This window comes from Azolla caroliniana, unplaced genomic scaffold (assembly GCF_043228905.1).
Source record: "Azolla caroliniana isolate FFs.n. ecotype wild unplaced genomic scaffold, voAzoCaro1.0.p SCAF_5, whole genome shotgun sequence".
In the NCBI taxonomy this organism is placed as follows: Eukaryota; Viridiplantae; Streptophyta; class Polypodiopsida; order Salviniales; family Salviniaceae; genus Azolla; species Azolla caroliniana.
The window spans coordinates 5,954,661-6,026,749 of NW_028230440.1; the positions used below are offsets into that span (position 1 = coordinate 5,954,661).

Sequence of the window (72,089 nt, forward strand, 5' to 3'; positions counted from 1 at the left end):
GCAACTATTAATATCTCTTTTGCCCCAAATATTGACTTCTCCCCTAATAAGGTCAAATGCACTTCTTCCATCCTTGATAGTACCTTCTCACAATCCTTGATATGGTTAGCGACGAATTGATGACAACCACTTTCGTCCAATTCCTCATTCTTCTCTTCCTCCTTACCTCCCTTAATCGGAACATCATCTAAAAAATGCATTGTAATATGAGGAATAAAATCACAAAGTACCTTGTTCATTCCATTCATCATATGTGCCACTGAGTTGGTCGCTCCTTGCGGCAAGGTACACATCCGTACTAACCCTATAGGTGTCTTGATAGAAGTTATATCTCGACTTTTGATAGCAAGTTGAAATTGATCATACCCGGAATAAAGGTCTCCCATTGAATATATAGCTCTTCCTGCAAACATCTCAGCAAACTCATCCACAATTGGACCTACTCCCAAGTTTCGGATTGTTACCTTATTCACGGGTTGCATATCTTTCTTTAACACAATGAACCATCGACTCAAGTAAGGAGTGTTCGATGGTTCCAAGATAGCCATCCTTATATCTTTTCTTTCAGAAGTTCTAATAGTTGAGGGATTCTAGCCCTAGGCATGGGTATTGGCTTAAAGTTCCATGGAATATGAGGAATAGTGAATATAACCATGGGCTCTACAATTTCTGGATCCACACACCCTATTTCCTCAGGTTGGAATGCGAACGCCTTTCCATGCCTTTTTAACATCTCCTTGAATTGCTTTTCTTTAGAAGGTAATAGGAAGTCACCCCCTCCTATTTTCATCCCTTGTATTGTTTCCGGAGTAAACACATGTCCCACCTTTCGTGGGTCTCTGATCATTGGCTCTGTGGCTGCTTCTTTGATTGCTTTTTCACTATCCCCTAGAAGTGGAGCAGCAATAGGACGAACCTTCTTCTCCACTGTCTTGTACTTTGTTAGTACATGTGCTTCATGATCCTTTCGAGCAACTTCTTCAATGACCCCGTACATCTTGATTGAATGGACAGGAACTTGGATTTCGTTGTCTTCTTCCATTGCTTCCAAATGAGTTATTGTATCTTCAAAACTTAATTCTTCAAACATATCCTGAATTTCTTCATAATCATCTATTAATCCAGAACACTTAAAGTACTCAAAAGCATTTTGTATTTTATTATTATTTACTTTTAGTATAAAAGTAGCACCATTAGATGAGATTGTACAAGGAATATCTTTATTTACATTATTATTCATGGGGTTTTCTTTTATGTTCGGGCTATCACAGCCCCTACATGTAAAAGCCCTATCTAAAAATCCTGGGAAAACTCTTCATCCATCTCTTGAATTGGATGTTCCCTCAAGCATTCTTTGTTTCTTTCATGGTTGGGCCTCACGGTTACGAATTGGACAGTCTTTCTTCCATCTTGACTCTTGATTCTCGCGAAAGCCGAACCATCATCAATAACCTTTGTTTCCATCCTCACTACGGTGATGTAGGGCTGACCAAGGATGACGGGGTAGGTTGATCGATCCTGCACAAAGAAATTTTGATTCACTGACACATCACCAATTGTTACCTTCACACTAGGACATGCTCCGAATAGATCCTCCGTAGTCTCTGTGGCAGCTCTTATTTTCCACCCATGATTCTTGTCGATCGGTCACCATCCTCGAGCGTAAAATTCCGATGACATCATGTTAATCTCGGATCCATGATCGATCAAAGCAATACATGGAATTTGCTGCTCCCCAATTTTTGCAGGTGCCTCCGTTGTTACTCGAGCCCAATGGTCCCTTGTATAGTGACTCCTATCCCTTTCATGGACGCCAACATCATTTTGGTTTTTTACACTTGCAACATTGATGGTGCCACCATACAAATCTTGGAGTGTTGCTGCACACCCTCTTGTAATTTCCTCTGTCACATGTCTCTTCCTTCTAATAATATCTATGATAACTTCATGAAATTCTTTCTTTGCTATACCCAACACTTCTCTTAAAGTAAATTCTACCTTACTATTTAATATTCTTGTTTCTAGTACCTTTTTTATATCCGTCGTTGTTTCTATGTTTGAGGCAAGCTTGAAAGATGGGCCTGTCTTTCCTTTTACTTTATCAGCTTCCTTTGGCTCAGTAGCACATATTGTGCATTCATATCTCTTTGTCGGATCAGCTTCCTCAGCTCTCTTCCGCTTCTCCTCCACTAGCACATATTGTGCATTCACTTGGGCGAATGCTGATAACGCGTCTACTGGATCATTCCATCCAGTGAAGTTTTGTATTTCATCTCCCGCTCTTTTTAATTCATCCATTCAAACCTTCCCTTTTCTTGCATAATCCATCACATCTTACCAAAAGCCAGATCCACCATATGAGTCTTCTACGCGCAACCCTAAGGTTGCCACTGATTGTATCGCTTGAGTCGTTTCTCTCTCGACGTCTTCCATTAGCTTTTTCATTCCACCTCGCCCGAAGTTGAGTTGAAGTGGTTGTCGAGTCTCTGTCGAGTGAATTTTGCCATCTTGATAGTAGATTTTATTATGATTAAGAGCATCCCTATGTTCTTGACAATCTTTCTTTTGGTGGTCGATGTTGTCACACCACATACACCTTCGAACCAATCCACCTCCTTGCCTTGACGAAGTTGAGCTTTGTCTCGATTCCAACTTCGTCACTTTGATCGACAAGTCTTTCATGCCTTTCACCAATTTGTGCAAGAGTGACTCTTCCACTTTCTTTTCTCCCGACTCATTCCCCGTTTCTTCATCATTTTTGTTGGGCAATTCCATAAACCATAACTTTCTTTTGCAGAAATGGGCACACGCCCTTTTCACCTCCTCCCAATCTTCGGTAAGTCCATTCGGACTATTATGATCTTCTAGAAGCATTCCCAAATCCTTCATGTCTTTAATATTAGTAGCTTGTAGAAACAATATTACTTTATCTGGCATTATTGTATTTCTATCCCTAATATTTAATTGCTCAAATCTTTCTGAAAACTCTTTTAACACTTCCAAAATACTTAAATGCTTATTAGACTCTACCCAATCCATGAAAGTTCGCCTTGTCATCCTTGACATATTGTTGAGGTTGTATTAATTCAACAATGCTCTTTCGAAAGTTGCTCATGTTTGATGCTCCATATGTAGCTCTTGGATCCTTTGTTGTAGCCCAATCGTAGTGACTCAACTAAAGCTATTAATTTTGGCAGCTTCACGTCGGGTTCACCAAATGTGTCGGAGTAGTTGTGGTTCGTGCGGCGAAGTCGCAGGGACTAAGGTTAAAGGGAGTCAACTATATATTTTATAAGGCTTTGTGCATTGATGTTAGGAAGATTAAGGATAAGAAGAATAAGAGTTAAAAGTATTGTGTGACAAAGAGACGAGGGTAGATTAGAGACAAAGATAATGTATGGCTTAAGAAGTAATAGTATATGATATTAACATGATTTATATTAAGAAGATAAAATTTTACCACAAAGATTAAGGATAATAGGAATAAAAGTTGAAAGTAATTAAGGATTATTATTCTCTAAATTTCCCTTGATTGATTGATTACCGTGTTTTCCCTTTCCCCTCTTTTTATAAGTATTTCCATGCATATGGTAATGGCATGCATGTAATTCACGAGTTACAAGTGATGCATGATCGCCATTTGGCGCACATGTATTGCATCTGATGCATGATAGCCATCATGCTCATTTGAGCTCCCATGTATGAAAATATATATGGGATAAGTATAATGATGGATGTAACCCTAAAACAAATAACCTAGCTTAGTGGTGTATGCTTTATGCTTGATATACAAGGTTGAGGGTTCAAGTCCCTCAATTGTACTTAATACAATATTTAAGTTTATTCTTATATAGCAAAGTACATTCTTGATAACATTTGTAAAAACAAATAGCCTACCCTAGTGGTATATACATTGAGCTTGGTTTATAAGGTTGTGGGTTCAAGTGTCTCAAATACTACTAAATACAATACTTAAGTTCATTTTTATATCGTGAAGCACATTCTTCACGACAACGTTCCTATGTACACAACTTTAGTCCCCTTATCGGGCGGTCCTTGCCTAAATTATCCTATCATCCTCAACTACTATATACCTTGTGTTGATGGTAGAAAAGCTCACCACCAGACGTCTACTTACATTTGGGCGGCATTCGACACGGAGAATAACTTGAATCACCAGGTAAATATATATTTGGTATTTCTCTCAATCTATTAGAAGGTGATATTTTGTGTATGTATGGGGGTTGTAGTTTCAATTTTTTTCATCACCTTTATTGGTGTTAATCAAGCATACCAACTCCCCATAACACCCTTTGATTTATGCATTGATGAATTGGGGCAAATGGTTGACAAACTCAAAGAAGAAGGCATTGAAGAGGTTGAAATTTTATGTTATTATGACTTTGCTATACAAATATGATGTATTGTTTTTAACATATATTGTAGAAGCTTCACGAAAGTTTACAAATAACAAATATGTCTTGGAAAACTCTTACATGAGTAACAATTGGAGGTTCAATAACCCTAAAACAAAGGTCGTGCTTATGAAGACTCAAAATAAAGATAAATCATGTACTATGTACAATAATGAGCCATGACAAATAGTACAAAGCTTCAAATACCATGGGTTTGACTTTCCTTCAATCATATTTTATGGAATGAACATGCAACTCACCACTTCAAAGTAGGAGAGAGAATTTACTATACACCTCAGAACATATGCACTAGATGAGATGAAATCAAATATTGAGTTCTTAAGAAGACATTTTGGTGACACTAGTAAGAGAAAAGGGAATAGTTTATCATAAGAGCTTTTGCCCATCATGCACCAATTGAGAGTGTGAAATACCCCCCTTTATACATACACATATGAAAGGTGTAAGTTAAATCATCTTACATTCTCGAGACGATTTATATGCTATAGTTTAAGTGGCATAAATTGATATATTCAAGTAATAAAAGTATAAAATTTTCACTTCTTCCTCTTCAATGGCTATTCTGCCTACAAAAAGTTGGCAGTTGATCATCTCTCAATCAATCAAATTGATGGCCAAGAGGAAATCATAATAGTCAAATATGCTCACCCTAACCCATTAACAAATTTCAATGCAAGTTTACATAGATATACTTGTCAAATTTCATGCTCGTAAACATATCCTTACTAGTTTTTAAAATATCAATGATAAGAGGTACTAGAAATATCAATTTCTTTTTGGGCTTACAAGTTTATAAATGAAGAAAAGCATGTTTACCATGAGAGAGATAATATGAAGTTGATTTCTTGAGAGTTAGAGTCATGACACACTCCATTATCCCACTACCTTTTTGACTAGTCATGATCTGGAGATGCCGATGATGTAGGACAAATCACGAAATCCCGAGGGAGTGGGGATCTGCTGCCTTCAAATAATTCCATTATCCATATTTGTAACTAGGAAAATTCTTGTAACGAAATAAGAAATGTGATCCTATCAATTTCATAAGTTGTGACCTGACCCCATTCAACGTACCAAAATTATGACTTGACCAAATAATCACACAATAGTTTCAATATTATGGTTATGTTTTGGTGGTTATATTATATATATTGAATGTAAGCCCTCATATACGTAATTCTCATGTCATTATCACTACAACCTCCCTTTCGGCAAATAAAAAGAACTTGACTATATATATATATATATATATATATATTCCAAAAAGATACTACATTAGTATTAGAAAACCCCATAAGGCTAAACATACAAGATATACCACCGATCCCCTATGTTTTTCTAAATTCTAACCATCGGCTTAAATAAATACTTTGGTGTTGAGTAAAACCATTCCACCTTATCAAAAAGCTGTCTATAAAATATACCTATGTCCAAATGACATGAAACCATAGTTCCTAATATTCGCGTACGTCCAATTTACTGGACATACGCGAACGTTTGCAAATGTACGCGATATTCGTTTTTTTTTCTTGACTTTTTTTGGGTTTTTAAAATTTTTGATATTCATAATTCTTTGTGAATAGAAGTGGCGTTTGACACACACACACACACTCTCTCTCTCTCTCTAGAGTCTAGATATACACTCAACCACTGTCTCCTCACACATGCAAAACAGGGCTTCTCTCTCTAGACCACACACACACACACACACACACACACACACACACACAATGTACACCATATACACCATATGTATATATCTATGTACCACATATGGATTTCAATCATACTTGGAGCCTTTTCACGTATGAGTATGATACGAATATTGGCGTTTGAGTATGAGACGAATGGGACGTATGGCTAGAACTATGCATGAAACTCCAAACACTTAAGCTCCGCTTGATGTGTATTACCTTTTATACTATCCAACAACCCTTTGAGACTATGCACAATCTCTATCCAAATTCCTAAAATTATTTGGTCACGTCTTTTAGTCACATTTTGAAATGCCTTCAAACATCGAGCCTTCCAAATATACCAAATTGTAATACTACTTACCAATTGCCATATTTGAGGTTTATTAGTTTGTATTTGTGGATTCAAGGGGATCCAAAATTTTCCTGCCAAACCATGTCTCATCACAATAGCATCTGCAAACTCTTCCTATTCATATACCATACGTTTATCATGTACCACCACCCATAATATTGCACCCCATGTATACATTGGTCTAGGATATACTGGAGTTAATAAATTTATGATTTGTTTCCATATGTCTAGAGCAAAACCACAACTCCACAAACAATGTTTGGCAATCTCTATTACATCTGTATAGAAAGGGCACATCTTGTCTACATTTCCTTTTCGTCACCAATTAACTGGTATAGCATTATGAACCAACAACCATAAAAAACAAACAATTTTCCTACTCATCTTTATACCCCATAGCCATTTCCCAAATTGTTTGAGATGTTGTGGAGAAAGTCCATTTCGTCTCCAAACAACATTTGCAGTTGGGACTAATTTATTATATTTACATGGGGTAATATACAAATACCCACTATAGGTGTTGACTATCCCATGCCATCAATATATTCTAAACTCGATAGTAACTACATTTCATCCAAAAAGTAGACCTAATAATATCTCCTTTATATTTTATGTATCACATTCAGGCTTTAGAGTCCCTATAATGAATCAATGGTATGAAATTTGGATCAAGGTCTCCCTATAATGAAGCAACATAATCTAATCATGTTATGAGTGTATAATTACTTTATAAAGTGTAATTTTTTGGACATAGGGGTAGTTTGGTAAATTTGGAACTTCCAGGGGCATTCTGGTAAATAGACGAACTTCCAGGGGTAGCTTGGTACTTTTTCCTTTTTTATACCACTCCTACTTTTATCCGGTGCAATGCATCTCCTTCTTGATGCAATCGTGTGATGTGACACGATAATTGGACTGATGTCACTCAAAGAGAGAGATGCAAGTATAAAGGAAGCAATATTAATATTATTGAAGTATAGGGTTGAGCTCTCGCTAGAGATCTAGGATGGCAAGGATACGTTTAAAAATAAACCGAAACGATTGAGATATATACATATACTATTTTTAAGTGAAGAGAATCAAATAGACAAACTCTAATTTAGACTAAATAAGGCATGATATTATCTAATGGATATGGTTTGGAGTTGGACTTCGAAATTTAGAATGATCCAAAAGAAAACAAAAAACATATCTAGTTGAACAAGCAACATTTATTTACAAAGCTCTTATTTTTCTAATTCTAGAACGACAAAAAACCACAATGACATACGACAAAATCCACTACATTATTGTGATGCATGTGTACGATGAACTAAATTATGGATAAAATACGTCATATGCATTCGTCCATTTCTTGTTTTCTTTATGGATAGGTGAATATATTTATAGTATTTTACATTGTTGAATAATATGAGAAACAATACCTTTCCGAAATCCACAGTTTTCCGATTATAGTTTGAACATTGGAAACTTTAGAAAGTGCACTACATAGTGACAAGTTCAACAGTTTGTTTCGTACACTTAACTTCTTGAAAACTTAGTTCTTTGGTTGAAGTTAAATATTGCTATAATACTATGGGCATGCAACTCACGTGCTCTCTCTCTCTCTCTCTAACATGACAAGCAAAAACTTTGGATATAGATGACTAAGCAAACCCTCATGTCTTGGATAACATTAAAGGCTAGCTCCTCCAAGAACACCTCTCTCTCCCTCTCTCCATATAACATTAGAGTAAATTAAAAAAACATGCCGATACAAAACTCCTTAACGATTTTCGATCAATATATGACAAACATGATTTATGTGCACTTTTTTTTTTTTTCCCAAAAAAAACTCCCCTTCCATTAGTTATAAAATTTTACAAATGAGACGATTATGTACAAATCCCTAAAGGGACGCGATAGTTCCATCTAATGTGGAAGCCCACTGACTCAAGAAAGGGAGAGGACGACCATTATTGGATGAAGGCTATGCGTTGTCTTTCAACTCCCTCGGAGCCACCTTTAAGGCCATCATATTGGCTCTTCAGAGTGGCTACAATTTCACTCCATATCTCTTGCAGTAACCTTATTGGATGGGTGGTTTGGTTGGAGAAGACTCGCCTACATCGTTGTTTCCATAGAATCCAAAGGGTTATTGGGCTGACCAATTCCAACACCTCTTGAGATTTGTCATTAACAGGAAAATAGTGGACATTGCCGCTGGAGGAGAAAAGAACCTCTTGTGCTTTCATCACCAAAGTCATCCCCTCCTCCTGATGCTCGTATCGGCCAATTGCAGCTTGCCGTGATAGCCAACATATATTTCCCCACTTGATTGAACCTTGCACCTGGCATAATTGCAACAAGCGGCCAACCCCCCACCATATTCTATGGGACGTTGGGCAGTCCCACAGAGCGTGTCGTATGGATTCTACTGCATGTGGGCACTCTACACAATTAGGAGAGCTAAGGTTCCCACATTGCCATGCTCCCACCGGTAGGGACTTATGTATTAACAACCATTGGAAAGTGGTAATTCACCTCGCGTCTTGTTGCTTCTAGATTTTCTGCCAAAACTTGGTGATTATTGCGGAGGGAACTTGAAATGTGCGCCAGATCTTTGCAACAGCTGGTTCTCGGGCGGCTTGAGCAGCTAGAATGTGGCGACCCAATCTAGTTGTGAATTGGAAGAAAGGGACGGGATATTCGGAAAAAGGGGCCCCTTTCACCTGCCAGCGAAACACAACTGCTGCCATTCCTATAAAATCCTGCAATGCCTTTGATCCATGTCTCTTGAAAGCCGAGTTTCCTCATCACACTTTCTAGAAAGTTCCAGCATACCCTATCATAGGCTTTCTCAAAATCTAGTAGCACCACTGATACCTTCTTGTTGGTCTGCTTGGGAAGGGCTACTGCTTCCCAAAATGAGAAGAGGTTGTCTAGGATGCTCCGATTTCTAACGAAACCTGTCTGTGACGGATGAATGAGTTCAGGAAGAAGTGGAGTTAAACGGCATGCCACGATTTTTGCGAGCAACTTATAGACAGTATTGAGAAGAGTAATGGGCCACCATTTGTGAATGTCGTTGGCATTCCCACCACTTTTAGGAATGAGATGTATCATCCCCTGTCCAAAGTCCTCCGGCATGCTTCCAGAGGTGATGATCTCCTCATATGCATGGAGGAGGTCTTCTTTAATAGTGCCCTAAAGGCATGTGAAAAAATGCGGGGTGAGACCGTCAATTCCAGGGAAGCTCTCAACATCTAAATCAGTGAGGGCCTCCCATATCTCAATGATTGATAGAGGACGCACAAGCCAGGTATTCATTTCTGGTATGACTTTCTCGGGTAAGTAGGCGGCTATAATACCTTGTGGCAATATTCCTCATTTCGTCACCATCCTCAGTGGTTGTTCCATCCTCCCGGTTGAGGCTGCGCATCACAGTTCTAGCGTGTCTCGGGCCTTTGGAGTGGAAGAATTCCTTTGTGGTTTTGTCCCCTACTCGAATCCATCGCGCCATGCTGCCATGAAACTCCATGTCATATATTGCCTTTTCTGCCATGCTAAGTTCCTGTTTGGCCGTGGCGACTTGTCCTGCGATCCAACTACAGGATGGGTATCTCTGTTGGAGGCGTTGTAAGGCTATTAGTCCCCGTTTTGTCCTCTGTCGCTTCTCCTGAGCATCCTTGCGTCTAGTCTTGACAATCTCATGTAGGAGAGTAGAGGCTCTTGTAAATTTAGCTAAAAGTTTGTCTGATGCTGATGAGCCATTGACGGGTAATGACCATTGGTTGGATAGTTGGTCCTTCACGTCTATAAGTGTGTAAATAGTGTGTGGGATGCGAGTCTGGAATGGGCCCCATTTTCGGTGCAATTGAAAATGACCAGCTACCAGGTAATGGTCAGAGAAAGTCGTCCCTGGAGTTATGCGACACCACCCTCCCTTCGCTTCTAAAGCCTCCCCCACATAAATGCGGTCAATGCGAGATAGGGTGGGTCCACTATTCCGCCCGTCTGATCGGGAGAATAGGAGAGAGTCCCTTTTTCGTTGGAAGTTGGCAGAATGCCAGATGTCTCGCAGGTTAAGGTGGACACATAGCTTCTCCCATTGTTTGCGTTCCCTTCCTTGTAGGACTATGGGGTGGTTGTTGGAACTATCATGAATGGATTCGATCATATTAAAATCCCCTCCAATGCACCACTCTTCCGCACCCACTACTTGTAGGCGGATGCGGTCCCAGAATGTTGCTCTTTCTGTTCTGTTGTTTGGAGCATAAACATTCATGAAGTTCCATCGTTGCCCTTGGATGGTCAGCGTGCAAAAATGTGCCCTACCAGGTATAAGTGATTCTTGGTGTATTAATCCCTGGGCTAGATGTTCCCGAATCAAAGTGCAAATACCACCATGATTTCCATCCTCCCCAATTGCTGGCTCCCAAATCGTTCACCATGATCCTGGTAGAAGGTCTCTGACTTCCTTTAACTGTGTGCTATCGAGGTGGTGTTCCTGCAACATGATGATGTCAGCACCACTCCCTAGTAAATGTTCTTCAAGATCCCTTCTCAGTTTCCATCTATTTTGTTGGTCTAGTCTACTTCTGAGTCCTTGCACGTTCCATGTTATAATCTTCATACTCATGGAATGGGGTGGGAGGTTGCCAGTTGTGCCTAGTGCTTTGTACAACAGGTCATGAGTGGGGGGCACTCACCATTTAGACATCCAGACATTTCCAGGGATGGAATAGTCGTCCACATCCATGAGTGGAGTTTGTGGGCTATCTTGTGGGCTTCAATCGCCCCTTCATGCTTCTCATAGAAATAGACAAAGCTTGGAGTTAGTTGGGTGTTTATGATAGTCCACAGGTGGATGTGGCAAAGATGGGGGTCCTCTTCATCCATGGTGCACCAGAATTCAGTGTTATGCCAATGTTGCTTTAGTTCATTCATGAGCTCTTCATCTCTTATTTGTGCTACAAAGCACGCTGCTTGGTTACATAACATATCTTTAATCTTGGATTTCGATCAATCTTCCTGAGTCGAAAGCAAGAGTGGAAAGGAGATTGAGGTCGTCGGAACTCCGTTATTGTGCACCGTTGATACATGTACCCTTATTTTTTCCACTGCCTTGGGCCCTATACCTAACCATTTCAAGGCGTTTTGTGGGTGTGGTTCAAGGTCTTGGCTAGAGGACGCACACTCATTTGTGTCCGGGACGACTATGATTTGAGGCGTGACATTCACACTTCTGCCTTGGGTTGCTTCTTCTGCATTGGGTGTCGTTCCACTCAAGCTCCTTATTAGGGTCTTTACATGACTTATTCGTCTGCGTTTCCCTGTTTTGTAAGCTTTAACGAGAACTTTCTCTTGGGTGCTTGGTGTCACCTTAGGTCGTTCCTTTGGGCTTACGAAAGAACTAGGGGAATGCTCATCTGTGGGGGGGAGCTCTTGTAGTAGATCAAAGCGATTGGGGCTCATAGGCGATGGAGGATTTTGTGCCGGTGATGTTTTCCGAAGGACATGGGTTTTTTCCACCACTCGCCATTCCATCACAGCCTTGTCGGGTCGTGGTGGGGGAGGCTTTTGATGTCTTATGGTATCCTGACCTTCCAAGGTCTCCTTTGTAGGATCTTTAATACGTCTTGTGGGGCAATTCTTTTTTAAATGACCAAGTTTTTTGCATGCAAAACATTGCCCCGGTGCGCCAATCACTTCTATGCGTTGTTCAATTCGCATTCCGTTTTTCCCGGGAATGAGGATCTTGGAGGGAAGTTTATTGATGTCCTGCACCAAGAGGCGGATAGAGGGAGGGCCTAGGTGCTTCTTTAGTCTGTTTGGTAGCGTTAATTCCTCATCCAACATCATCCCAAAGGAGTTGCCAATAGTAGGAAGTAGCATGTTGTATTCTAAGGATAGTCCAGGAAACAACATTGTTACCTTTTTCATGGAGTCATCCTATTGTGCGGCTTTCTCTGGGTTAAAACCATGTGTCCATTTACGCATGAACAACCATGTATTACGGACCTGGCAGGGGGAAAGTGCGATGAGGTTCGTTGCAGACTCCTTGTCTTCTAGTATGATTTGATAGAAGTCTTTACCAAGCGGTTGGACTTCTTTTATACCACGGAGTTGTGAATGAAATTGAGCTTGCAACATATCTCGCAACAACCCTCTGTTTGGTCGTGATCCCATCACTCGGCATATGACCGCTATTCGCTCAAGGCGCTCTATCTCTTTCTCAAGTAGAAGCATCTCTTCGTTGTTGAAAATAATCTCAACAGGACCCCCGCTATCAGAGATGTTTTTTCCGTTATCGATCAAGGGGCCTGTTGGTGCAATGTGTTCGACAGTGGCGATGTTTGAAGGTGCCATTAGTGATAAAATTGGATTGCGTCTCTTTCTCTCTTCTCCTTCTTTTGGGGGGGGGGGGTTCAGTCCTCAAAACCTGCTCCTCCTCGAACAATGGGGGAGGTGTGAGAGGAAACCCTAAATGATGGCCTCCTCACGAAACTGAGGAGGGTGATGCAGCAGCGGCGGGGAGGAGAGGCGCTCCGGCTCCAGCTCTAGCTCCAATTCCAGTTCTGCTGTCTACCGGTGCGATTCAACCCTCCTGTGCCGCTGCTCTGCTATGCCGGGCGGGTCTCCTGGTGAGACGCCCACACCGTAGACCTCCGTTGAGGGTTGGCGCGTCACTTTGCTGCTCCCGCTCTCTAGGGAGACCCTCAAATAACCTTTGACGTCGATTTATGTGCACTTAGAATATTAGCTTTTTGCTATCCAAAAAGTTCTCTCCCTCTCTGTCTCCATAAAATTAGCATTTATATTCAAATAAATACATATGATTGTACAAAAAACCGTTAACCTAATATAAGTTTATAACCATGAGGGTTATTATGCTAGGTAAAATTTTTAAGGTTTAAAAATCTTAGTTAATAAAGTGCAAATTTGCAACATAACTACCCATATTGCTTTAGTAATTGATCATTTATGGAGTTTGTACATGCCAACTTCCTCAAGAATTGTGTAGGAAAAACATATGCCTTTAGAAATCTTCCAACATTTTTATTGCCATCACCAAAGGCAACTAGTTGAGAAACTACAAAGTGATGCAAACAGTAAAGGATGAGCTTCTTATGCATTATCTTTGAGAAAAATACTTGTATGAGATGTTACCTTAGGAAATAATGAACACAAATCTCCTTGAGAATATTTGTTAATATGTTTTCCTATTCAGATGTGAAGAATGAGTCACAAGACCCCCTCCAACCCTCTTGACTTTTAGATAAATACATATGTTCTCTACCTAAACATTTGACACATGTGGCTACCTCTATTTTGGATCTGATAGGTTATGTTTGTGGTCTCTCATGGACAATACAAATATCCAAATTGCCATTAATTCACATAGTTGCTGATATAAGGAATCAATATGGCATCCATGGACAATATTCCTTTTGACAATCAATCAAGCAACACTTTCCAACTAGTTGTATCGTGATACCAATATAATTGAGTAATAATTAAAAAGGCAAAGGTAACATAGACATTTGTCTATATGTGCCATGATAACATATACCCTTATATATCATGAAGTTCATAGCTTTAATGGAAATTATACCCACACAATGCTTTAAGATCCATCTTGTTTTCCTATCATATGATATTTTAATGAATTGCAAGTTTGAACTACAACAAAGATAAAATAACTTCTATGTTACCCAAAGATTAAGACTACTTAGAAGCAACAGGATATAACACTTGCCACACTAATAATGAGAAATATCATTCCTCATTTCTAGACAAATGACGAGTATAGTGATCAATTTGAAATGAATTCCCAAATATTTATGGCACATCAAAGGTTTTGGGAGGATATACATTCATAGTATGCCAAAGAATCCACTCCATTTATGTTAGTGTTTAAAAGCACAATTGCATTTATTGCTACTTTTATTTATTTTTTGTTTTCAAAACTACACCTTAGTTTCCATTACCAATCCAATAAGCATATACAAAGCATACAATCTAGACGAGTTTATGATGGCATAGGAAAAAGGTTTTATCCCCCACTATGTCATGAGGTAAAACAAACTGCACCTATGGAGGAAACAACCATCAAGGGGGTAGATATTGGCAAACCATTTTGTCATTTCTTTCCACAAAGACGAACAAATTCTTCCACTTGCCTTCAAAGGACCATTGTTTAACATATTGACCTTTTAAAATTGAAATAAGCATCAACCAAGTTTCCTTCATACAATGAATAGGATTTTGCTTTATTTGCTGAAACACATTTTTGCATCTACCTATCCATATATTCCACAAAATCATCAATGATATCGTAGACCAGACTATGGCATCTACATTCAGCCTATTTGAGCTTGAATATGGTACGCCCTTAACTTGCGGTCCCCTAGTTTGAAGGATATTTTTTCCCTTGCATAATTAGGCTTATCTACCCTTACATCCATCCAAATGACATTTCCCGTAATCATTTTAGGTCCATATGCAACATCAATGAGGCACAACATACATTTCCAAACAGAACATGCAACCATACAATTCCATAATGCATGTTGCATTGATTCCAGATGAAATCCACAAAAAGAGCAACTTTTGCTTCCCTAATCCATATGCATCTGTTCCAAGACTAGAAGTGCATAATTGACACATAACCATCTAAATGTAATGATTTTGCGACACATGCAAAGCCCACAACCGTTTCCAAAACGCCAATACTGCATGCATAGGAATACTATTACTTGACCATACCTTCAGTGCAACCGGCATAATTGAATTCCTCCTTCGTTGGAATTCCATACCTAATTTTACAGAGTAATCAAAGAAAGATACCATCTTACCATTAGCATCTCTCCACCACCATTATGATGGATCCCACGCTAACTCCAATGGATGGGGATCAATAATACATATCTTTCCTATTTTTGCAACCACCCTAATAGGCTTCCACTACACTAAATTGTGAAGGTCATTCTCCACAGGGACCCATTGTAATTTTCCCTTGGAAGCCATTTTATACGCCAAGAAGGAAACATTAGATGTATAATTTCTTGCTCCAATCAAGACATTAAAGAAGAGAATGTCTTGTACCATACATGGTTTGAATTAAAAGAAGAAGGCAAAACTCTTTTAGAAGCATTACTTATTTCTTGGAACATTAACTTACTGCATCTTATTGAATTCAAAGCTTGTTCCTTAACATCCCTAGAAAATTGATTACAGTTCAACCATGTACCAACATTAGCTACAAATGCATCATCTATCGCCGCCCAATTTAATATTGTAATTCTTCCCGACATATTACCATAATCATCGTGAATCAAGGGGTTCCAGCAAATTGGTTGCCTTTTCCACTTGTCCTCCCATATAGAATGTTTATGCACAAAATTAGGAAGCAAACATTTTCAAGATCTTAACAAAGAGTTAAAAAAATTATATGAAGTGAAAATAGAAGTCCAACGCATATCCTCATGCACACACCACCACCTCACATTTGGCTTCCAATGGCCACCTATAGAAGGAACCAATTCCTTTATATGTTCATGAAGTAGCAATTTCCATGGCTCATTCCCTTGGAAACATACTTCTTACAATAAATTTCCCAAGTAATGCTTTACATTGAAACATTGGGTCTATCAACCCTAATCCGCCGTCATGACGAGGAGATATTATCACTTTCCACACAACCTTAGATCTTGCATTTACAGTAGATGCACCCCATAAGAATTTGTGAACAAGCCTCTGTACCTGAGAGAGAACAAATCTCGAAAACAACCAAGATGAAAGGATATACCACATCGAAGACAAAAGCACTTGATTAGCAATTACGATTCTTCTAACAAATGATAAATGCCTAGAAAACCAAAACAACAATTTCTTTTTCAATGACGTCAACAAAGGGGCAATAAGTTGATCGTGTGAAATATCAACACTGACTTGACAACCAAGATATTGTTAGGATTTTGTTCCTCCGAATGGGAGAAGTCGACAACCGAATTCGGGTCGGTCAGATCGACCAACGAGTTGACTGAATTGAGAGTTGACAGTAGTGAAGATCCCTGGGATTGAAGAGTTGGACGGACTAGTTAATCGACTCGAGAAGAGGTTGAAGATAGAGTCAACTAGTCGGACCGATGGGGTGGTCGAAGACAAGGCCGACTAGTTGGATCGATTGAATAGTCAACAATAGGAGTCGACTAGTCGGATTGACTAAATTGTTGACTTGTGGGTTGGACAGTCGAGTCAACTATTTCTTTTTCAATGACATCAACAAAGGGGCAATAAGTTGATCGTGTGAAATATCAACACCGACTTGACAACCAAGATATTGTTAGGATTTTGTCCCTCCTAATGGGAGAAGTCGGCAACTGAATTCGGGTCGGTCGGATTGACCAGCGAGTCAATTGAATTGAGAGTTGATTGTAGTGAAGATCCTTGGGATCGAAGATTCGGACTGACCAGTTAGCCGGCTTGAGAAGAGGTCGAAGATAGAGTCGACTAGTCGAACCGATCGGGTGGTCGAAGACAAGGCCGACTAGTCGGATCCACCAAATAGTCGACAATATGAGTTGGTTAGTCGGATCGACTAAATTGTCGACTTGTGGGTTGGAAGGTCGGTTCGACCAATCGGTCGATTAATTATTATTATATTATAATAATATCTTATTCACACACACACACATAGAATGAACCATATGTGCATTCACATTTGAGAATGATTCAATCAAACATGTATGGTAAATCATCGCAAAGTTAGAAAAAAATAAAAGATTGGAATTTTAAAAAAGGACTATGATCTATATTATATATTGATACAATTGAAAGTTCAAAACTTAGGAATGACTTAACTACTAAACATTAGAAAGCATGAACATAAAAATTAAAATTTTCAAAGACATAATTGTATTGATGATGAGCTCATCTTGCAATTATCAATGTTCTTATCTCGCAACTAGTGAAGGCATCAATTTCTTCACTTTAGAACTTTACAAAAAATGAGTATGAACTATAGAGATTGAATCAAAATATGCCATTATAAATTATAATCAAACGTTCAAAAACTCATAAAATGTATATTTGAGAACATGAAGAAAACCCACAATCAAACCCAAGACAACTTACCACTAGGGTAATCTAATTTCTTACAATAAAAAGTCTAGAAAAAGAATAAAAAAAAAGGAATACACATTTTTCCCTTTTCAAACGTGTTTGGTTCCAAACATTTGTATACTTGCACGAACACGTTCATTACATTCTATGTTGCATGCATACACATATATATATGGAGCTAGGGCAAGATTATTATGTTGCTGTAGCAGTGGTATTAAGTGATATAGAAGGTAGAAGAAAAAGTGAGTGAGTGTGAGCAAGTGACGGCACAATTTTGTGGAGCTCGCCAAAACCCTATGAAGGGATTCTCTGAGATTCGAGTTTTGTATGTGGAAAGCTTGAGAGTTTTGTAACTTGTTTTTTTGTACCTTGAATCATAGTGAAACTTTTGTTGCCCCGTGGTTTTTCCCGTTTAAGGGTTTCCACGTAAATCTTGTGTACTTTAAGTTTTTGTATTGTGTTTTCAATCTAGTTTCTCCGTTCACTTTACAATCCTAAACCTAATAGATATCATATTGACCTCCCATGTTGAAATCGACTAAAGTATATGAATCAAAGTTGATCGACCTTTAGCAACCGATTGACATGTATGAACCCGAGCTGAACGAAGAGTCGGCAAACACATCCAAACCTGAGTCGACCATGGTCGGTAGAAGATATCTAGTCATACAAAGGAAAGCACCCTCCTAATACTCTAGCCAATATATCCTATTGACTGATGAGGATGAACCAGAATGCTACAAAGAAGCCATGGCAGATGAACACAAGGAGAAGTGGCATAGTGCAAGGCAAGATGAAATGGACTCCTTGCATGAAAATTCCACTTACGACCTGGTAGAGTCAGCAAACACATCCAAACCTGAGCCGACCATGGTCGGTAGAAGATATCCAGTTAGACAAAGGAAAGCACCCTCCTAATACTCTAGCCAATATATCCTATTGACTGATGAGGATGAACCGGAATGCTACAAAGAAGCCATGGCAGATGAACACAAGGAGAAGTGGTAGAGTGCAAGGCAAGATGAAATGGACTCCTTGCATGAAAATTCCACTTACGACCTGGTAGAGCTACCGAAAGGTAGGAGAGCCCTTAGAAACAAATGGGTGTTCAAGCTGAAAAATGGGGAAGATGGTTGCGCACCCAAGGCTCAAATTGTAGTAAAGGGATTTCAACAAAATAAGGGGGTCAACTTTGATGCAATATTTGCACCAGTTGTAAAGATGGCATCCATCCGGATTGTATTAAGTATTGCTGCCAATATGAATATGGAAATAGAACAGTTGAATGTAAAAACGACATTCTTGCATGATGAAAGGAAAAGAGAATTTCATATGTCGACTAAGGAAGAACTTGTATGGTCTAAAACAAGCTCCACGTCAATGGTATAAGAAGTTTGAGTCCTTCATGTTGGAACATGGATTCCATAAAACACAAGTTGATCACTGTGTTTTTGTCAAACGGTATAGTGAATGTGAATTCTTGATTCTCTTACTCTATGTGGATGACATGTTAGTAGTCAGACAAGATATCAAAAGGATTGTGAGCTTAAAGAAAGCTTTAAGTAAATCGTTTGCCATGAAGGATGACAAAAGTTTTGGAAAGATTTAATATGTTTGAGGCAAAAGCAATAGGGTCTACATTGACGACAAATTGCAACCTAAATGCTAGACAATGCTCGAGAAACAAGGAGGATAAGGCTGAGATGAGAAGGGTGTCATATGTCTCGCCGTCGGTAGTCTAATGTATGTTATGGTCTATACAAGGCCGGACATTGCATTTGTGGTCGGAACAGTAAGTCGATACATGAGTAGTCCAGGAAGAGAACATTGGGCAGCTATAACGTGGATACTCAGATATTTTAAAGGCACCTCAAGTGTATGCCTTAGGTATGGCTCTAGGAAACCTATGCTCGAGGTTTTGCAGATTCCGACATGTTGGGGGATGTAGATTCCAGTCAAAGCACATCAGGATATGTAATGACCTATGCAACAGGAGCTGTATCATGGTAATCAAGATTGCAAAAGATTGTGGCCCCATTGATCACAGAGGCTGCGACAGAGGTGAGGAAGGAACTGATTTGGATGACGAATGTTTTTAGAGAACTAGGAATTAAGCAAGAAAGATTCCTACTCCACTGTGATAACTAGAGTGCCATACATCTAGCCAAGAACGCCGCTTACCACTCTCGTACCAAGCACATGCGAGAGAAAGTTGATGAGAATGAGTTTTCCCTTGTGAAGATCCATACTGACGAAAATGGATCAGATATGCTCACTAAGATCCTATCTATGGAAAAACTTAATGTTTGTCGACGGAGGACAAGTTTGGCCGACTTTCCCTACAAGAGTGAAGATGGAGTTTGTTAGGATTTTGTTCCTCCTAATGGGAGAAGTCAGCAACCGAATTCTATTTGGTCAGTTGGATCAACTAGCGAGTCGACTTGGGGGTCGACTGAATTGAGGGTCAACCATAGTGAAGATCCTTGGGATCGAAGAGTTGGACCAACTAGTTAGCCGACTTGGGAAGAGGTCGAAGATAGAGTCGACTAGTCGGATCGCCCGAATAGTCGACAATAGGAGTCGGCTAATCGGATCAACTAAATTGTTGACTTGTGGGTTGGACAATCAAGTCAACCAGTCGATCAATTACTTATTATTATTATATTGTATAAATATCTTATTCACACACACACACACACACATTATACATATATATATGGAGCTAGGGCAAGATTATTATGTTGTTGCAACAGTGGTATTAAGTGATACAGAAGGTAGAAGAAAAGGTGAGTGACTGTGAGCGAGTGACGGCACAGTTTTGTGGAACTTGCAAAAACCCTAAGAAGGGATTCTCTGAGATATGATTTTTGTATGTAGAAAGCTTGAGAGCTTTGTAACTTGTTTTTTTGTACTCTTGAATCATAGGTGAAACTTTTGTTACCCCATGGTTTTCCACGTAAATCTTGTGGGCTTTAAGTTTCTGTATTGTGTTTTCATTCTATTTTCTCTATTCGCCTTATGGTCCTAAACCTAACAGCTATCGTATTGACCTCCCATGTTGAAGCCATTGAAAATCTGGATGGGGCAACCAATACGAAACCCCATTATTCTTTATTCTTATTCCAATGGAGTTATTGCAATTGATAATAGCACTTGATAACTCACAAAATTCTTGCACCACACATTGAACCTTATGCAAATTCTGTTCTTCCCCATCCACATATAATGTTGTGTCATCAACAAATTCATTATCAAGCACTTGCTTATTATGTAATTCCCATTGCAAACCTTTAATTCTTAAATCATGATTATTAAAATACACATGAAAAGCCTCAACTATTAATAAGTATAGGAAAGGGGCCAAGGGGCACCCTTGCCTAACCAATCTTGAAATAGAGAAGGGAGTACCAACTTCTCCTACCACATATACGGAGCTAGACACATACTTATACAAGGCTCTTACTGCCACTACCCAAGACATTGGAAATACTAGTCGTAATATAACTTCCTTGAGAAAAGATCAATTAACTCTATCGTAGGCCTTTTCGAAGGCCAATAGTAGCACCATTAGATCAACATCCTTCTCTTTTGCCAAAACTATAAGTTCTTAGAACATGAAAATGTTATAAAAAATAGAACGCTTTCGCATAAAACCCGTTTACGATTTATGAATAGTATCCCTCAATAAGGGTTGCATACGTAAGGAAAGAACTTTAGCATAAATCTTTTTTATAGATAGTATTCAGGATAGTAATCGGGCACCACTTCTTAATGTCAACTACCACTCCCTCTAATTTAAGAAAAAAAACAACCTTCTTGAATTCCATTGATAAGGCATGTCACCCAAAGTAAACACCTCAGATTGTAACGCTTCTGTTACATTGATTCCAGTGTGATCCCAATAGCAAAGAAAAAATTTAGGAGGGAAACCATCCATGCCAGAACATACATTCTTACCTTAAGGCCTCAATTGTTGCATACACTTCATGAACATTAAAAGGTTTAACTAATTCTTTAGCCATATATAGGTTAACTTTCGTTTTCATAACACACCATAATGTAGACCTTAAGGCTAATTGCTCATGTGTAAATTATTGCCTAGTTAGCAAAGATTTTTAAAAGTCCGAGGCAATTCTCCTCATCTCCGCATCATTCGATGTTAATGATCCATCCTCTCTTTGTAATTGCCTCATCACATTCTTAGTGCGGCCAATCTAATTTATACTAAAAAAATCAACATTAACCTTATATGCAAGGGTGCCCATTTTGCTCAGGATGCATGAAATTTGTGTTGGGCTACAACATCCTTGAATTGTTGCATCTCATCACGTGTTTGATGCAATTCAGCTCCAACCCACATAACCCATGGGTTCTTGTCTTGCAACTTTTGAAGAGCAACAATCGTCCACCTAGAAGATTGCTACACTTTTTGTAAAAGAATGGTAAATAAAATGTCTCTCCTAAAAAGAGTTTATAATTTAACTTTCCATATCCTAAGAATTAAAGCCCATGTTAACCAAAATCAAATGAACCTTACAATGATATAATATCTTAATAACGATGAGAATGATGAAATTTCTTGCACATACATGTGTTTATGTAGTAACTTAATTCCTTGCTCAAAATATTAGAATCATTTACCAAGGATTTTTGCCCAACATATTAGTATTAACTTCATTGCTTTTGCATGGCCCCTAGGACTATGCTTCTCCACTTGACTAAGAGAGAACGTGATGGCGGATAATTTGTTGTTCACCTAGAGCTTATTACTTGGAATTGTAGAGTTTTCCATGGAAGAAAGGTGATGCAAACATGAGGTAATCCTAGAAGTTGACATACTTATTCTTTAAGAAAACGATGCATGTCATATGTCATCTACTAGAGTCCCATGCATTGTGGGTTACCCCAACCACTCTATATGGATGCTAAGTTTATGAAAACACGATTGCAATGAGGGATAAAAACCATGTACAAAGAATAAATACAAATCATATTTTTTAATTACTTGTCTTATTGATACGCTTCCAACCAAACATGGTAGTTGTGTTCTTTATGATATGTCTAGACTTTGATTAATTGAGAGTTCATCAATGGTAATTAACAACTAGTGGCTAAGGAACAATTGACACTCATCCCTTCCCACATTGCCAACAATATGGTAGACCTTGACCTAAACTCCCCAAGTGATGATCTCGGTGTGAGAGGAAAAACATTGAACGAGAAGTATGTTGAATGAATCTTACACACAATTTTCACTGTTTGTGAAAGAGATATACACAAAAGATACATGTAGATTCATGCAAAAAAAGCACCAATATGCATTGTGCACTGCTACATTCCACTTATGGAATTGTTGTGGTATCAACTTTTTTATTAGACAAGTCTCCACAAGTTGTACAAGAGATGGTAATACATGAGTAATTCATCTAATGTGCCAACGTAATTAACTAAGAATCATAATTCTAAGTAAAACAAGAAGGAACCTCTTGGACACATGAAAACACCACCACCATACCCACATCAACCAAAATGTTGATAGCAAAATCCAATTGTATTTACACATCTAAAATCGCGATCTTTCCATAATGGGGACCAAAAAAAGCTACCTTGGTGGAGCATATCTCCACTTTATTCTCTCTCTACAATGTTGTTGCTTATGAAACACAACATCAAGCTCACCAGTTAGAGTATGCATCGACCATATCTCCTTGACAAACTCAACCACATTTTGTTTGACTTTTTGAATTACACATTTACATATTGCCTTCCACAATACCCAAATTACTAAAGAAGATATCGTAAACCAAACCTTGGTTTTGACATATTAGTATTGACTTAAAGATAATATATTCTCTTAATGCTTCAAAATGTCGCTAAACATCTTGATGTGCTCATAATGTTAGAGAATCGTTTTTAGGTAATGAATGCATGTTAGATATTGCATACATAGTATCAAACAAGCTCACCACCATTACAAAAATTATGTCAATGATAAATGTTTGAATGCTACCTTTGAGGAATGTGAACGCATCATGTTTCTCAAAATTTTAACAAATTCATTTTGTGGTATTGATAGGCACAAAGTCTTGACTTGTATTAAGCCCATTTTCCATGTCTCAAGTTATTATGGATGTGGCATATATGTTGGATTGACCTTTTGTATATAACCCGGATTCATCTTGTAAGTTGGATTTACTGAAGGTGCCAACAAAACGATTGGGGAGGCGACATATAAGGTCGATTTGCCTTCATCTTGTTTTTCATGTTGCTCATCCTAAGAAGAGTATTTTGAGGGATATGTGGCTTTATCCCAAGATTTCGTTAGCCACATAGTCTTGACATTGGATAATGTTTTCCAAGATCACTTGATTTAGATTCATATGAAAAATACACCCATCATAGGGTATGTTGGTAAATCCTCGATAAAGTGGCGGAATTATAAGGAATATGATGGTTTGTAGAAAGTCTCAACTATACTTTATCAAAGGTTTTACTGATCTATTTTTCAGTGATGAGAGAGGGGAATAATGTAAGAACAATGGTAATCCCAACAAATTGGGATGATGTACTAGGGCTTAGGGCTTCATGTATAGATAGCACCATGTATGAAACTTGAGAATAAATCTAGGGCTTTGGGATTGGGGGTGGGGGCGGGGTGGCTAATTGTCGTCATGATGTAGTGATTGAGTTGTAGAGTCATCGAAGTTGTCACACCAAATGCATTAACATATTACTCAAATTATAATTTTATTAGCGATTTATGTATCTTTGGAATGTATAAAATAATTTCTAACAAGAACCTTGCTTGGCATATGATATCTATTGTAGAAGAGACATTTTTGAACAAACTTTACTTCATAAGGTTGACCCTAACACAAACATTTCGTTGAACATAATTATGTGTTGGGGTGAGAGTATGGATGACATAATTATTAGGGATGATATTAATACTTAGAAAGTTTGAAGGCACACTATTTAGTATGGCACAATGGAAACTAGGCTTCTATAGTTACCCATTTAAAGTAGTGTTTTATCTTTAATCAAGAAACTTGCTTCTTTCAATTGTTTTCATTAGGCAAACATGAATATACTCGTAATTGTTAACACCTTCCATATTCTAATGGATTTTTTTTGTCCCCTCATAATATTAGAGCTCTTTCAAGCTTCTATATTTCTATACATTCACTATACATTTTATGAGTGGGGCATCTTGATACCACTTTTTGAGTTGTGATTGTAGAATAGTATCTATTATATGATTGATTGCAAGAGGAGAAATAAAAAAGTGATAAATTGATGATGTGACACGTGATAAGTGAATCAACAACAATGGTAAAAAAAAAAGGATGATAGACGGTAAATGGTTAGTGGGTGATGCAAGAAAGAGAGGACATCAAGGAGAATTGGAATAATATGGGTTTGTTACGATGTTTGGAGATGGACACTTTATCGATAAAGTGTACAATTCTTACTAGAAAAAAAATAACCCAAACTAGCAAAGATTCTAAACAACCTTAACATGTAATTATTGGCTGGGGGCGAGAGTTCAAATCTCTCTTGGAACAATTGGAAACGTGTGTGTGCGGGTGCTAGCTTGCAAACATTTGGGTATGGGATTGGGATTGGACACTCAAAAGCATGACAACAATCCTCCCTCCCCGCCCCCCCCAAAAAAACAAAACCAAAAAAAAAAAAACCCTAGTTTAAACGCGATGAATACGAGTAAATGAAGATGAAACCTTTGGGCCGATGAGAGTTACAAGCATGTGTCGTGGACCATGGTTGGTTCCAGGAAAGCGGAGGTCGGAGCCCGACCCAAGCAAATCAAAGGAGGGATGGGAGGGAGGGTGAGAGGCATGACCAAAAAGAAAGAAGAAGAAGATGATGATGATGATGATGATGATGATGATGATGATGATGAATGATGATGAATGGTGGATGATGATGAATGATGGATGGATGGGTAGATGGATGGGTGGATGGGTAGATGGGGTTAACTTTCTGTGATGGTGGTGATTGTAATTTGTAAGGATGGATTCCCCACCCAAAACAGGAAAAAGGAAAAACAGAGGAAAACAGAGGAACAGTGTGTGTGTGTGTGTGTGTGTGTTGGGCAATGCAGTGTACATACATACATCTAATCTATATTTACTGATTTACTGTGTCTCACCTTTTTCTTCTCCTCTTTTTTTTTCAGTTTTTGTGGAGATGGATAAAATTTACATAATATAATCCCCCACCCCCTTCATTTTCTCCTTCATTTCTTCTTCTTCTTCTTCTTCTTCTTCTTCTTCTTCTTTCTTCTTTCTTCTTCTTTCTTCTCCCGGATCGAGCTTCGGAGGTACCCTCTCCCCTATTCCTCTGTTTCTGCTTTGTTTCCATTTTTTCCCCTCTTTCCTACGGGTTTTTTTCTATGGCTTCTTAGCAGTTCTTAGCCAATCATCTTCTTTCCTCTCTTCTCCCCCTCCCTCTATCTCTGTCTCTGCTTGAGATCTGTGAGATTTATTTATTTTTTCTCTTTCAAAGTGGGGTTTTTTTTTTGTTGTTGCTCCGTTTATTCATGGCTCGCATTTCTTCACTATCAATCAGACCTTCTGAGCATGACTTTACTATGCATTTAGTAGCCACAATTCACTATATACATGGTATGTTTGTGCAAGATCTGAACAGAAGTCAGTCTCTATTATGACAGGTTTCATTTGTTTGCCTTTGTAGATTGTATGAAATTTTGATGATGTAAGATCCGAGTAGTGAAACTTAGGTGTTTGGAATGGGATTTTCTCAATATATTGTTTGAATTTGTGACCATTTTTATACATATTGTACTTTTCAATGTTGATAAAACAGAGTTTGGTCTTGATGTAAGAAACAGTGATTTTTTATTATTATGAGAGTAACATTAATTTTGCACGTGATGTAGCAGAGCTTAAATTTGGCATGGACATATCTCTAGATGTGGAAAAACCGTTGACATCGGAAACTTCAATTTCTCACCCAGTAGTTTGGGAGAAGTCTAACAACAGTGCGGTAAAAAAATTCTCAACAGTTCATATGTGTACTATCTTTTCGATTGAGAGATTGATAAGTCTTATATTGTATCAATTTCATATATGCATATATTGTGCAAACATGCAAAGATGATCCAAGTCTTTTTTACCAAGCCTAGTTTTGTCTGGTAGTAGTCAATTTATAATTGAAATTCCATTGTTGGAAAGAGCTCATCTGCCGGTTTCATGTGATAAGGCCATCCAACCATCATATTAAATTGATAAGGTTTCATGTGATAAGAGTAAATTGATACTGTTAAAAAATAAATAGGACTATCCTACCATCATTTCATGAAGAGGTTTCATGTGATAAGGCTAAATTGATACTATTAAAAATTAAATAGGGCTATCCTACCATCATTTCATGAAGAGATTTCATGTGATAAGGCTATCCTACCATTATATAAATTTGATAAGGCTTCATGTGATAAGGCTATCCTACCATCATATTAGATTGATAAGGTTTCATGTGATAAGGTTAAATTGATACTGTTAAAAGTTAAAATAGGGCCATCCCACCATCATTTCATGTTTTTCCCAAGTATGTATATTTGTTAGGTGTTTTTTATAACCACATGTGTGTGTGTGTGTGTGTATGCATGTATCATGGATTGCAGGTGGCAACGCCTCGCACCAGGATTGCAGACATTCGTCTGGTAAGCCGGCATCCTGAAGTTTATGAGCCGTGTGATGATTCATTTGCCCTAGTGGACGCCCTTCTCGCAGACCGACAATACCTTGCATCTCTTCGTCCGAGCTTGTGCTTGGAGGTTGGATGCGGGAGCGGATACGTGATCACATCCCTCGCCCTCATACTTGCTAGCAATTGTGACACTAAAGTTCACTACCTAGCCACTGATATAAATGAAGTGGCGGTGAACACTACTCGAGCTACCCTACAAGCCCATAAGGTCGATGCAGATGTGGTGGTAGGAGACCTTGTTTCGGGTTTCCAGAAGAGACAATTGAACGGTAGTGTCGATGTGCTTGTGTTCAATCCCCCTTATGTGCCTACTCCCGAGGATGAGGTGGGAGTAGATGGTATTGCATCCTCTTGGGCAGGAGGTTATAAAGGCCGTGTGGTGATCGATCGGATGCTCGCTATTGTAGATTCGCTCCTCTCTAGTAAAGGTGTGTTTTATCTTGTGACAGTCACAGCTAACAATCCAGGAGAGATTTGCCAGATCATGAGAAAGAAAGGATTTGCTTCTAGAATTGTAGTCCAAAGGTATACTGAGGAAGAGAGCTTACACATTCTAAAGTTTTGGCGAGAAGCATTAGACGAGACTTTGGATTTTACCGGGCCTGCCCTTACGTCTCCGCGATCTTCGTCATTCTTGCAACGTTCTCTCTCACGTCTAGTATCGTTTAAATAGCTATACATACCTTCACAAATGTACATAATGGGTTCTTTTCTTTCTTCTTTCCCAGCATTTTTTTGGGGCTATGACCATGTGAACATTTGTTGTAGTATAAATGATGCATGGTTGAAACTCCAGCATGTTTTCTTTAGAGACAAATTTCTCTGGGTGCTACTGTTGGAGTTATATTTGGCGTTTTGGTTATTCTATTTTATCTCCATGGTGAAATCTAAATGCAAGGCAAATGTGAAGCTTGTTAAGGCAAAGATCAGCTAAGTATCATTTTTGTCTAGTTTTTGTAGCGCTTAAATTGCATGCTTGAGAAAATGAGTTATTCTTGGCATGTTTATGATTTGTATATAATGTCACCTATCTTATGGTTTATTTTGTCCGAGGGTTGGCTCCTGAAAGAGAAGTGTGACCGATCGCAACGTCACAAATCTTTTTTCTTATGGTATACCTCAATGCAGCATACTTGACATTAATGACAACTTGGCAGTGAATTTCCCAACTATACCATAAGAAAAAAGATTTGTCATGGCTTGGGCAAATCGTTCTTAGTTTGGACTGTTTAGTATTGTGGGTATTATTAAGGCTGGAATGTGCAGCCAAAAGTCATGTTAATGGAGTGCTTGGAAAAGAATAGAGATAAGGAACTTGGGCTATAACATATTGTTGCGGATGGTGCAATTAGTGATGTTGATTATATTCTAACAATCTTGGGCGAAAAACGTAGGTTCTATAAATGTATTGGGTCAAATTCTTTTTCTTTTTATTGAACCTTGATTTTTTACATTTGTCACATGTGCAGGATTGTTTGAATATCTTGAATATACATCTTCGTGTCTTGGTTTGGAAATTGACCTTGACCTCAAGAACAACCTTGAATATAAATGGCAATTGTTTCTTATGAGATACAAAGGTTTTGAGGATAGGCCAATGTTCTCATAAGTTTTTGTTTGTGGGCATCAATCAAGTAGGTAAGCTCCTTGAGCACCATTTACTAGCACGTTAAATGGTGGTGTTGGGAAAAAGGGTGAACATCTCAAGTGGGGAGAGGGATGATAATCTAGTGTATCAAAATTTCAACGAACATCAACCAAATTTATTTTGCCAAGTTAGTTATAGACATTGCAACTATCGGGCATTTCTCAACAAAAATTTATTTCATCAAGTTGGTTATAGACAATGCAACTATAGTGCCTTTCTCAGATGGTAGACATGAGAAAACTGGGTTTCAAAAACAAATGTCTAATTTGGTTTCAAACCTTTGTTTTTGCATGAGAAATTTGGGTTTCAAACCCAAGACGTAGTGATAGTAGTCTAACGACGTACTGTTAGCGTAAGCAAATTACAATATAAGAAAGACAGAGAAGTGACAGTGAGTTTGCATGTGCGTGGTTAGATGTATGTTCTTGCAAGCACATATATGTGGCCTTATTTTGTTTGCAAAAAGAAATAAAGATGAGTATTTTGTTGACATTTCAACTTCCCAATTATTTTTTCCCAAAAGGTTTGGAAGTTGAAATAGCAAACCCCACATTGTTCTACATAGGATCACAACAATTACAAAGTAGGCATCACTCAAGATAATCTTAATGTGTTTTCATTGTGTAGGAAAATATTCCATTAGCCAATCCTTAGTAGTCACCACTCACGATAATCTTAATCCTTTTACATTGTGTAGGAAAATATTCCATTAGCCTATCCTTAGTAGGCACCACTCAAGATAATCTTAATCCTTTTTCATTGTGAAGGAAAATATTCCATTAGCCTTTCCTTTTTGGGGAGACATAAACAAAAGAATCTTTGTAGTGGAAGTATATATCAAAATACCCATTGTCATCGTCATCCTTGAGCCTTGGGTTGCAAGAGAAATGTCTCACAGAAAATAAATAATTACAAATTATTCGAGTTGATAATGCCATCTCATCGTTTTTTGGTAATAATATATTGTTTCAATTGCTTTTGTTTGTTGATTGTTATAACTTATTAGTACATAAGCCCTGTAAATTCCATCCTCTCGAAACATTTTTTGTCATATAACTTTTATGCGCGCACATGACTCTATTTCAAAACCTATTTTTCCTTGAGCATCATGAAAGGTCACTCTCATTTTTTGCTATAATAAAAATGAGTCTGTCTATGTCATTGAATTTACACGTGATAAAGTTTCACAACCAAAATAACAATCATGTTTTGTGCCATTAGTAAAATATAATCATTGGAAATCACTTAGCAAGTTTCATAATTGGATCTAAGGAGGTATCAATGCAAATCCAAAACATCATGAACATGATCACAAAATCACATAATTCTATTATCCCAAGCCCTTGTATTGCAGAAAAGGATGATGACCTTGCCACTCCCAAAAAACAACATACAAATGAATAGAAACCGGGATTCACTAAAACGAAGTTCATATACATTTTAAAGCCTAGATAGTTATTATATACCTAATGACATACAATAATGTTAATGAGATGAACGGCAATATAGAAAGCAAGTAAAGCAAAACACAAGATTTCCCAAGCTTTACTTGTCTAAAATGGAATTAATTGAGGAGGAACAAATTCATCATCAATTGGTCATGCAAATGAGGTCTCTTGTATGTGTCAGATTGGATATATGACAGATTTCTCAATGAATGCTTGAACATGGAGAAAATACTTTTAGCATGAAGAAATGAAATTTGCACATGTCAAACACTTTCACTATATACATGGAGGATAATATGACTTCAAATATTTAACAAACAATGCCCATACATTATCTAGATTAAGGCTAGAAATGGGTCATCTTGGCAAAATCCAATGGCAAAAAAAACTGCCATTAATCAAAGACTACATTTCTATGGGAGCATTAATCATTTTCAATTGTTGAGGCCATTAATCAAAGACTACGTTTCTATGGGAGTATTAATCATTTTCAATTGTTGAGGCCATTAATCAAAGGCTACATTTCTATGGCAAAAAAACTCACCTAGATGGATTTGTGACGATACATTTGAATTAAGCGAGGAGTTGCTGCAATGCATAACAGTTGCATTAATGCAAAAAATCGATGACAAGAAGAGTAAAGAAGGTTGTAGCATAACAATTCTAGGACAAATGTGTCAATGCAATGCATAACAATTTCACTATTGCAAAAGTCAATCACAAGAAAGAGTAAAAAAAGCTGTAGCATGACAATTCTTGCACATATTAATCGTTAGAAACATACTTACCTGACATGATTATTGCTTAAATGGCAACTAAACTGACATTGTCAATTAACATGGCATGACAGCTTTTGCAAATTATTATTTTTGTCCAAGAGATGAGGGATGCTAAAATGCATTTAATACATAAATAGCCTTCCACACGAGCTAGAATTAGCATTTTTCAATATACAATACAAATGGCAGCTAGGACTATTCATTCAGAGAAAAACAATTTCCATCAGCATGTTTCCCCTCATATATGTGATCAAATAGGTTGATGAAAGATTACGAGAACCCACCCATTCTGTGACTTAAATGCACTCTTGTTGGTTTACACTTACCATACGCATCAAAATAATTGTCATCCAAGCACAACGTATGTTCAAATGCCCACTCACCAAAGTTCAGCTTTCCCCATTTCTGAGAAGCAGTTAGTAGTGTTTGCCACAAAACAAGATTGGGTGAAATGGGCATTCTTTCTATTGCTTCAGCTAATTTCTCTAATTCACCCAAACGTCCAAGAAGATCAATCATGCAACCATGGTGTTCAATTATCGGAATAATACCATAACGTTTGCTCATAGCCTCAAAGTATGTCAGGCTTGCACTAGATAGACCTCTACGACTGCATGCATTGAGAACAATAATGAAGGTAATCATATTTGGCTTTATACCTTGACCAAGCATTTCATCGAATATGTGAAATACCTCTTTGCTTTCTCCTAGCTTAGCATATCCTGTCATCATTGCTGTCCATGAAACCACATCTCGGACATGAAGCTTGCTAAACATTTGATGTGCTATTGTAAAAGATGCACACTGTGCATACATGTTCAGCAAGGCATTTCCCACAATATCTATTCTTAATAAACCACGCCTTTCGATTTCAGCATGTAGATTTTGGCCTTTATCTATAGCTCCAATGTTTGTACAAGCTTTCAAGGCACAAAGGAATGTAACTACATTTGGCGATACACCATCAAGTTCCATCCTTTCAAAATAAGCCAGTGCATCCTCTCCACAATCATAATTGAGATGTACTGTGATTAATGAGTTCCATGACACAACATCGCGATCTTGAAGTTGGTTGAACAATTCTTCTGATTCCATATACTGACCGCATTTGCCATACATTTCCACCAAGGCAGTGCCGATAACACAATCTCTCGTGAGAAGTTCCTTCCGTTCAACTTCAACACGTATTTCTCTTCCTCTTCCCAAGTCTCCAAGGTTTCCACATGCTTTCAAGCTGAAGTTATAACTTACAGAGTCAGGTGGCACACCCTCAACTTGCATTTGTTCAAAACAGTTGAGAGCTTCCTCATCAAGCCCATGATTATTATATCCTACAATTAGATGGTTCCACGCAACAACATCTCGAACATGAAGCTTATCAAACACTTCTTGTGCTCTAGTAAGCAAACCAAATTTGACATACATCTCAAATAAGGCCGTGCCAACATGAACATCTCTTTCCAATATACTCTTCCTTTCAATTTCAGCATGAATTTTCTGGCCCTTTTCTCTAGCTCCAATGTTTCCACATGCTTTCAAACCGAAAACAATGGTGACAGCATCTGGACTAATACCCTCCAATTGCATCTGGTCTAAACATCTTAATGCTTTCTCTGCATTGCTCATTTTAGAAGAATATACCGATATAAGTGTTGTCCAAGATATGACATCTCTCACCGGAAGCACTTCAAACACCTGTTCCGCCATGGAAAGCATGCCACAGTCACAATACATATTTACCAATGCATTACCAACATTTAGATTTGTGTACATAAACCCATTACTTTCAATGTCAACATGGAAATATTTTCCTTTTTCTACATTGCCCACGATACTACAAGCTTTCAGATTACATACAAAAGTGACTTCATTAGGGAAAACCCCTTCAACCTTCATCTGCTGCAACAATTCAAACGATTTGAAGGGCATACCATTTCCTACATATGCATCAATCATGGTGGTCCAAGAAACAACATCTTGTTTCAGCATCATCATCGAATCAAAAACTTCTTCACATATCTCAAGCATACCACATTTAGCATACATAGCGATAACTGCACTGCCAACAAAGACATTTTCTCGTAAATATTTCATTCTGACAATATCCTGATGGAGAATGAAAGCAGACTTAATGTCATTCAGCTTTCCACATGCTTTTAACAAACTAACCATAGTTCGACCTGACGGATGAACATAACAAACATCACTCTGCATTTTGTCCCAAATATATAATCTTTTGTACAGAGCTAAGGCTTTCTTTGGATTTCTAAATTTGACATAGTCATGGATAAGGGAGTCAAAAGAAAAATTGTTATTACGGTCTAGCATGTTAAATAGCTTCTGAGTTTTTTGTGTGTTTTCTACGTTACTGGGAGATTGGAAAAGGTGTTTACCAAGTAATTCATGCGATTGTAGACCAAATCTCTTCAAGTAGGCATAGAGACACAGTGGATGGCTTTCTCTTCTGCTTTGTTTAATGGTGCAGATGAATAAGAGGACGTGGATGGAAGATTGAGGAAGCATCTTTCAGCTGCTCTTCTGAATCAAAATTCAATCATCATCATATTCTCCTTCGTCTTCTTCTTCCTCTTCCTCTTCCTCTTCTTCCTCTTCTTCTTGTCGAACCTTGCATGAACCATACCAAATGATAGGTACACAGGAAATAGCAGACGGAGGTCGGCCATGGAAGCTTGGATCGCTGAGAGAGATCACCATCCAGTTGAAAAAGGGTCCGCAGGGGGATTCGGATCGATTGCAACAATAAAATCATTCAAGTTAATCATTTCATTAAAATCATTCAACTGTCCGTGACACTTTCTTTACTCTGGCCATTCATGTATGGGTCGCCAAAAGGCCACACATTTCATTATTATTCATATAGCACACATATTTATTACCAAACTTAATCATTCACTAAATCAACGTATTACTAGTTGGTTTACTAAATTACTCGTGTGAATGGGACACAACATTTTAGAAGTTTCGATCATTCCATGTCCATCCTATTTGCTCGAAGTACCAATACATGTGATGATGAACTATTCATCATATCATGTATGCACAACGACAAACCTCTATCCATGGTTTTGAAGGCTCTGTTGGCCCTATTCACTATTATGAAGGCTTTTTGACCTTGTGCACTCATAGAGTTTCCTCAAGTCAAGCAACAAACATCATGCATGCTCCTAATTCGTAAAACCAAATCATATGAACTTGAGGAAAGAGCTGTTGAGTACATGTTAAGGTTACAAACGTCAAATGAACTTCCTAGAATTGCAAGGGAAACAAGTCAAAAGATACTACATTTGTTTCATGATATATCAATAGATTCCTCTGTAAATAAGGCTATTTGTAACTCCAGTGTATCAAAGTGTAGGATGGTCATGTTGGATGCGTTATACTACGTACATTGCACCAAACTACCAAATCATATTTTGCAAACAAATGAAAAAACACTCATACAACACATGTTAGAGCCCATTCTTTTCCTCCTTCCACACCATTGCATCCTTATGATTTAGCTCAGTCTTTTGATACAATGCTCTACCTCTAATCACATTCAAGTATACTTTCTACACGTTGCAAATCAGGTCTACTCCCTATATACACTCCTCTACTGCAACATTCATTTTAAACCCTTGAACATCAAGAGTCGATACTCAATTCCACATAATATATGAAAATGCTTTGGTCCCACAGGTCATATTTGGCCTCCAAAGACAATAATAAAATCTCTCTAAAACAATCATAGAGACATTGAACAACACAAACAGACCACATAGATATGGTTCTTAAAGGGCAACATTTGTATTTACTACTTGATCAACATAAAGTTGTCATTCTTTAAAAACTAACTGGGAGATCTTTTACATCCAAATTATTCCAGAATCATTTGACCATGTGGAATGTCAAACAACATGTCAATTGACATGCTTATACTCCAGAGATCATAACTATCACCATTAGATATCAATGACTCGTTAAAATCATATATGTAATTGTATGATTTAATATCGGCATCAAAACAACTTAGTGGAGATAGGAAATTACTGCCAGCATTTCCTATATCTGTTATTTAAGTTATAAATTGGACGGATGGCTAGACACAACTGCTTATTACACTGAACCACCATACTTTTAAAATGATTGAAAAAATAAAAGACTAATATCTATGATGATTAATGTGCTCATCCATGCATGAAGCAATTTATTTACTCTAGTAAAGGATAAACCCTAGGCTAAGGGTTCTACGGAGGAGCAAATTTTCACAACATTCCTCCATGATCAATCATTAGTCATTTCTATAAGAATACAAATAATCAATTTGATGAATACTATAATAACGTTACATGATAATGGGTCAATGTGACCCCAAAGTGGTAGATTGTGATGATGGATTTATCAAGTATGACGAGGTCAGTATAGCCCTAGAAGAGCTGGTGATGCTGGTTCACTTTCATATTCCTGTGTTAGAATCTTTGGAAGAGCTTCTAGTTGTGTGACAGCCCTAATAGGAGCCTTTGTTTTCAATAGCATTTCTTCATATTCATCCTTTGGATCGGATAATGAAACTACTGCCCCTCCAGCACCTATAGAGGCGATCCCCTTGTGGATAACTAGGGTCCTTATCACAATGTTAAGATCAAACGAAGAGTTAACAGAAAAGAATCCTATTGTTCCAGAATATACACCTCTTGGACCACATTCCAATCTATCTAAAATCTCCATGGATCTCAACTTTGGTGCACCTGTCATGGATCCACCTGGAAAAGAAGCTCGAATACAGTCTATGCATGTCACATCAGGTCTCTTCTCACCTCTCACTGTGCTCACCATTGTGTGAACAGTTGCATATGTTTCCACAGCCATCAAGCTTGGTACATGAACACTTCCTGGCTTGCATACTCGGCCGAGATCATTACGCAAAAGATCTACTATCATCAAATTCTCCGCTTGATCTTTCTCACTACACAATGCAAACAGAATCATTTCCTTTAATACTATGATCTTTTAGAGACATGGAATCTCTTTCTTTCTTGGCCTTAAAATAGTTCACTCAACAAATGAAACCATACATCCTTATGTGATGTACTGCCTCTTGTTCGTGAATGTAGTGATTATTTTAGTACTTTGAAAATGTATATATAAAGACATTTTACTAGTTTCCTCGAGAAAAATAAGTTTCAGAAAGAAGTAAAGAAAACAAAACTGTTTATCCAAACTTTCAATTCAGCTTTCATAAAAACTTTCCAAACTTAAGCCTTCTTTAAACAAAAGACTGCCTCTGAGCAAGGCAGTATGAATGATAAAATGAAGTGTTGAAACCAAGTAGAATACCTCATTTGAAGTTTAAGTTTCAAGGCCTCATCCTCTGCCATAGATCTTCCTCGTGGTATAGTTCCCTTAATGGGTTTTGCCTCCAAGTAGCCTTCTTGGTCCAGCCTAAGAAACCGTTCAGGTGAAGAGCAACAAATACAAACTTCTTCAGTTCCAAAATTAAGCCAAGCTGCATATGGTGCAGGATTCATTTTGCGAAGGGTCAAATATAAACTCAATCCATCAAGAGAATTCACTCTCTTTTTCAGTTGCGTGGTTAAACATAGTTCATAGCTTTCTCCATCTTTGATATACTCAAGACAGGTCTTCACATCATTCATATACTGCTGCTTAGATTTTGAGGTAGCAAATGAGCTTCCTACGTTTATACTATTTAGTGAAGATGATGCTAACTGTGACGAATATCTCCTTTCAATGGACAAATCTATTCCACGTTCAACTAGTTCGTGCAGTTTTTGGACTGTATTCTTAACCCACAACTGTGAAGAATATGCTTCATCATGAATAATAGAATCTGCCGACATTGACAACATTTTGCAAATAGAAGGTATACTATTATATGAATTACTTGCCCAACTGCCATTATTATCAGAATTGTTGGCATCCATGTCTTCTTTGTAAAGTGCAACAATATATACATCATCATTTAAATGATCAACTGCAATAAACTGATCGACAAAGAAGAAGCATGAATCAGGAAGTTCTGACTTATGCTGATTGGAAAAAGCGCCGCACTCTGCTTTCAGCTCATACCTGCCATAAATAAAGAGAAAAATAACCAAAAAATACATCGTTGAAACTAGATTAATTCAAAGTACATTTTCCATACCCCAGGTAACCAACAAAGCCACCCCAGAAATCAAATGGTAAGCCTTCACTATCTTGCTTTGAAGTTCTCAAACACTGGAGTTCCTACAGTCATTGCACACATTCTTTTATGCTTTGAAATTCTTTTAGTTTTATGCAATTTAGTACAAGATTGCCATGTACCTGGTTTAGAAACTCCGTGAATCCTTCTTGTAGCTCAAACTCCTCAACCATTTCCCTATTTTCGCATTTCAAGGTACCTTTGCCAGATCCATGCCTTAGAAACATTAAAATACATGCATCAGAATATTCCTGAAATGCTTTTATCTTAACTCCCTTGGATGAATGTTTATCAAGATAACTCACTTGTCAGACATTGAATATGTAAGTCGTTTCCACAACCTTCCACCTCTTCCCCCCATGAAGGAGAATCTTGCTCCGTCCTGCACAGTAGGTTACATAAAAAAGGAGACCCAATCAAAGGAGGAAAAAAGAGAAAAATGAAAACACAAAAAAATAATAATAATAATAAATCATAAAAGAATACAATCGAGAACATGCAAACAAATCAAGGCTAACTGCATTTGACCTCTGGAAATTCCCAATCTAAAAGTGCATGATCAGCTGTCGTGCTAATCTAGAAAACAATCTACAGCATCCCAGACTCCAGCTTCCACATGGATGTCCTCACTGACCATGATTATGAATGAGTAGGTAGATAAAAGAACAAAGTGGACCTCAAGTACCTCATACAGTGGCATGCATACTTCAAACGATCCATGAATAAAAAACTGGGAATGCTTTCAGGAGGGTAAGAAATATTTACATGGTGCAAAGAGCTATCAAGCCAAAAAGTATCTCGAGCTGTTCCATCTCCAAATAGGCCACAAAAGATACCTTCAGATCCTCCTGCTTCAGTTGCTATCCTATTCATTTTTTCCCAGTATATTCTCAAAGGATACTCATTTGACCTGCAAGACTTGGAAGACTTTGAGGCTTTTGATATATCAACCATTGATGTCTGTTGTTTGGAAGATACTGCATCCTTTAAAAGAATATCAAAATTATTCCAGTGGTCTTAACCAAACAACATCATGATTGTGAAGAAAAATCAGAGCAGTTAATAAAGGATCATACTTTAGTGTCCTTATGGAAATCTTTAGTCCGCTGAAATTCCACAGTTATGTTGTAGAAATTTGCCAAAATCTGACTCCCAAACTTTGTAGCAACACTCTCTGGATGGAACTGAAATAAAATAGATGGCATCATAAAACTTTACATAAAAGTAAGACAGAAATTTCATATTTATATCGAGCACAATCACCATACCTGAACTCCATAATGAGGCCTTTTCCTGTGTGAAATTGCCATGATAACTTTGGCATCTGGTTTAGATTGACTTGATCCACCTGTAGGCGATGCATTACATGAGGATATGTAGAATATCAAGAAAATATCACTTAAAACCATCTTTGACAATAATAAAAAGGAAAAAACTCAGAATACCCGAGTTTTCCATTACTTCCTCAAATGTTCTATCTCAATTTTGTATGCTATTTGACCAATTATATGGTCAATTCACCTAGTTCTTCTCTTTCACGGGTTGATCAGCGGAATTGAGGAGAAAGAAAAAAAAAGAATCTGGGGCATTTCAGAGTTTTTCCATAAAATAAAACAACTTGTGGTGTAATGTGACCATTTATGAACTTTGATAAAGTATATCATTACATGAATTAATGGTCCACGCTGTTGGAATCAGATCTTGAGAAAGGGAATCTATATCTAGCATCAATGAATGATATCTAACGACCTGCATCATAAAATCACAAGTTAACTTTCTGAATATTCAAATAAGAGCTTCACAATATTTGTAATCACCTGAAACCCAGAGCCTTTCCCTGAGGGTATGCCTTTGAAAAGTGGACACTCCAAATGATCAACTTCACTAAACATAGCAATGCATTTGTTTCAGGTTCAAAATAAAGCTACGAAAGGAAGTTCACAAATACCATATCCATTTCCATGTTTGTTGAGACTAATGGATTTCAGAATTTGGCTTACCTAAGTCGCCCATGTATAGGTTCAGGTGAATGGACAACCTTTGCACCATTGACATATCCTAATGCCTGCATAAATGTTCTTGAGGGGCTTTCAACATATCCAACTAGTTATGAATGCTAATCATTTGAACCATGATATGTTCACAAGAATTGCATGTTCATCAAAGAAGTGAAAATTAGGCACAGAATCTTCTCCTGGGTTGTTAAAAGCACTGCAGCCAAGTACCTGATGTCCTAAGCACACTCCCAAAACAGGAATATCTATACACTCTTGCAAAACCTGCAAGCATACACCTACCAAGGATCTTGCATAAACACATGGTGATTGGAAATGCATCATCGTCACTGACTTTGAAACTCAAGCATACTAGTAATCAAGAGAACTTACCTATATCTTTGGCACACATTGGTGATCCTGGTCCTGGAGATATTACGATATTATCAAAAGCCCCCTCGTCATAGATCAGTTTGTGGAGATCTTCCCATGGCATTTCATCATTTTTTATCACTTTGGGTGGAACTGTATTCATCCAAACGAATTATATCAAGACAAACAACAAATAAAGTATATTTTAGGGAGCAACTAACTAAAATTGATGCAGTTAGACTTGGATAATCATATAATGATAGAATAATATCAAGTTTATATAAGTTAGTCGATTATTCAATAATGTAAGTTTATCCTCAACTTAAGCACCATTCTAACTCTTTCTAGATCAAGGAATTAGATACTCTTATAGCCAAACCTACTTTCATAAAATGCAAAGCTTATAAAGCTGGTCCAAGAAAAAGGATGTGACTTAAAGAAAGAATGGTATGAATTGAAAGAATTACATACGAGGTGCAATAAAGGAAATACTATTAGCATATATTCTCAGGATTTACATGCATATATTCTCAGGAATGAAGAAAATGTTAAAAAACCAAACATAACTCATATCATGTCTATAGAGAGAGTAATGGTCAAATCTTCCTATTTTAACTTAGTAAAGAGTACCAAAGCCAAAATGTTGAGGTAGTTGCCACCCGGAGTATTATTTTTCCTCTTCTTTTATGAGGTGACTTAATATGCCTATTTTTATTGCTCCCATAACCCTTGAATTCGGGCAAGAAGACAGCCAATGTGAAACAGCTGAAGGCCAAAAGTCTTTAGACTGCATGCCTGGGGATCAGCATTGTATTCTGATGTGTGAATGTATACATTCAATCTAAAGTTGTGCCTTATAAAGCGGCTATAGATTAAGCCCTACATGAAGTCACTTACAAGTTATAACTGGGTGGATTAAAGATACTAGGTAGAGAAAGACTCAATTTTATTCAAACAAAACTCTTGTTTTATGTAGACCTCAAATTTCAGTTTTAGAGCTCGGGGAGAGTCACAGTTAAAGTGCTGAAATCTGCAGGGATCGTCACTGATTTTCTCTGTTTTCTAGAAATCATAGTCGAGAATACCTTGCAAGCTCTTCGTATGGGTTTCGGCTGTGCTAAAAAAAGCATAAATGGTGGCTGTGTTTCTGCTCTATCTTATTGTATTCCCTTCTCTTAACTATAATATATCGATGTCATTAGAAGATTCCCAACAAAAATGCGAAAATCAGAAAAGCACTGATCTATTGGATCTCATCACCAAACCAATCCATACAAATCATTCATAACATTAATAAGACATGGAAACGTACCGCCATTAATGACAGAAAGAATCTGATAGAGATTGTAAGTGTAGCTGTCATAATTGTCGATCAACAGAGTTCTGATAGATCTACTATGGTCCTCTTCTTCCTCGTCCTCCTCGTCTTTGGCAGGAGAAGAAGAGAAGAATGATCCATGTACAGATGGACTGCGCTGTATAACTGATTTCTTCCAAGAAGAAGAAGAAGAAGAAATAGAACGAGGGCGAGAGCAAGAAATGGAAGAAGATAACAGAGAGAATGTAAAGTGAAGCTTGTTCAATCGTTTCCCGGAGCTCGGATGGAGTGAAGGGGAAGCTGCTGAGACAGAAGAGGAGGAGGAGGAGGAAGAAGAAGAAGAAGGAATCTGTTGAAGAGAGAAGGGATGAAGGGCATCCATGTCCCAGGAAGGAATGGAATTGAATGGAATTGAATGGAATGGGATGATACTGAATGGAATGGAATGGAATGGAATGAGATGGTACTGAATGGAATCGAATCGAATCGAATGGTACTGAATGGAATGGAATTGAATAATGGAATAATTTGGATGGAATGGAATGCAAAGGACGCCAAGTAAAGAAATCTTGCGGTTTTAAGATCCACTCTTTGTGTGAATGCCTCCTGTTTCCATCAGTCTTAGTTTGAGGGTGTTAGGTCTCTCTCTCTCTCTGTCTGCCTTTCTTCATAAATAGTATAAATAGTAATAATGTATTAACCCTAGCAAACTCACAATAACAATGGTGTTATGTATGTACATATATGATAAATCTTTGTCCTCTCATATGTTGGGATGGTTGGGACATCAACATTTGTCTTTAACTTAATTGCCTATAGTCCTTTGTTGTACCGATGAGCTAGGAATTTGTTGACACAATTCGCATTGTGGCTAGGCCACCATCATATTCATCATGTGATATTGTAGTATGATTTGCTACATTGTGACACGTTGTATTATGCTCTCAAATTCTTATGTGTCTATGGTCATATTATGTTTTTTTTAGTTATATTATGTATCTTCGATTCATATCCATGGATGGAAGTTGGAACCATTTTTGTATGTGATTGTGACCGGTTTCGTTGGGCTTATGACATGTTTTGAGTTCCTTTATGATGTACCACTAATTTTGAGGGCAAATCAAAAAAATCTCGAGACGAGGGATCAATTGGTGTATCCACGTACCACGACTCTAAATTTTAGCACAAATTATAAGAGAAATGATAAATTACGAGAAAGAAATTCACAAATGGGGTTACATGGCACTAAGACGTTGTAGATTCGATCAAGATTCTCACGATGAGGATATGCAATGTGGTTGACATGTCATCTGCAACCAATGCTTTACGTTAGAGATTGGCATGTGAGTCAAGCATATATGGAGATGGTGACGTTGTCATAGATGCCGATGAGCATCCCATGAGTTTCAACAATTGGTACCATGATTGACTAATGGATATAAACTATCATTGTTGCTAAACAAACTCACACCACCTACTTTGCTCATCCTACCTATTGCTAGCACCATTATACCTTTCATCACTTCGTAATGATCCCACTTCCACTTGTGTTAGGACAAAGTGAGAGTTTGGAGGTAGGAGATGTGAAAATGAGAATGTTTTGAGGAACTTCAATAAGTTATTAAACTACTAATCATAGGCCTTGTATTCAAGGCTTGACTTTTACTAGATGCGACAATTGAACATTGGGGTCTCTCTTTATGCCCATCCTATAGATTATAATTCATCTTCCATGGCATTAAAAGACAACCATTTATTGCACCATTGTCAACAAAAATATACCCTAATAGAAAAATACGTCATAACATACATTTCAATGATGGGGAATAATGTGATGACTATGGTTGTTTGAGCATGAAAGCTTAGGCGGGTCAATATGTTGGTCCCATGTGTGAAAGCTACTCCATGGTGAAGATGACTAATTTGGAATGTTAGGGAGAGTGTTGGTATCATGTTTTGTGTGGTTTGTATCACAAAATCTTCAAACCTCTCCCCTTCATGTTTCTTCTCAATTTCTACAATTGTGCAGAGAGCATGAAGGATAAAATGCATAAAAAAAAGTAACATGATCCAGCTCTAAACTCATCATTTTAGCATGCTTCCACCATGACAACTTTCATCTAAAGAAGAGAAACTAGTATATAACTAGTGTTTATGGCTAGAAATGTGATCATCACATTTGCTACGTTATCATGGTTGCTGCATGTTTACTAGTATCATGCAAAATACGTTTGGGGCTTAGATTTATAGGAATGATGTGATCCCTACGCACAACAAGTATTATTCCGCTATGTGGATGTGAAGAAGCTTCACCAAGATATCAAACACCAAAAGTCAAGATTACACATTTTACAAGGTATATTGCATATGCACATACAATATGTAATAGTGATCACAAGTGCACATATAATTTGAGTAGTGAAACATCATATTCATATCAAGGTTAGGGCTATGGTTGTAGCATGAGGATGTGATCTATTTGTTGTCTTTACCGACATACAAATAGATATCACTAGCAAACAAGTCCCGCCAAAAAACTCACGTTGCACCAACATACATCTTATTTCAAGTGGATAATGTTTTATGGACTAAAGCTATTATATCATGACATGGGAAAGGTTAAGGGATATGTGTGTAACCACGTTAATGACTCAAATGTATGGTTAACAAATGGGTTGGCAAGTTCTAATGCATCTTGTTGTGGTAGTTGAATGGAACTAAATACACATCTCTCTTGAGTGATGTTGCACATAAGGAAAATACAGTTAAGCTCCATGTAAGATAAGGACCCCATCATGAGAATGTCCTTGCATGAATATACATATGCTTAATGTGTCTTAAAAGCTTATCTAAAACATATTTTCAAAGCACTTGATCAAAACAACACATGATTTTGCATCTACATCATATTAAAGGTTCTTTATGTAGAATACCCAAATCCTTTGTGCCTTCCCACAATTTGAGGGGAACTACGCACTAGGTATGTTTTTGCTAACCTTCAACCACACGCACTTGCAACTATATTTATTGAAATACATATATGGGGAGATTAAGTTACTCTTCTCATAGCAATAATATTATGAAGTTAGTGGTTATGAGCGTTATGGAATTCAAATTTGTGATAATCTGGATCCATCCTAAATTTAATGATCAACAAATATTCTTTCTCCATTCTTACTCTATCTTTGTGGGTATAATGTGTTATGGTTCCTGTCACCTAATTTAGTGAGTTCTATGAAGAGTACATAATATTAAGGTTAAATGTCATTGAGAAAAACATTTTCAGTGCATAGTCTAAAAGTAATATCGAAACAATGGATCAAAAATATGAAGTGTCACTTTTAAATGTGAACTCGAGTTTACTTGTGTCTTAGAAATTTAAAGATTTCGATTGGAATATGTATATAGCTCATCCGTGTCACTTTTAAGTAACTTTGTTTGTACTAATGAAAAACATGATTTCATTTTACAATTTTCCTAAAATAAAGAGAATTAAAGGGTATGATCAATTTCAAAGAGACCATATAAATTCTCACATGCATCAAACTATGCTTCGTCGTTACATTGAGGCTAATACAATATACTTGTGTGATGCGTTAGCATTCTCGAACAAGCAAGTGATTGCATTTAGGAAACATGATCCTTTATCGCGTACTAACTCTAATGGACAATCAAAGTGCACAATTATGTTCCACACAAAAATTGGGTTGTGTCTCACTGTCTTGTGCATCACTCTTTTAGCAAGCTTTGACTTTAGCCCACTTTGTGCAATATTCCACGGTAGTAATGATGTCATGATTTTGATTAAATGTTGTGTTGGTTGGTCAAAGGAAATCTATTCCCCATTTCTCGAATGCCTGGCAAGCTATGACTTGTTATAGGAGGTTCTTATCAACCTTTAATGGGTGTTTATCGCATTTACACTCATGAAAATGTTTGTGTATTTGTAAATGTCTTCGAAATGCATCAATCACCTCAAGTTGGGTTGGAGATAATGAATTGAGATTCCTTGAAGGGGCCAACACAAGTACTCATACCTTCGAGGGACACTTTCCAATTATCACTATCGAGTCTCAAGGGGTCACCTTTCTCACAATGGGTTAATTGAAATTTTGGTAGATGTCACTCCCCAATGGCAAAGACTACAATGTACACCATACATCAAGACATAAAATTACTTATTTCTCCACTCCATGCCACGGTGGAAGCTTGAAAGCCTTCTTAATTTGTTAACTTAAATTAAACACAAATATAATCACTACATTATTTAAGAATCATGTTTATCTTTATTAATATATATTTACCACATAAGAAACATATAAGGGAAAAGTACAAGGATACCCCTGGAAGTTTGTCTATATTACCAGAATGCCCCTGGAAGTTCCAAATTTACCAAACTACCCTTATGTCCAAAAAATACACTTTATAAAGTAATTATACACTCAAATCTTTGGTAAATAGGGCTAGTTCAGGTCCATTTCTTCCATCTTTGGTAAATAGGGCTTGTAGATTTGAGTGTATAATTACTTTATAAAGTGTAATTTTTTGGACATAGGGGTAGTTTGGTAAACCATATATAACAACATTTGGTGACCTACATAAAAAAGGGAGTGATATGGTGGTTATATAGTGTCTAAAAATTGTGCCTAAGCTTCTTTTTTCTTGTGGAGTAGTTTCGTTTTGGTTGGGTTAAGTTGATGACTAGAGAATGTGATAGTTGAAATTTCTATCTCGAACTTGACCAAATACCATGCCAACCACAAAGATAGATGTGTAGGTGTGAATACAATACTTTTTATCTCAACCTAATGACCCAATGCTTGTTTCTCTCTCGAGGCATTCTCTCATTAATTCAAAGAAATTTGTGCAACTATTAGCCCACTTAAATTCATTACATGGTCCATAAATTGACCAGTGTGTTGGCATAAGTTACTTCCATTGAGCGTACGTCTTCATTTCAATGGTCGAGATCATATGTCGAGGCCAAACTATCACATAAAATCTTTATGGTGAATAAGAAGAGAGTGCTCATTGGGCATTCTCAAGCTACAAACCTTGTAAACCAAAACTTAGTGAACTCTCATTCTCCTAGCTCGTTTATTGTTCCTAACTAAGAAACTAAATGTAGCCTTAATGTTATGTATACCATATATACACTAACAAGAACAAAACCACACTTAGTAAGTTAAGACACTACATAACAAATACAAAGAGATCAATGTTTGGCTCTCAGTACTTAACACCTAATATTGTTAGAGTATGAGAGAGACTCCTCTAGCATAATTGAAACCCGGGAGCTTTTTGATGAATTATTGTTGGTTGGAGGTGTGGTACAATGGACTTCCATGTTATTGGGCTAAACTAAGCACAATAAGAACGAGTATGCTACACAACTCTATCCTCAAATACTTGTGCAAGGTCTCTTACCTAATATGATGACATTTTCTGGTATGAAAGCAAGTGGCAACATGGGAGATTTGGTAGTACATATTGAAATGAAATTAGATTTTGAGATGGATCTCAGTTAAATGAAGGATCCATGGCTAGTAGTAGCCATTGTCTTACACAAGACAGGCTTGGGAAGGATAGTCACTTCCTTTCCATCTATTTTGTAGGTTGTAGCTTTTATGCCTTTTTTAAAACTAATGGAAGGATATTTTGTTTTGAAAAAACATAGATCTAAAGGGAGATAAAGTTCAAGGAGAACTAAAAGGTTATGAAGTGACCTTTATAATCCTTTACAAAAGTATGGGCCCCTTTCACATGGTTATTTAGTTTATACAAACGTTGCTCACATTAGTAAAAGGAGGACACACCCTCCAATACTAATTTAAATGACAGTAACAACTATATAAGCAAGTTCATACCCTATATTTACGAGGTTGGTTGATGCTTGCAACCGCATTGAAAGGTTCAAAGTTCAAACATAGCGCACGCGTCTATGAGCCAAATTGGTATTTTGGTCTCACATCAAAAGACAATGTTGGACCCTAATTTTGTACACTTTTGGATGAAGTTTACTAGCTTCACAAAATGAGGAGCGAGGTGTAATTGAATAACCCAACTATTCTCTCCAAAACAATATGCAAAAGCCACGATTCAAGATTGCATACATTGAACAAATGGCCTCTATAATAGGTGCAACGAAGGTGATACAATGACATATGAAAATTTAAATAATGAATCGTTCCATTCAAAATTGCATAACCCCACCCAACAAAACTTCCTAATCCCTAGTTAATGTCAAACCTTCAAGTATGAATGTATGATTGTTATGAGGTTTGACGACTCAATGAAGAGGTTGCAGACACCTACCAAGCCGACCACGAAAGTCGGGGTATATTTTTGTACTTTTTGAAGATCCCTTCTCTTTAGTTTATGTGTGTGCATGTATTTTGTTTATGTTTGATGTGACCATGAGTGTGTGAACGAATCTCAATATAAATATGAGTTTGTTATGCACTTATAGGTGTGAATCTATGCACAAAATTGTGTGTATATTGTGTTAAGTACTTGTATATAGCACAACCCATGAAGACATTGACATCAACATTCGTACTAAAAACTAAGTGTAGGATCGAGAAAATGAGGATAAAACAAAGTTGGTTCTAGAGCTTTAGGCCTAATGGTCAATGGTCACCCCAATGTTAAAAGAGACAACCTTTTTGTCGGTGAGCTATAATTGTCACGTTTGTGTGTTTTCTTCTTCTTGAATTCTTAGTCTTAAACCCCTTTTTCAATCCAAGCAAGATCTCTCTCTCTCTCTCTCTCTCTCTCATATTTTGTATAAGTCGAGTGCTTAGTGTTAAGCGCTACTTAGCCAAACACCAATCAATCCTTTTTATTCTATATATTGTGTGCATATTATGTATGTTTATTATTTAAGTGTTTAATCTCTTTGTTGGTGTTTAGTACCTCATGTATCTAGCATTAGTACCTATTAAGGTATTAACTAGCTCTTCAGCGAGATACTTAGCACATCTATGAGATACAAGTGAGGGTTTGCGGGTTAGGGTTATTGAAGTTAGTGGCTTGAGAGTGTTTAAAGCACTTTCACTCAATTGGCCACCAATAGGGTATATGGTGGTCCAAACCCCTCAACATACTATTTTGGCAAAGAGAGAGAACTCCGACTAAAACGAATATGTATACTTGGTGCAATATATATATATATGTATATATGTATGTATGTATGTATGTATGGAGAGAGAGAGAGAGAGAGAGAGAGAGAGAGAGAGAGAGAGAAGTCAATATGTGTTTTCTTTTAAGTGTGTACGTGTGTGCGTGCACGCATTCACACAAACATTGACATAAATAATATAATGGGGTTGTGTGTATGTATTCTCATGTGTATGTGCATGTAATGGTAGAAATAAGTGTGTTTGCATATGATTATGTTTATATCATATATGTGCGAGTGGGTGTGTTTGGATACGAATATGTGAGTAGACATGTGTGCATGATTATAATCGTAGTTGTGCAATGTGTGTATGTGATAGTTTATGTGTGTCTATATGTGAGTGTACCAAATTTGGTCCTTTACTTTGAATCCATCAAGCACATGGTCTATAATTCTTCCCGAAACAAGTAATTTCAAGTTGGGAGGTCGATTATAATTGAATCTCTATGATGGTCATAGATCTCGTAATTATAATAAGTTTCAATGAAAATAAATCCAAATCTATGCTAATTTTACTATATTTGAACTTTTGATATTTTACAATATAATAACTCTTACCATGAGAACTCGGTTCAGAATATATATTTGAACCCATTTATATTGTAATGTGCAAGATTGAAGTGAGGAAATATTAGCATTAGATGAAATTTGGGGGGGTATCGTTGAGTTTCAACATGGCTAGCCAATGATCGACAACAAAATTGTCTTCGTTATCATAAGCCTCCCACGCACCTTCGTGATCCCATTTGTTGCAAAGTAGGGCTTGATTCCCAAAACTTGAGAACTTGACTATGAGCTCTATTACCTATCATTTGGGAGATCTCTTGTTATATAAAAATAGTAATATCACCTTTCACCCATTCACTGCATGCTCTTCCCTTTTGAACATGCACTTGTTCTTATCCTTGTATTGGTGCTTGGTTTCAATAAAAAGCATGTGAACATATTCACGTTTAATGTTGCATATTTTTTTATCATCATTGGTACACATGGTGGGCTCCTGCTCACGGCGTGTTAGAAAGGAGAGGTGGAGTGTGTATTTCGGTGAGGAAATCAGCGGATATCATCATCTTGGATCATGGCATATTGATCGAAGGTAGGGCTATGTTTTGCTACTTGGAATGGAGGAATGTAAAATTTGGGGTGCTGAATGTCTACGCACCTAACATTAGCAATGAGAGGACCTCATTTTGGAGACTGTTGGCAAACAAAATTCCCTCCGTCGACAATTGGATAGTGGCAGGGGATTTTAACATGACAGAGAGAGTGGAAGATTGTCTTGGGGCTCATTCGAACTTGCTACATGGGGAGGAGTTTAGAGCGTGGGGTTTCTTAACTTCTATGTTGGGAATCCGAGACTCGTGGTATTCTACTATGGCAGTTGAGGTGAATTCCTTAAGGTTCTCACGATTTGGCTAGAAGGAGAGTGAAGGATGTCACTCTAGATTGGACCGCATCTATGTGAGCCCCGGGATAGAGGAATGGAGTGGCTTCTCATCCATTCTTGCTGGTTTTACTTATTCGGATCACCTTCCAGTATCCTTGACTCTTGAACCTATTTATAAGAAGAAGAGTGAGAGCAATGTGAGGATTCCTCCGAAGATTTTCGGTATCCAAAAGGTTAAGGATGCAATGAATACCATTTGGACGGCATCCCCATCAGCCCACGACCCGATACAGGTACTAGAGGAAAATATTATTAATTCTTCTTTGTTTCTTCAGAAAGTGGCTAGGGAGGAGCTGTTAAGGTGTCAATACCGTCTGCAATGCCTAAGGAAGGCAGTCATCTCAGCTCAAAAGCTCACGCAAGTGGACCCATGTTGTGCTTGGGCGAAAGACAGGCTGCAGGAGGCCACTAGGTTGTTGTAGGAGGTTAGACAGCAACGTGAGCAATTCCTCTTCAGAAAGTCAGCAGCATGGTGGGCTGTCAAGGGAGATAAAGTTAACAGGGAATTTTTTCTTGCCAAGACTCTGAAACAGAGAGGAACACATATTCATAGTCTCAAACGGGAGGATGATTCAATGACATTTGATCAAGAGGAAATCTTGCAAATGGCGACTAATTACTACAGAGACCTTTTAGCTCCTACGTTGACAAACGACCCTCCGAGTAACCTGATGCATGGTGTAATTACATGCTTGAAAACCAGGATTGGAGAAGCAGCTAAAGCGCAGTTGTCAAAAGCCATAGAGGAGGAAGAGATTGTAGCGGGGCTAGATAAGATACAGAGTATGGCTTGTCCTGGTGCTGACAGTCTTCCCAAAGCCTTCTTCAAGGAGTTTTGGGAGCAAATTTTTCCAAGCTTGAAAGCTGGACTGCAAGAGATGTGGAGAACGGGACGGATGCCGAGTAGCTTCAATGAAGGCTTGATCTACTTGATTCCGAAATCGGAGACTACGCTGCACGAGATTAAGCAATGGAGGCCGATTACAATTTTAAACCTAATTTATAAAAATTTTGCTAACATATTAGTGCAGAGAATCAAGCCCTTCCTAGGCGATATCATCCAATCCAATCAAACTGGTTTCATGGAGCATCGTTCTATTATGGACAACGTGATTTTGTTTTGGGAGGCTGTTGCAACGGCGAAGGTGACCAATCAAAACTTAGCCTGTCTGATGCTCGACTTCGAGAAAGCCTATGATCGAGTGCAATGGTCTTTCTTGGAAGAAGTGATGAAGGTCATTGAGCTACCATTGGAATGGAGGTGTGCTGCCCAAGCCTTATATAGGAATGGCTCGAGTAAGGTGCTGATTGCAGGGAGGAAAGGAGCTCAAATCATTCTTACTCGATCCATCAGGCAGGGTTGTCCTCTTGCCCCCTTTCTTTTCCTTTTTATTACTGAAGCAATGTCTGCCCTTTTTAATAGCCAAGGGGCAAATCTTCATGGTCTTTCGATCCCTAATGCAAGGAAGTCCCTGCTGGATTCGGAGTTCGCGGACGATACGATGTTATACCTCCAAGGAAATGAAGCGAATCTTGAGAGGGCACAGAGTGCTATTGAGCTCTTTTGCAAGGCATTGGGAGCGTCCATTAATTGGAAGAAGTCCAAGGGTTTTTGGACCAGCTTGGAGCCCGAGCCTGTTTGGAATCCAAATGCTGAATTCAAATGGATTGCAAATGGGGAAGCCACTAGGTATCTGGGAACGTGGATTGGGGTAGATATCGACAAGGGAATTCAATTGCAACATATTCAAAGCAAAATCTGTGACAAAATTCGCAACTGGTCAGGGATGAACTTATCATTGGCTGGCAGGATCATAGTAGCTAACCATGTGCTTTTGTCTACATTATGGCATGCAGTTTCAGTGTGGATGTTTGACAAGCAAGCTATTCGTACTGTTAAAGCGTGTATTAGGGGATTTCTTTGGGCGGGGATGAGGAAAGACAATGCGGCAGCCAAAGTATCATGGTCTACATTGATTCTTCCCAAGAGTAAGGGGGGTTTAGGATTGGTTGACCCTGGATTGCAGAGTCAGGCATTGTTATGTAATATATTGGTAAGAAGCTTGCTACCCGGTGATGAGTTATGGAAAACATTGATACATAATAGGAGCATTCTATGGAGTCCAAGATTGGGTGGGCAATGGAAGTCACACAAAGCGTGGCCTTTTTGCATGGACTTAAAATTGAGGAAATCTAACCGATTGGCTGATCATACTTGTATGTCAGTGATGCAGGCGTGGAGTATGCTTCGTGGGCATCTAAGTCGGAATCGTCCAAGTACTAGTGCTGAATGGATGTGCCAACCCCTATCGTGGAACGAGACCGTGCAATCGCCAGAAGGAATGATGCTTGGACAAAGCAAGCGCATGTCGTGGGCTATATTGCATTGTCTAGGGATACACTCGGTGGCTGATTGGCTGCGGTTGTCCGGCAATAATCGTGATCAATTATATGAAGACATGGGAAAGGTCAGAAATGGCAGAAAGATGCTTGACGTAGTCAATACAGCTGTCTCCTCGCTTCCTATTGGTAATGAGGAAGAGGGTGAATGGTCTGGACAATGTGATGGTACCAGAAATATTATCAATGTCAGGGGTCTAGGAAAGAGTGGGAAGACCGTCCTGATGGGATTATTAGATGAAAGTGCAGGCTGGTACCCTATTAGAATTGTGGCAAGACACGGAAAGAAATGGAAGGTGAATCCACCAGTCGAAGAGGTCGAGGAGGATTGGATCTTGTACGTGGTTGAAGGCAAGCCTCTCGAGCGCGTAGAATGGGATCCCGCTGAATATAGGTGGAAGGGAGAACAAGCTAAATCACTAGGTTTCTTCAAATACTCGACGCGCTTGGGGAGAAAGTTAGGTTCGTATCGTGAGAAATGTGCCAACAAGTGGACCCATGCAGCTATTGATTCAATCTTCGTGGATAGAACCAAGAGCAGGATATGGAACTCATCCCTTCCCGAGCGGATCAAAGTGTTTTTCTGGTTAATCACCCATCGGGTTGTTCCAACAGGAGAGTGGCTTGGGAATAGAGGCAGCATGAGTGGTTGCAAGGCGTGTAGTGCTAGCTTGGAGGACATCGCTCATTGTTTGTGGTGCTGCCCACGAGCGCAAGAAATCTGGCTGAGGAGCTTAAGAATCTTGGCTCGTTTTGGGGTTGAGGTTCATGTATCGAGCGCAGCAATCACTTGGCTGGCCACTGAATCGGCCTCGTGGTTTCAAGGGTGGGATGGAAACAGTCCTTCTTTAATGGTAAAGCAAGGATCTGTGCAACCATCAATGCAAGGAGGTTTATTCTTCTTACAGGAACGCTACGTGGACATATGGGTATTACTGGTCGGCCTTACGGTCTGGCAAGTGTGGGTATCTCGGTGCAAGGAGACCCTCGCAGGTAAACGAACCCCACTGGTTGAGAATTTAATGATGATCTGGTTTAATCTTATTTCTACGTTGCGAGGTGAGTTTGAAAGTCTTCAAGGGCCATCTGATGCAAGTGAAAAAGCTAGAGCTCGATTCCTTCGGAAATGGAGCGGTTCGTCGATGCTGCAGATAATGGATGGTAAAGTGAAGTGGAATTATCAACCACCGCGGTGGCTGTTCCCTCCAAGTGTTCCTAACATCTAGATGGGTGCTGCCATGAGGAGCGAATGGAGGACATATATGCTGAATTCTGTTTTGTATGAGGCTCACGTGGAGAATAGGTGTTCGAGTAATGCTATACACATAGAATGATGTGGTGTTTTGGAGTTGTTTTTTTATGTTGTTTCTGTTGGGATTGCGGTCCCTCCGGATGGGATGGTCGGATGTCCGGAGATGAATGACGACAAGCCCGGTTGCGGTTTCGGAACCGGATGATGAAGACCCCGGCTTCGGAGCCGGATGACGAATGTACCCAGAGAGAGATCCGGATGCGGGGACATATCTGTGAATATGTTCGCCAAGGGCCCTTGAGGCTATAGTTGTAAATAGCCCTAAAGTCATATGTGTATAAATATGACTTAGGGCAAACAGTTGTGTTGTTGCTACTCATTTTTCTGTTTTTCCACTCAAGAGGAGTGAAGAGAGAGCAGCCGTGAGAGATAGAGCGTGAGAGAGGGAGAGGTCGACGCCTCTGTGTAATACCGCCGCCTGTGGCGAGGATAGCGAGCTCAAGGTCGTCGCCTTGCAGCTCGCCATTGTATATTTCTCTGTGCATAGTTTTGGTTTGGAGTCTTGCACTCCCGTGGTTTTTCCCGTATAGGGTTTTCCACGTTAATCCCTGTGTTATCGTGTCTTTCTCTGTGTTTCCTATTTTCTGCTGCATTGATTCGTGATTTCTCGGTTGTGGCCGAGTGGTGAAAGCGAATCGGAGCGTTGATTCTCAACAAAGTGGTATCAGAGCGACGGCAGTGCAGAAAATGGAAGGCGGCAGCAGCGGGCAGCCGGGGATGATGGTGCTGAATGCGCAGAATTACGCCGACTGGAAGATCAAGATGGAGGATCTTCTGATTGTTCGGGACCTGTACGAACCGATTGACAGGTCGGAAATACCGAAGGGGGTACTTGAGTCGGAATGGAGGCTTCTGAACCGGAAAGCCGTTGCAACCATTCGGCAATACGTCGACGTGAGCGTTCTACAACATGTGGCGAACGACATCAATGCATATGAGATGTGGCGGAAGCTGTCGGGCCTCTACGAGAGGAAGAATGCGTTGAACCGGACCTCCCTGATGAGGAAGATAGTGAACCTCAAGTACCGGGACGGCGAGAGTATGGTGGAACAAGTAAGCACGTTCATGGGATTCGTGAACCAGCTTGCGGCGATCAAGTTCCCGCTGGAGGATGCAATGCAAGCCATCATTCTGATGTGTACATTGCCGGAAAGCTGGGAGAACTTGGTGGTGACTCTCAGCACCTCCTGCACGGAAGATAACTTGTCCCTACAAACGGTAAAGACAAGTATTTTGAACGAAGAAGCGCGTCGGAGAGATAAAGAACCGGCCTCCGACTCGAAGGCGCTGCTTACCGAATCGGAACGGGGAAGACAATGGAACCGGAGTCCGCAAAGACGGGAGAAGTCGGGGACCCGGTCGCAGTCAAGAGGAAGACCCACATGCTTCCACTGTGGGAAGCCGGGGCACTTCCGGAAGAATTGTCGGCATTACCGAAAGGACAACGGAGCCGACGACACCGATTCGAAGAAGTCACCGGAGAGAAACGGTGCATACCGGGGAGCCACGGGCCGGAGAGGTCCGGATCGGCGAGGGCAGGACCGGAAAGGAACGACGGCACTCGCGGCAAGTGAGGAAGAAATCATGCTCATCACCGAAGAAGGTGAACTAAACATTGCCGGCGATGAGACGACCTGGGTGGTCGATTCCGGAGCATCGTTCCACCTGACCCCGTAGAGAAGATACTTCTCATCCTACACAGTCGGTGAGCATGGCTGTGTTCGGATGGGAAATGAAGGTACGTGCCGGATTGCCGGCATAGGAGACGTGTGGTTGACAACCTCGACCGGATGCAAAATGCTGCTGAAGGATGTCCGACACGTTCCGGAGGTTCGATTGAACCTGATTTCGGCCGGGAGGCTAGACGATGAAGGCTACACAGGTAGCATCCGGAACGGCGTAATGAAGTTCAGCAAGGGGAGCCTGATAGTGGCTCGGGCCCGGAAAGTCAACACACTGTACCTTATGAATGCCCGGTTGTGTCCGGAAGAGTTGAACGTGGCAGCCGACAATGCCGGTGAGCTGTGGCACAAGAGACTGTGCCACATGAGTGAAAAGGGGATGAAGAGGCTTGCAGAAGACAACCTTATTCCAGTGAAGCGTGTGCACCTGGAGAAGTGCACCGATTGCCTAGCCGGTAAGCAAAACCGAACCTCCTTCCACTCAAGGCCACCGACGAGACGTGGCGCACCATTGGAGTTGGTGCACACCGATGTGTGTCAGGTAGAAACGAAGTCACATGGCGGAGCCCAGTACTTCGTAACATTCATTGATGATCACAGCCGAAAGCTGTGGACGGCATCGTTGAAGACAAAGGACCAAGTATTGTCCGTCTTCAAAGAACTCCACGCGAGAGTGGAAAGGGAATCCGGCAAGAAGCTGAAAGCGATACGAGCGGATAACGGAGGGGAATACCGGGGGCAGTTCGCGGAGTACTGTCGCTCGAAGGGAATCCGGCTCGAGTTTACTGTGCCGAAGACGCCGGAACTGAACGGGCTGGCCGAGAGGATGAACCGGACCATAATGGAGAGGGTCCGGAGTATGCTGGCGCATGCGAAATTACCCAAGGGGTTTTGGGCTGAGGCAATGTCGACGGCGACATACGTGATAAACAGATCACCCTCAGTACCTTTGGACGGAGACACGCCGCAGAGAGTGTGGACCGGTAGGGAAGTATCCTATCGGCATCTGAAGGTGTTCGGTGTCTCGCATACGTGCATGTGGCAAAGGACCGGAGAGGAAAGCTAGATCCAAAGACCCGGCCATGCATATTCCTCGGTTACGACGACGACGAGTTCGGCTACCGAGTATGGGACCCGGTCGACAAGAAGATATTCAGGAGTCGAGATATCATCTTCATGGAGGACAAGACACTCGCCGACTGGGAGTCGGAGAAGAAGATGAAGAGCTCCAAGTCGACCGGTGAGAATCAACTCTACGAGGAGCAGTCCCGACCGGCAAGGGACCGGTTAACACTCGAAGATCCGGCCGAAGACGGTGAAGAAATAGAACCGGCCGAAGAAGATGAAAATGATACCGGAACCGGCCCCGATCCCGAAATGGATTCGGATGAAGAAGAATCGGAAGAACCGGTTACCGAAGCTCCGGAACGGAGATATCCTCTAAGAGAGAGAAGGGCTCCCCGGAGATTTCCGGAACCAGTGCACGTGCTGCTAACCGACGAGGGGGAGCCGGAGAGCTTTGAAGAAGCGAAGCATGACACCCATAGCCGCAGATGGTTAAGTGCTATGCAGGAGGAGATGGATTCCCTGCATGAGAACCACACATATGAACTTGTGGAATTGCCGAAAGGAAAACGGGCACTCCGTAACAAGTGGGTGTTCAAGCTGAAACCGGGAGATGCCGGAAACCCCCCGAGATACAAAGCCAGGATCGTGGTGAAGGGGTTTCAGCAGAAGAAGGGCGTCGACTTCGACGAGATATTTGCCCCGGTAGTGAAGATGACCTCCATCCGGACGGTGCTGAGCATAGCGGCAAGCATGGACCTCGAGGTAGAACAGATGGACGTGAAGACGACATTCCTTCACGGTGACCTCGAAGAAGAGATCTACATGTAGCAACCGGAAAGATTCGAGAAGAAAGGGAAGGAGCACCTGGTATGCCGGTTGAAGAAGAGCCTCTACGGTCTGAAGCAGGCTCCCCGGCAATGGTACCGGAAGTTCGACTCCTTCATGACAGACGAAGGGTACCACAAAACGCAGTCCGATCACTGCGTGTTTGTGAAGAAGTTCGAAGGAGGAGACTTTCTAATACTCCTCATGTACGTGGACGACATGTTGATCGTCGGACGAGACCAGGTCAAGATACGGATGCTGAAGAAGGCTCTTCACCGAACCTTCTCAATGAAGGACCTGGGTCCGGCGAGGCAAATACTAGGGATGCACATCATCCGGGACCGGAAGAAGAAGCAGTTGTGGTTGTCACAGGAGAAGTACGTGACAAAGGTGCTTCACCGGTTCAACATGTCGGAAGCAAGACCGGTCGGGTCAACACTCCCGGCAAACTGCAAGCTGTCCAGCAAGCAAAGCCCCAAGACAAAGGCTGAGAAGGAGGACATGATGAAAGTACCATATGCCTCTGCCGTCGGGAGCTTGATGTACGCAATGGTGTGTACCCGACCGGACATAGGATATGCAGTCGGAGTGGTGAGCCGGTACATGAGCAATCCCGGCAAAGAGCATTGGAACGCGGCCAAGTGGATACTCCGATACCTGAAGGGCACGGCAAACGTGTGCCTCCGATTCGGCTCCGGTAAGCCCGAACTCGACGGCTTCACCGATTCGGATATGTCGGCTGATGCAGATACCAGCCGGTCCACATCAGGGTATGTGATGACGTATGCAGGGGGAGCTGTTTCATGGCAGTCGAGGCTGCAGAAGACGGTTGCGTTGTCAACCACGGAGGCGGAGTACATGGCGGCTGTTGAAGCCGGCAAGGAAATAATATGGATGAAGGACTTCATTAGAGAGCTCGGTATCCAGCAGGAGGAGTACCGACTCTACTGCGACAGTCAGAGTGCCATCCACCTTGCGAAGAATGCGGCCTATCACTCCCGGACAAAGCACATCCAGCGTAGATACCACTGGATCCGGGAAAGGATAGAAGACAAGGAGTTCGTGCTGACGAAGATCCACACGGACGAGAACGGGTCGGATATGCTGACCAAGGTACTTACACCCGACAAGCTGGAAGCATGCCGGAAGAGGATCGGATTGGAGAGACATCCCATGCCGAAGTGAAGGGGGAGTTTGTTGGGATTGCGGTCCCTCCGGATGGGATGGTCGGATGTCCGGAGATGAATGACGACAAGCCCGGTTGCGGTTTCAGAACCGGATGATGAAGACCCCGGCTTCGGAGCCGGATGACGAATGTACCCGGAGAGAGATCCGGATGCGGGGACATATCTGTGAATATGTTCGCCAAGGGCCCTTGAGGCTATAGTTGTAAATAGCCCTAAAGTCATATGTGTATAAATATGACTTAGGGCAAACAATTGTGTTGTTGCTACTCATTTTTCTGTTTTTCCACTCAAGAGGAGTGAAGAGAGAGCAGCCGTGAGAGATAGAGCGTGAGAGAGGGAGAGGTCGACGCCTCTGTGTAATACCGCCGCCTGTGGCGAGGATAGCGAGCTCAAGGTCGTCGCCTTGCAGCTCGCCATTGTATATTTCTCTGTGCATAGTTTTGGTTTGGAGTCTTGCACTCCCGTGGTTTTTCCCGTATAGGGTTTTCCACGTCAATCCCTGTGTTATCGTGTCTTTCTCTGTGTTTCCTATTTTCTGCTGCATTGATTCGTGATTTCTCGGTTGTGGCCGAGTGGTGAAAGCGAATCGGAGCGTTGATTCTCAACAGTTTCATCTACACATTGTTTTCCTTTGACATGCAAGATGTCTTGTAAGATATGAGTTGTAAATGATTCCTTTGTACATTCTTAACTAATGGAAGTAGATGTTTTTGGAAAAAAAAATATAGATCACCTCTTTTACCATCAATTGCCTTTAGCAAGTATTGAACACTTCACCCTTTTGTTCTAAAATTAGCTCTTACCATTGTTGTTGACTTCTTCTTTTTTACATTTCCTTTTGATAATGACCAAAATCCCAACCTATTATAAAACTTGACTTTGTTGGCTCTTTTCTGCTGTCACATGTACCATATCATGAGGTCAAAAACCATAATGACTAAATGCATGGACTACTCACCTTTTGATGCCAATGATGTTAGTTTCACATTCCTTGTAAAGGTAAACATTGTCAACACTCTAACAATATTTGATACATGAGTGGGACTATTATCAAATACACCACTTACTCCCGTCTTAAAAAGCAAAATTCATAATCTTTCAAATTACGCCCTTAGTAAATTAGAAATCAAACTTTTAAACCTAGGACTTCTGTTTATACCCCCCTGCCCCCCACCTACTAACCAATCCATTCTTCAAGAATACCAAAACCTCAGTAGATCCTTGAGACTTAAACATTTCTTTAAAGACTTAAACTCTCCCCCCTCTAATCCCTTCAAACTACCCAACCCGAATTGGAACCCTCCTACTAAGTATCCACCATTAGAGTCTATACTCCATAAACACAATATCTCTCTCTCCACAAACCTCCATAATAATATACAGCCTAATACCAAAATACCACTACACCTCCAAATAGCACTAACCAGCCGTAGAAAAAACAAACAAATAATCATCCTACTAGCGGACAAAAACATCGGAGTTTGTGTCCTCAATAAAAAAACATACCTAGATGAAGCCCTAGAACATTTTTCCGACATCACTACATATGTATTTTATATCTTCACTCATTTCTTTTCTCTCTCTCTCTCTCTCTCTCCCTTTTTTCTCCCTTCTCCCTTCCCCCTCCCCTATACCTCTCACTACCTTTTTGTACACATTTCACTAAAATCCATAGTTCTCTCTCTCTCTCTCTCTCTCTCTCTCTCTTCCCTCTTTTCCCTCAAACCTTCTCTCCACCACTCTTACTAACTTCCTTTTTCTTTCCCTTCTTATTCCCTTCCTTTATTTTCCCCTTCTCACCATCTTATGTTTACTTACTTATAATTACATACCCTATCACTCATTCATTTCCCCTTATCACCCTATCCCACTCCCACTCACTCATCTGTCTTATCACCCTATCAATCTTCCTATCACCAACTCATTTTCCCCTTTACCACCACCCCCCCTATCATCAAGATCTTCCACCTTAAATCCTTACAGCCTTCTATCTATTTACACTCTTATTACACCCCACTCACTATGATTATACTTTCCCTCTTTCTCCTCCCTTCCCCATTCTCAACATCCTATATAAACCACCTTTTTTATTTACATGACCTTTTGCACTGATGAGCTCTAAGCGAGCGAAACTAGTTTGTTGCATAAGGTCTTTCCTTTCATTTTAATGAAAATTTTTGAGTTTCTCTCTCTCTCTCTCTCTCTCTCTCTCTCTCTCTCTCTCTCTCTCTCTCTCTCTCTCTCTCTCTCTCTCTCACACCTTTGTGCTTAGAATCTCTTCTTTTCCTATTACATTATCTACCATATCACAAAGTCACCCGCACTCTTTGCTACAACCGAACGGTTAATAACAAAAGAGGTCAAAAACCATAATGACTAAATGCATGGACTACTACACCTTTTGATGCCAATGATGTTAGTTTCACACTCCTTGTAAAGGTAAACGTTGTCAACACTCTAACAATATTTGATACATGAGTGGGACTATTATCAACTACACCTACTTGCAAAAGTGGGTTAGTACTAATAATATGCCTCAATCAAAGGTGAATCTTACATTTGTCATTACTAGATCGGCCAACCTAGTGGGCCATGATTGCATGTTACGATGACCTTTCCTTCACGTAAATTGACTTGCCATTGACTTCAAGAACAACATCCTCTATATAAGAATGGAGAGTAGCATTACCTAATGCAAGTTTACAATAAAAAAGTGCATGAACATGAAGGTAGCCAACTCATGGACGACAATTTGATGACCATAGATTTTGAGGATAGCTTACTCCAATGCCACCTAGATAATGATTGGAAGATTGATAGAGACGAGAATATAGGGCTCGAGCCACACAACTACTCATCCTTTGAGGTAAACCATGACTTGTAATGAAGTGGATGCTAATGTTAGCGATGGTTCATTGTGATTAACACACAATGTGGTCATGTTGGTAGAGTCATCCTAGACAGTGACCCATGATACTATAAATATCATGACATGTAACACTGCAAATAACCAACACCTCTTATCTCTCATATGAAATCTATGGTAGAGATACAATGGCCTTAATTTAGTACTAAAGCCATTGTCACAACACTTTCATACAAACATTGGTTATGACTTCATTTGTTGACCCTTATGTAACTTTCAAGCCTCGATGACACGACCATCCAGTGTGTGGGGATCACTCTCATTGGATATTAAAACCCTTATTAGCAAGACACATGTTCAAGATTGGGTAATGCATGCAGGACAAGGTCGGTGCAACACGAATGAATGTATTATTGTTACGAGTGCAAAACTAATGTACTTCACAACCTCTAGTGGTTTCAATATAGAACTCTTCATGTAGGTTGCGGCCTCAAGAAAGTTGCCTCATTCTGAAGATGCACTGAAGTTAGGCCCTGCCCCGGCCTTGCAACTTTCGGTTTCAACATTCCTACCTCAACAACCCCAAAAAAGAAATCACAACCCCTAGCAAGTGGGTTCCACCAATCATGCCTATAAATCTTAGTTTATCGAGTTTCAATCCCATTACATGGTGACGAATCTGACGATCCAAGCGTGGTCCCCCAAAGGATTCTTATCAAGCACGAGTGAACAAAAATGGCACCGTTGGACTAGAGAAAGGAACCTCAGCCACGTGGCAAAAAAAAACTAACATCTACCTAAGGGTGGCATAAATGCAATGAGAAAATTTTCTTTCAAAACAAGTGCAAATCCCTGTCAAGCCAAAATCACCCAAACCAAATCTGTGTGTATGCATTGCCTTGTAACAAGGACTCTTTGTAAAGGGCTACAAATGCAAACGAGAAAACATAAGAACATATGTGGTATGCCAAGTACCAGAATGAAGCACCAAAAGTCGAAAGTGGTTCAACACGAACACCGAAATTTTGCTCCATGCACACTACCCCGTCTCTAACCATGGGGGGGCCACCCTCTAAGTACTCCCACATATATCATACAATTCTACCCACTACACTTGCCAACTTGGTTGACTATTATCGTGGACTTCCTCTAGTTCATCCAAAACAAGTTCTTTACAATTAGAGGGTAGACTGATGCATGTAAATATGTCTAGTATCTAGTAAATGTGATTAACTAGCCCAAGAAATTTCTTTATGCATTATCATTGTTATTTGTTGTCTTGGAGAGACTTGAATGGTATAACTTTCTTCTTTCCATATGCATCCTTTGCCTTCTAAGATACCACAATGATTTTCCTCCCTGCCTTCACTTTCTCTTATGACATATTATACGTGCCCCCTCCCCCTTTTGGTGTATGCATGTATGCGTGTGGGTATGTACACACACACACACACACACACCCCTCATCAATCATCACTAAATGCGCCTCATTTGTAGGCATAAATAATTTTTCTAACCGATATGCTTCAATATTTGACCATGGTGATTTCCTCTCTTGATGTTGGCTTTGTGGTTTACACCATAACATCAAAAGTCATAATTTGAGAGAATACAAGTTTAATCCTCACCACGCTCGGCCTTGTCTCATAATCACAATTGGTTTCATGTGGATGTTAAACGGAAATTTTGCAAGTCTGATCTTTGCCAATGGGTAGGCTCTATCCCTTAGATCGCAATCAATCTCCTTTGGATGATAAAAAGAAACATCTATCCACATAATCTAAATCAATCAATCAATACTCCTCTATGACCAATTGCTATAGAGGAGAATGTCTCAATGCTAAACCTCCGCACTACCTAACCTAGATTGGTGACATTATTGCACAAAGCTAGGATCCACATTGAGCCTATTATTCACACTACTTTTCCCACTTTACCCTTCAACCTATCGTAAACAAACATACATTTTCCATTTACACCTTATGTTTTTAATATGCACACAAATGTTAGCAATCTGCCAAGTCATCTAAACCCTTTGCATTCACATGCATATACACAAAGATACCTTGGCAAAAATACATACATAATCACAAATCCCAAACACATATATATAAATGATCATCTACACACACAACCAACCACACATTACATCTTCATGTACACATACAATTTTGTGCACACATATACCACGATTCAATATAAAAACACCCATAAAGACACATTATGAAGACACGCTCATTAATTGATACATGGATAGTTTATTACAAATGCACAAACACATGTATACACACTCATATGTATATCTTCCCGAAGCACAGTTGCACATGCTCATTTACATACAAGGATATATAATGTTATGAAAATACATACAATCCTAGTTTTGACACTAAGTACATGTGCATGCACCTAGAAGGGATTTTAGCTAGAGCACGCTTGTGTGCCAATTTACATGCTCGGGCCTCCTAAACACTTAAAGACAACCATGTCAAATCCCATCTTCCATGGTCTACGGCCCTAGTGGTTCCATCGTATATTTCATACCTTTCCCATTGATTCTCGTGAACCATATAACAATCTCTTTCTAACACACATATAACAAACATATATATCTTATTTAATTTTTATGTATACACCCTTGATTCTCTAATTCTTTAGGAGGGTGGTCTTATTGTTACCATAGCCTATTATGTGATAGATACATATTATTGCCAAGTGGCAATAATACACAATAGCCAAGTTGTTAGTACACATTACAACTAGGAGGTGAGCTTGATCCTTAGCAAGCACAAAAAAGGACAATTATAATCATTTACAATGTTTTGACCCTTCTTCATACTAGAATGGACATAAGGCCGTATGTTTTAGCTTTTCATTCTTGTTATTTTTATTTCTTGTAGGTAGTCTTTTGCATCAATGGTATCAATACCATGTCAACATCCTCAGAACATATGGAATGTGAAAGGACACAACATGTATTCTGACGGCATTATCCGCTTCTCCACTAGCCAAACCTAGGCTATATCGTCTTCAATGGAATATGTGAAAGTTTTCTTACTAGGCTTAAATCCATAGGCAACATATCCCCGGCTTTTGATTATATAGTATTAAACATGTATTCATTTTTTGCCAAATTTTGTGAAACTTTAAGTTCAAATGCCTTTTAGACCTTGTTTTTACCCTTATTTTCTTCTTGTTGCATGTGAGACTACATAATACCTTTCTATTTGTTGTAGACTAATTTGCATGTCCTCTTGGAACAAACAAATAAAACTTCTCAAAGGATATTGAAGAGGTTCTTGCTATAATGATAATCATAGTTACAAGCACTTTGCTACTTTATTAGCAAACATATGATGTTGAAGGCATTTTATTATTATGACAGTATCCTCTTCCTTTTTCTCCTTTTTATGTTCGCATGTTGGCCAACTATATTTCTCGATTTTGGATTCATTTTTATTATGCATCTCATTTTTTACAAAATTGGCTAGGCATCCAATATTTAGAATTAAACTTGTATACTATATTAAATTAAACCCATCTTAGACTACACATGAGAGGGTTAGTTACATTGTTCACTCCAACATGACCACAAAAGGTATTGGGTTGAGAGAGATACAAGCATGAGGAAGAAATATCGAGCGACCCAAGCTAAGATTAAATTGACAAATTCAAGATGAGATGAAATGTCTCCTTCTATTTTCTATATGCACATTTCTCAAGTAATATAGTAGGGTGTATCTTTCTTAAATAAATACAAATTGAGAAATTCAAGATGCTTAGGCTAATGGAGACTTAGTGTTCATAAACCATGAATCTACTTGGAGATAAATTGCATAAAAACAAGACATTTCAATAATAATAAGATCGTGGGTGAGAAATCTCATAATTAACAATTCTAGATCAAAACAAGATGAAGAGTGAGGCTAGATAATAATGAAACTCATAGAATATCAACACGATTTGTCATCCCCAATGGATAATAATAATTGAGAATATGTGAAGAAATTTATCATCCTTATATTCGACAATAAAGAAAATCAAGGAGATGAGTTATAGTAAAGTGTCATTTGAGACCAAGAATTTTGGAAGATCCCGAAACATAAAGACCAAGAAACAAATTTTTGATGGTTAAGATGAATAAAAAAGCCTCGATGAGGGCAATCACCCCAGTAAAGAGACAATGCCTCGTAGTAGTTTTGTTTGCATGTGATTGTGCATGTTCATTGTTTGTTTGAGTAGATATAATGCAAGATCACATGTTCTCAAGAGCCCATGTGCTAAAAAGCCTTTGAAAGTTTGAAACTAGAAAATGAGAGCAAGTGAGCATGCTCATGGAACTCATCACATAAGACATTGAAGGGTAAGGAGAGCATATCGCTATTAAAAAAGTATGAGACCATAGAATGTTTGCCTTTGTATGTGGGCTGAAATAATCAAGATATTGCCACCCAACCTCGATACACACTCACAACTTGGTTTTTATGGAAGACGATACAATAGATATTAGAATATGTGGCCTTTAATAAAATTTATTGTGTGAAATGCTACAATTCTAAAGGGTAGGGCACACATCCAGGTGCTCGCGTGATTGAATGTTCAAAATGACACACAACATTATGACCATTACATATGTAACCTCTTGGGGTTTACAATAATACGCTTATCAGAAATCTACATGTAGACATAAACTTACAATCTTCCACTCTTGTGACAATTAGTGAGTTTATAACCTTAGGACCATCCATTATTATGAGTGTAACACAATATTATGCATTGCATTTGGTTAATAGTCAACAAGTTAAATATTATTTTTAAATTTTTTTGGCATTAGTTAGCAAACAAAGTACATCAAAGACCAACAACAAACCTCACTTTGGCCTTCTCACCAAAGTGATCATAGTCCCCACCCCCTCATTTACAACCAAACTATCCCATCAACACTTTTAACATAGTAATTAACTTGTACCACAACTATACATATTTATAGTTCCTGGTCACTAATGGAAGCCTTTGGCGGAAACAACCATTTGGTTGCTTGGTAGTTCTACTTAGGCCCTGACGATGATCCGACCATAAAGTCATAAACCATGTTCCCAATATTTGAAGTTTGATTAATGATCCATCGCTTAACATACCCTCCTTTTGACATGAAAATATGAGAGATGAAGTGAAGTCTCATAAATCATCACTCAGGACATCACAAACCACAATCAATCTCCCATAGACATAAAAAAGATATATATTTGTCCCTCAGCTTGACACAGTTGAACAATAAATATTTCAACACTTCAATGATCATTGATATAAGAATAATCTTGAAGTATAATGATTATACTTTTTGTTAAAATGATAATTCGAATCTAGATAAGATGTATGAAGATTGAGGAACAAAAACATACTTGAAGGTAATTAAGAGCTCAAAAAAGAAAGATATATGAAATATGCTATGTAGGGACGAAAAAACATGTTTCAATTTCATGACACATGATCAAAGGTTAACAAATTAACTCATTCCAAAGGTCTTGTGATAACCTCTCATGGGGATAATCTTTTTTGGTTTTCATTGGAAACAACCTCCTCCCAACTATATCAAACGTTGTCAATAGCAATGGGCGCGGTTCGGTTCGGTTTCTTGGCCTTGAAACCAAACCAAACCATTTATTTATATTAAAAACCAAACCAAACTGTTTAATTTTTTATGAAGCCGTTTAGAGATGAACCGTTTAAACCAAACTGTTTATGAACAATTTAGAACCAAACCAAATCGGTTTATCATAAATCAAAATCAAAATCAAACCGATAAACCTATAAACCTTTAAACCTTTAAACCTTCAAAACTTTTAAACCTTTAAACCAAACAACATAAGCAGAAACCGCGAAACTGCTAAACCGTGAAATTCAAAACCAAACCAAACCGGATCATAATATTTGAAACCAAACCAAACGGTTTATTTATCTTTGAACCAAAAAACCGTTAACCCATGGCTTGATCGTTCGGTTCGGTTCGAGCCGAAACCGTGCCCATTGCTAGTTGTCAAGTAACAATGCCATCCAAGCTCGTAAAAGTTACATATATATTGTTCTTGGGCAAAGGAACGTTATATGTTTATATTACATTCTAACAGTTGTGAAGTGTTATGTTTAAGAACACTCTATTAAATTTGTGTGAAATACAAGCTTTAGTATAGCTTTTCGAGGTACAATTCTCAAAACAACTATCGCCCTCCTCTCTCTCTCTCTCTCTCTCTCTATCACACACACACACACACACACACACACACACACTACAATGGCAAAATTCACATTCAAGCAATATGGGCAGTAGGGAGCAAGGGTATATGTCTAGACACTAACTAAACACACACACACACACACACACACACACACACACAGAGGAAAAATATTACTAGTAGGATGCGATGATGGACATATTGCTCGAACGAGAAGCATGCTAAGGTACATGGTGAAGAGCTACAAGCACATTTAGAAGTTTGTTAAGGTACACGATGATAAACAAGGAAGATGACCATTGGCAAGTGAAAGAGTCAACAATATGTAGGGGAAACAGCAGACACAATCCGAAAGTGTGTAGACGTAACATGGCGAAGAACGAGGAAGATGATGATCATTGCTCATTCTCACGAGTTCGGAGATACACGACACTGACATGTAGAGGGGGAAGGGAAGCAGACCTATCCGGAGAAGTGCGTTAAGGGTACGCAACAAAGAACAAGGAAGATGATCATTAGCAGGCGAAAGAGTTGAGAGGTGGCATTCCCTACACATACACACCCCTCTCAGGCTTCTTCCGGGCCAGAGATACACACATGTGACAGACACATGTAGGGAAACTGCAGAGTCCAACCGGACCGGATAATGAGTCCGAGGAGTGTATATCCATCCCCCACTTTGCGAGACATGCCATGGTTTTGTTGTACACATACATACATACATACATACATACGTATACATATGTACATACATTATACATACCAACAGTTTGGGGCCTCCTGACATGGACGATGACAGCTAGGACAAACAAACACAAAATATTTCCCTTCCTTCTTCTTCCTTTTTCTTTTCAAAAAAAGAAATTAGGGGAAAAAAAACTCACAAAAACAAAAAAAACAGAAAATCTCTGCCCCCCCTCTCCCCCTCCTTTGCTAAGTCTGTGTTCCACAGCTATGGCGGTTGAAGCTCTGAGAGGGGATTAGGGTTTTATCGAAGCTCTTCTCTCTAGGAGTATATTCTCCTTCTTTCTTCTTCGCGATCTATCATCTCTCCCCTAACGATCTAAGTTTTCGGCACATCCTTTGTTTCTTTCTGCCCCTGGTGTCGTCTTCTCCATCGCAGGATCGTAGAGAAGGAATCCATTCTCTTGTTCAACGAATCACAGGTTTGGGCTTTTTTTTCGTGTCTTTCACCCCTTCTGTTTATTTTTGTGACATTTCGCTGCCATTTTGGTCTTTATGGGGTTAGATCATTTCGTTCAGGTCTAGACTTTTTAATCTGATCTTCGATCGGATGTGTTATTCATGATTTATCATCTCTCTATCACGCATGGAATCGGGGATGTCCATCTATACCAAAAATGCTTCTTATGCTACCTGTTTCCAGTTAAAGATGCCATTTTCCCTGTTTTTTCTCTGACCAATGGGAGGCTAAGACTAGTGTTTCATCACATATATATAGCTACAACCCTACCGTTTGGATGGTTATGAAATGAAGAAGAATCAAGGTTATTACAGGATATTTAAACTTATGTGAGGTTTAATAGCAAATGAAATGAAGAATAAAACGTTACGTATGGGTTTGAAGTTAGAAAAATTATGTGAGTTTTGAGAGAGCTATGATATGAAGAATCAAGGTTATATACGTGATTTTTAAGATTAGACAAAATATGTGGTTTTGAGGGAGAAATGAAGCATCAAGCTTATGGATATGATTTTTAAACGTAGACCAATATGTGCAATTTTGATAGGATCATGAAATGTAAAATCACGATTATAACCTGATTTTTAAGCTTAGATAAGAGATGTGGCTATGCATACTTGCATCATGTTGCTATGTCCAGGATGTAGAGGAGGATCATGAAATGTAAAATCACGATTATAACCTGATTTTTAAGCTTAGATAAGAGATGTGGCGATGCATACTTGCATCATGTTGCTATGTCCAGGATGTAGAGGAGGAGATCTATCTTAGAGTATGGTCAGGGTGGCTGCTGGATATCTGGGTGAATATTACCACTGTGAGTGAAACTACTGGGCAAACTCATCTTGCTCAAGTTCGCCAGAATTGAGCCTTGGGTTGTGCTACGCGTCACCTCACCTCAAAGATTAAAGGCAAAATAGCATTCATCATTGGTATTAAAAAAGGAATCGTTGACCACCATTCACCAAAATAGTGGAGAGCATGTTAGAGCAAGAATAGCACAAAGTCACCTGGTATGGAACCCAGTGTGCTGCACAACTTTCTGGTGGCATGCTTCTTTAATGCATCGACAATGCATTGGCAACATTAGGGAAATCATTGCAAATGCGTTACAATCGGCCCATTTCTGACGTCTGTACTCTATAGGAAATATAGGAGTCCTGCATTACATATGCAACATTAGTGTTAGATTTTAAAACCATAAAGATTATCAAGCTCTTATACATCAAGAGAAAGTTATGAAGAAGATAATGGTTCTTCCAGATAAAGTAAAATATCACCTAGAACATATATGTAAATGAGAAAGTCATATATATGATGCTGAAGGATAAAAAGCCTAAGATATAATAGAGAGATTGGGTTAGTGATCTTGAGGATGATTTAATGATCCAAGAGAGAAAAAGGAAGATACATTAACATCTTTTAAGTGATCAAACTGGGCTTTAAGAAAGAATAAAAGATTGCATCTCAAACCATTGTCTCTTGATTAATGAAAACCTGATATTCTTTCCGGCCAAGGTATCAGACAGAAAGAAAGAAATATCAGAGAGAAAGAGAGAAATCTCAGAATGAGAGAGAGAGAGAGAGTGTGGAAGATGGAAAGAAATTGTCTATGCTTGACCACTTTTGGAATAGCAAAATAATAGTCACTGAATTAGTAATTTTGGCTTCTAGGAAAGATAATTTCACAAAGATTACAGTTTTGAGTGTTTAGAAGCACTATCTACAGTGTAGCTCAAACAAGTTGCATTGCAAAACTACTGTCAATGAAACTATGGTTTTGTTGTTGTTGTATCGTCTTAATGTTTCTTCTGACCCAGAATTCGGCAAAAAAAGTGTCCTCAGCTACTTAAACATATGGATCTGACAGCAATATATAAAATTTCTTCTAGACTCGTGCTGTTGTGCTATTTTCTCATAATTCCTATGATTACATGCATGAAAAGAAACCTTAGGGAGCAATTTATTAAATGCTGGTTAGATTCATTTATTTGCAATGCATTGCAAACAAGTTATATTCTGAAACTATGGAAACCATTGTCTTATAATTCCTATGTCATGTTAACAGTTTGCCTAACTCAGTGATTGATGTAAAAGGTTCCCTCATTTATTAAAAAATATATAAATCTGACAGAAATATATGCACTCTCTTCTAGGCTCGTGCAAATTTGGGCTATTTTCTCATAGTTTCTTATGACTGCATGCATGGGTACCTGGCAGTAAGGTGTTTCTCTGATGGAAATATTGTATACTGATAAATCTTTTTATGGCCAATGCACTGTGTGAGTCCTAATATTTTGGTTGACAATGTGGGACTCCAATGCACTGTCAGCCCGCATATTTCAGTTGATGCAGAACTCCAATGCATCTAGATATTACATGACCCTAAGATGTGTTTTCTGAAGGAAAATGTTGTATCAAGTTGTTAATTGCTTTCTAGTGAATGCATTGCGACTCTTCATATTTTACTTGACTATATAGAACTTGAAAGAATCCAGAGTTTGAAGATCTAATTGGTAATTTCACGAGCAGTGAAGCTGTTGCTAATGCCAGATCTTTTCCATCATGTAAACAAGGTGGTGCTGTGTGATTTTTCAGGGTATTGAATTTGAAGCCACCACTCTCACAGAATGCTTGATACTAGCAAACAGTCTGTGGGAAAATTCTCTGAGGCATTTCCTAATGTGGAGATGAAGGGAAAAGAGCAGCATGAAACTTTGGATAATCTCATCAAACAAACTCTTGTTAGCGATACTTTCTTGTCATTTAACAAAGCTGAAAATAGTCCTGTTCAGCGGTTTCATTGGCTGGATACGATTGATCAGCAAAACATGAACCAAAGTTTGGATGTTAGAGGAGCGAGGCAAGAGGATCCTATTCAATATGATTATAAGGCAGGTGAAAGCCCCATCATTAAGAACTCTTTACACTCTAATATAAATGGTGGGAACAACATCTTTGGAAGGGGTCCTCAAGTTTCTGGAGAGAAATTTCATTCATTGAAGTTTCCAGAAGCCATGGTTGCCATTGCCCAAGCAGCCAAGGGTATGTGTCAGTTTTTAGTCGTATTTTTCACTATTTGGTGTTGTTGTTTAGGTTAATTTAAAATGTATAGTTGCAGATCTTCCAGGGTGGCCGCTAATGTCGAACAAAATGACAATGCACAAGTGTGAAAAATGTTCGCAAGAGTTTTGTTCTCCACTAAATCAACGGAGGCATATGCGAGCAACTCATCGAAAGCCTCTAAATGGAGACAAGGTTTGAGTGTTTCGATAAAGTTGAGTGAGGAGAATGATGTTTTGAATATGGAAAGTCTTACTTTTGTTTATATTTATTTATTTTCCCAGGAGGATCTAAAGAAAAAGAGAGAGGAAATTGCGTATTATTGGGATAAGGTGAGTGATAGTTAGTCTTCGTGATTTATGTATAATTTGCTGTTTCTGACTCTTGTTTATTGGAGTTTTGTAGCTTACAGCAGAAAAGGCTCGTGGAGTAGTCTCATCTGATAATCTTTCTCTCATGGTATCCCCCGTTCCCTTTCAAATCAAGTTTTTGTACGTCAAACCAAAATTGGATTCAC

General features: G+C 39.0%; 5 protein-coding genes across 6 annotated transcripts in view; 3 read left to right on the plus strand and 2 right to left on the minus strand.

Moving 5' to 3' along the window:
* The first annotated feature begins 25,833 nt into the window (after positions 1-25,833).
* On the plus strand, positions 25,834-28,153 carry LOC147863909 (uncharacterized). Its single transcript, XM_087319845.1, has 3 exons — positions 25,834-25,935; positions 26,518-26,621; positions 27,259-28,153. Exons 2-3 carry the CDS (start codon positions 26,532-26,534, stop codon positions 28,015-28,017), a joined length of 849 nt encoding a protein of 282 aa, XP_087175971.1. The 5' UTR covers positions 25,834-25,935; positions 26,518-26,531; the 3' UTR covers positions 28,018-28,153.
* A 3,336-nt stretch (positions 28,154-31,489) lies between these two features.
* LOC147863910 (pentatricopeptide repeat-containing protein At3g09040, mitochondrial-like) lies at positions 31,490-33,391 on the minus strand. The gene has a single exon (XM_087319317.1). The coding sequence runs from the start codon at positions 33,389-33,391 to the stop codon at positions 31,490-31,492; it is 1,902 nt and encodes a 633-aa protein (XP_087175443.1).
* Positions 33,392-35,406: 2,015 nt separating this feature from the next.
* Positions 35,407-41,728, minus strand: LOC147863911 (putative aminodeoxychorismate synthase, chloroplastic). The gene is made up of 14 exons (XM_087319815.1): positions 41,103-41,728; positions 39,812-39,943; positions 39,650-39,717; positions 39,425-39,489; positions 39,242-39,308; positions 39,092-39,173; positions 38,693-38,772; positions 38,501-38,608; positions 38,190-38,408; positions 37,730-37,806; positions 37,547-37,640; positions 37,386-37,468; positions 36,557-37,309; positions 35,407-36,185 (listed from the first exon to the last, which is right to left on the minus strand). The coding sequence occupies exons 1-14, from the start codon at positions 41,488-41,490 to the stop codon at positions 35,636-35,638; spliced, it is 2,766 nt and encodes a 921-aa protein (XP_087175941.1). The 5' UTR covers positions 41,491-41,728; the 3' UTR covers positions 35,407-35,635.
* A 7,863-nt stretch (positions 41,729-49,591) lies between these two features.
* LOC147863912 (uncharacterized) lies at positions 49,592-53,361 on the plus strand. Its single transcript, XM_087319318.1, has 3 exons — positions 49,592-49,615; positions 49,708-49,968; positions 50,158-53,361. The coding sequence occupies exons 1-3, from the start codon at positions 49,592-49,594 to the stop codon at positions 53,359-53,361; spliced, it is 3,489 nt and encodes a 1,162-aa protein (XP_087175444.1).
* A 14,840-nt stretch (positions 53,362-68,201) lies between these two features.
* Positions 68,202-72,089, plus strand: part of LOC147863913 (uncharacterized) — a 7,058-nt gene continuing 3,170 nt past the window's right edge. The window contains exons 1-5 of one of the 2 annotated variants that reach the window (XM_087319557.1): positions 68,202-68,471; positions 71,108-71,554; positions 71,640-71,767; positions 71,857-71,904; positions 71,978-72,031. In XM_087319557.1, the coding sequence (XP_087175683.1) occupies positions 71,140-71,554; positions 71,640-71,767; positions 71,857-71,904; positions 71,978-72,031 (645 nt within the window). In that variant the 5' untranslated portion in view covers positions 68,202-68,471; positions 71,108-71,139. Of the gene's footprint in view, positions 68,472-71,107; positions 71,555-71,630; positions 71,768-71,856; positions 71,905-71,977; positions 72,032-72,089 lie in introns of both variants that reach the window. The other variant, XM_087319556.1, reaches the window with a different exon arrangement.

Bases quoted from the DNA above. Each gene is read 5' to 3' on its own strand.
- LOC147863912 (XM_087319318.1), top strand. From the start codon at position 49,592: ATGGGGAGGAGTTTAGAGCGTGGG. The intron at 49,616-49,707 runs GTTTCTTAACTT...CGATTTGGCTAG, and splicing joins GGAGGAGTTTAGAGCGTGGG to AAGGAGAGTGAAGGATGTCA. The intron at 49,969-50,157 runs GTACTAGAGGAA...AGGTTGTTGTAG, and splicing joins CAGCCCACGACCCGATACAG to GAGGTTAGACAGCAACGTGA.
- LOC147863909 (XM_087319845.1), top strand. From the start codon at position 26,532: ATGGACATATCTCTAGATGTGGAAAAACCGTTGACATCGGAAACTTCA. The intron at 26,622-27,258 runs GTAAAAAAATTC...CATGGATTGCAG, and splicing joins AGAAGTCTAACAACAGTGCG to GTGGCAACGCCTCGCACCAG.
- LOC147863911 (XM_087319815.1), bottom strand. From the start codon at position 41,490: ATGGATGCCCTTCATCCCTTCTCTCTTCAACAGATTCCTTCTTCTTCT. The intron at 39,718-39,811 runs GTAAGTTCTCTT...GATCCTTGGTAG, and splicing joins AATGTGTGCCAAAGATATAG to GTGTATGCTTGCAGGTTTTG. The intron at 37,641-37,729 runs GTGAGTTATCTT...AATGTTTCTAAG, and splicing joins ACATATTCAATGTCTGACAA to GCATGGATCTGGCAAAGGTA.
- LOC147863910 (XM_087319317.1), bottom strand. From the start codon at position 33,391: ATGGTTAGTTTGTTAAAAGCATGTGGAAAGCTGAATGACATTAAGTCT.